Source organism: Jatropha curcas, chromosome 7, assembly GCF_041381405.1.
Source record: "Jatropha curcas cultivar XTBG-Jc1 chromosome 7, XTBG_Jcur_1.0, whole genome shotgun sequence".
NCBI lineage: Eukaryota > Viridiplantae > Streptophyta > Magnoliopsida > Malpighiales > Euphorbiaceae > Jatropha > Jatropha curcas.
The window spans coordinates 23,344,743-23,405,855 of NC_143157.1; the positions used below are offsets into that span (position 1 = coordinate 23,344,743).

At 34.2% G+C, this 61,113-nt stretch overlaps 5 protein-coding genes, 1 long non-coding RNA gene and 1 pseudogene across 11 annotated transcripts; 4 read left to right on the top strand and 3 right to left on the bottom strand.

Annotated features, from left to right (window-relative positions):
• Window positions 1-1,059: 1,059 nt before the first annotated feature.
• Window positions 1,060-3,790, bottom strand: LOC119370108 (uncharacterized). The gene is made up of 3 exons (XM_089724480.1): window positions 3,331-3,790; window positions 2,133-3,247; window positions 1,060-1,212 (listed from the first exon to the last, which is right to left on the bottom strand). The coding sequence occupies exons 1-3, from the start codon at window positions 3,788-3,790 to the stop codon at window positions 1,060-1,062; spliced, it is 1,728 nt and encodes a 575-aa protein (XP_089580606.1).
• A 9,146-nt stretch (window positions 3,791-12,936) lies between these two features.
• On the top strand, window positions 12,937-13,520 carry LOC105632842 (calcium-binding protein KRP1). Its single transcript, XM_012215299.4, has one exon. It carries the CDS (start codon window positions 13,010-13,012, stop codon window positions 13,373-13,375), a length of 366 nt encoding a protein of 121 aa, XP_012070689.2. The 5' UTR covers window positions 12,937-13,009; the 3' UTR covers window positions 13,376-13,520.
• A 7,122-nt stretch (window positions 13,521-20,642) lies between these two features.
• On the bottom strand, window positions 20,643-24,264 carry LOC105633220 (G-type lectin S-receptor-like serine/threonine-protein kinase At4g27290). 4 transcript variants are annotated; one of them, XM_089723717.1, is made up of 8 exons: window positions 23,537-24,261; window positions 22,646-23,446; window positions 22,367-22,483; window positions 22,033-22,193; window positions 21,728-21,938; window positions 21,403-21,640; window positions 21,170-21,320; window positions 20,643-21,058 (listed from the first exon to the last, which is right to left on the bottom strand). In XM_089723717.1, exons 1-8 carry the CDS (start codon window positions 23,919-23,921, stop codon window positions 20,753-20,755), a joined length of 2,370 nt encoding a protein of 789 aa, XP_089579843.1. In that variant the 5' UTR covers window positions 23,922-24,261; the 3' UTR covers window positions 20,643-20,752. The 4 variants fall into 4 exon arrangements, with proteins under 4 accessions (XP_089579843.1, XP_089579842.1, XP_089579844.1 ...); XM_089723716.1 differs by having other exon boundaries at window positions 22,646-24,263; XM_089723719.1 differs by having other exon boundaries at window positions 20,941-21,082; window positions 22,646-24,264.
• Window positions 24,265-30,646: 6,382 nt separating this feature from the next.
• LOC149495009 (uncharacterized) lies at window positions 30,647-31,029 on the top strand. The gene is made up of 2 exons (XR_016321630.1): window positions 30,647-30,730; window positions 30,838-31,029. It is a non-coding gene; the product is annotated as an uncharacterized LOC149495009 (long non-coding RNA).
• Window positions 31,030-41,777: 10,748 nt separating this feature from the next.
• LOC149495010 (G-type lectin S-receptor-like serine/threonine-protein kinase At4g27290 pseudogene) lies at window positions 41,778-43,157 on the top strand (annotated as a pseudogene).
• Window positions 43,158-47,835: 4,678 nt separating this feature from the next.
• LOC105633227 (G-type lectin S-receptor-like serine/threonine-protein kinase At4g27290) lies at window positions 47,836-53,485 on the bottom strand. 3 transcript variants are annotated; one of them, XM_089723724.1, is made up of 8 exons: window positions 52,210-53,485; window positions 51,926-52,042; window positions 51,673-51,744; window positions 49,225-49,304; window positions 48,920-49,130; window positions 48,595-48,832; window positions 48,362-48,512; window positions 47,836-48,251 (listed from the first exon to the last, which is right to left on the bottom strand). In XM_089723724.1, the coding sequence occupies exons 1-8, from the start codon at window positions 53,483-53,485 to the stop codon at window positions 47,946-47,948; spliced, it is 2,451 nt and encodes an 816-aa protein (XP_089579850.1). In that variant the 3' UTR covers window positions 47,836-47,945. The 3 variants fall into 3 exon arrangements, with proteins under 3 accessions (XP_089579850.1, XP_089579849.1, XP_089579851.1); XM_089723723.1 differs by having other exon boundaries at window positions 49,225-49,298; window positions 51,667-51,753; XM_089723725.1 differs by lacking the exon at window positions 51,926-52,042 and having other exon boundaries at window positions 48,443-48,512; window positions 49,225-49,289; window positions 51,658-51,753.
• A 1,152-nt stretch (window positions 53,486-54,637) lies between these two features.
• Window positions 54,638-57,997, top strand: LOC119371159 (retrovirus-related Pol polyprotein from transposon TNT 1-94). The gene is made up of 3 exons (XM_089724481.1): window positions 54,638-54,846; window positions 54,980-56,435; window positions 56,567-57,997. The coding sequence occupies exons 1-3, from the start codon at window positions 54,638-54,640 to the stop codon at window positions 57,995-57,997; spliced, it is 3,096 nt and encodes a 1,031-aa protein (XP_089580607.1).
• Window positions 57,998-61,113: the final 3,116 nt, after the last annotated feature.

Sequence of the window (61,113 nt, forward strand, 5' to 3'; positions counted from 1 at the left end):
TTACAGCAAAGGTTATGTCCGGTCTTGTGGCTGTGAGATACATCAAGCAACCGATTAAACTCCTGTACAGCCCTTCATCTACCTTTTCAGCTCCATCTTCTTTACTGAACTTCTCCTTCAGATTCATTGGTGTGTTAATTTCTTTGCAATCTTCCATGTGAAACTTCTTAAGAATTTCCTTTGCAAACTTCTGCTGGCATATGAAGACTTCATGAGCACTTTGTTTCACCTCTAGGCCCAAAAAATAAGACAACAAACCAAGATCTGTCATCTCAAAAACTTTGAACATATCAGCTTTAAATTCATTCACCATTTTTTCATTGCTTCCTGTAACAAGCAAATCGTCAACATAAATAGACACTACAGTTATGTTAGCATCTGATTTCTTCACATATAAAGTGGCTTCACTTGGACTTTTCATAAATCCAAGACTTTGAAGATAATCATCAACTCTGCTGTACCACGCCCTGGGAGCCTGTTTAAGGCCATACAAAGCCTTCTTCAGTTTGTAAACCTTCTCCTCCTTACCCTTCACTAGAAATCCCTCAGGCTGTTCAACATAGATTTCTTCTTGAAGGAAACCATTTAAAAAAGCTGACTTAACATCCAGCTGATAAAGCTTCCAACCTTTTTTCGCAGACAAGGTCAGCAACATCCTTATAGTATCCAAACGTGCGACAGGAGCAAAAGTTTCTGAAAAATCTACTCCGAAGACTTGTTTGTACCCTTTCACGACTAATCTGGCTTTATGTTTGTTTATAGAACCATCAGCATTGAGTTTGGTCCTGTAAACCCATTTCACTCCAATGATCTTTCTATTTTGAGGTCTGTCCACCAACTCCCAAGTGTCATTCTTCTCGATCATTTTTAGCTCTTCTTTCATGGAATCTATCCATTTGTCATCCTTCATTGCTTCATTAAATTCTGCAGGCTCAAAAACAGCAACATTACTTCTTGCATAGCATCAGACAATGATCTTGTGCCACGAACTAGAACATCATCAATATTGTCATCAGGTTCTTAAGAGAATTCTGGAAATTCTCTTTCTATTTGCTCCTCCTAAATCCATTGCTTGTCCTCCATAAATTTGACATCTCGACTTACAATAATTTTCCTATTTTGAGGTTGGAAAATTCTGTAAGCTTTAGAGGTGCTGCTGTATCCAACAAATACACCGGGTTCTGCCTTTTTATCAAGTTTATCTCTCTTCACCTGAGGCACATAAGAAAAACATAGGCAACCAAAAATTTTGAGATTTTGTAAATCTGGCTTATAACCAAACCAGGCCTCAAATGGTGTTTTGCCTTCAATAGATCTAGTTGGGAGCCTATTCAACAAGAAGACTGCAGTACTTGATGCTTCTGCCCAAAGGTTTTTTGGCTTTTCATAAAGCATACACCTTGCCATCTCCATGATGCTTCGGTTCTTTCTCTCACTTACACCGTTCTTGTAACAGCCCAGCCCATGGTAGATATTGTCCGCTTTGGGCCACACAAGCCCGCACGGTTTTGTTTCTGGGCCAGGGAAACCTCCACTCTGCCAGCCCAAAACGCGTCTACCATGTTCAAGGTTGCCACCCTTTATGTATAGGACTTCCACCTTGTGCGTAGCCGATGTGGGATTCGCCTAAGGTGTTGTGCCCCAAACCTGGGATGTCACATACACCCCCCCTTAGGGACTCAGCGTCCTCGCTGAGGTTTGCCCCACCACCGGCCAGAGGGACAAGGCTTGGCTCTGATACCAAATTGTAGCAGCCCAGCCCATGGTAGATATTGTCCGCTTTGGGCCACACAAGCCCGCACGGTTTTGTTTCTGGGCCAGGGAAACCTCCACTCTGCCAGCCCAAAACGCGTCTACCATGTTCAAGGTTGCCACCCTTTATGTATAGGACTTCCACCTTGTGCGTAGCCGATGTGGGATTCGCCTAAGGTGTTGTGCCCCAAACCTGGGATGTCACAGTTCTGCTGGGGAGTGTAAGGAGTTGTGAGTTGGTGCTCAATACCTGCTTCTTCACAAAATTTGTCAAAAGATGCATTTTTGTACTCTTTTCAATTGTCAGATCTTATTGTACGTATCCTGCAATCACTTTGATTCTCCACCCAACTTTTAAATTTCCAAAATATACTAGCAACCTCAGCCTTGGATTTGAAGAAGTAAATCCAACAAAATCTAGTATAATCATCAATAAATGTAATATAGTACTGATTACCATTTAAAGATGATGTTTTTTTAGGTCCTCCGACATCTGAATGCACCAGCTGCAGCTTGTGTGAGGCTCTCCATGCTGTTCGAGGAAATGGTTTCCTGACTTGCTTTCCATATTGACAAGCTACACAATCAGCTAGCTCTTCTTCGAGTGGTGGGACACCCTTTACAAAGTCATTTTTCTGCATATACAGTAATCCAGCATGATGAAAGTGTCCCAACCTTTTGTGCCATAGCTCTGCATTGCTGAAGTGACATGCAAGTGCTGCTTGGCCATTCTCCAGCAAATTCAAAGCAAAACTCTTGGACTTCATCATCACCTTAAAAACATTTCTGCCCATTACATCCTTAATAAAGCACCATTTATCCTCAAAAAAGACTTTGTAACCTTTTTCAAGAAGCTGCCCAACACTCAACAAATTTTGATCAATATCAGGCACATACAAAACATCAGAAATATGTTTCAAACCTATCAAGCTTCCAATTTCCACTGTGCCTTTTCCTTTGACTGGAATAAGCTGGCCATTTCCAATCCTTACTTTAGAGATAGAAGTCTTATTTATCTCTATAAAGAGAGTTTGATCATTGGTCATGTGATTGGTGCAGCCGCTGTCTATCAACCAAGAATCACCTGAGTTGTTTTTAGCTGCAAAACATGTCGCCACAAAGAGTTGTTCTTCATCATTTTCTTCTATATGTGCTTTTGCTACTTCAGACTGTTGGGATTTGCACACTCTCTCCATGTGTCCCATGATGCCACACTTTCTGCACTTAATGTCAGGCCTCCACCAACACTTCTTAGACTGATGGTTCGACTTTTTGCAGTGTGTACAAGGTGATCCAGCACCTTTGTTGAAATTGCTGGACTTGCTGCTTTTATATTTCTCCATGAATTTCTTGTCTTTGCCTCCTGAACTTTCAGATTTGGCCTTCAAAGCATCCTCCACAATTCCTTCTTTTCTCATTATTCTTCTTTGCTTCTGAGCCTGCAAAGCATTAACCAACTCTGCCAAGGATATGCTTGACAGATCTTTAGACTCCTCTAATGAAGAGATTTTTGACTCATATTTCTCAGGAAGAGTGACAAGAATTTTTTGGATGATTCTGTCATCAAAAAATCCTTACCTAGCAGCCTTACTTTATTGACAATGCCTAGTAACTTGTCTGAATAATCCTTAATTGTTTCCGACTCCTTCATCTTTACCATCTCAAATTCTCTAATCAAGTTGAGAATTTGCATGTTCTTGGTTCTTTCATTGCCCTGGTACTCCTTTTTGAGATAATCCCATATGGCTTTGGCTGAATTCAGGTTCATGATCCTGGTAAAAATGGTACTTGAGACGGCAGAGTAAAGACAAGATATGGCTTTTGACTTCCTTGTCTTTCTCTCCTTGTGATTTTTTATCTGTGCCACCGTTGGATTTGCAGGCAACGGTTGAACGTCGTAATCTTCTTCTACAGCCTCCCAAAGATCCATAGCATCAAGATAGACTGTCATTCTAACAGCCCATGCTTGATAGTTTTGGCCATCAAAAACGGGTGGAGCAGCATGATGGCTGAAAACTGATTGTGTATCACTCTCCATTTTCACAGGTCCCTCAAGATAATGGCTCTGATACCAGTTTGTAGTAAAAAAAACTGATATGAAGCTATATGAAAAATGTTTTATAAACTGGAATATATTGGACTTGGAAGCACACCATTCTTATTTACTGCTGAATATTTATAGAGAAAAAGAGACATCACTACTTAGCAACTACTGCTAATAATCCGGGAAAAAAACTGAACTAATCTCCTATAATTAAGCAACAAGTAAATCATGCTTAAAGACTTATTCAAAAAGCAAAAAAAAACTGTAAAGACTTGGTCAAATACTAAAGGCAATTACTAACAATTTCTTGTTTTCCTGATGCTTTGTAGCAGCATTTTTTCTGTTTCTATGATCTCAGCTTAAGAATTTTAAAGATTATAATTTAACTTTTGAATTTCAAAATAGTAGAGCAAAGTTACACTTACACAGCTTTTTCTGCCAATATTTCTACTTTACTGTATTTCCTTACATAATTCAGAAGAAGTCATCCGATTCCGAATATGTAAATGTCTTGTCCATTCTCTGCCAACTGTTTGCTATCAATGAGATCATCAAATCAGACCACGCATCCACTTCTATATCTGAATTAGCATATGCCATGCAAGAACAATTCTTTGAATTGCGCGCGTATCAGGCAATTTGATGTCAAGTACTTTATAAACCCATCATCTCCTTTCAGGCGTGCAATCTAATGGCATCCTCCGAACGCATCCTTCTGCCCAATCTGCATTCCAATTTCTTGGACTTTTTGACACCAAATCTGTTCAAGCATCTACATTTAAGGCTATCACTAAGGTTGCAGATACCATCAACATCACATAAACCATATGTATCACATATCTACTGGTGCAACTAGATAAGGAAATTTGTTGGCGAATAAGTTCATTCCAGGTAAAACGCTTCGAGTCACAATTTTCATCCAAAATAATCCTTGTAATTAAAGATTTGTCTAGAAGCTCATAAGTGTAGTATTTCTCTTTCAGGTTAGTAATAAAACTGAGGTTACACGAACTGTTTGCTTTAGGTGAACCGCTAAATGCAAGCCCATTTCATAATCCGAATCGAGCTTTCACAACCCTATACTCTTGGTTGAGAAGCACTTCTAAATCTCTAGCGTCAATCTCCACAGTAAAGTTTCCTTTAGAAGGATCATTGACCCTTCTCCATGGTGATATGTAATTCATGCCTGAAACTATTCTTCCAATCTTCATTCCAGGTAGAAAGTCATTTTCAGGATAACAAAAGCTTTCCCATAAAAAAATTTCTGGGTTATTATTATTTTCATTTCTAAGAACAAGATTTCCTGGATTCAAGCGCTGAGCAACTGGGTTATGCTCTAGTCTTGATGTATAATTAGAAGACCAAATGATATATTGTTTTGACTGATAAGAACAAGAACTCGGATCCCCATTCACTGAACGTTAATGCTCCAAATGAATTAGCCAATGGAGTTTTCTATCGGCAACCCAAATTACTGTAGTGTCTTTGAGGATGGACTCAAACCATAGAGAAGTCAATCTTCAACTTACAAATAAAATTCTAGCTTTATATTATGTGGACCTCTTTTTTGTGTGTTTTTATTATTAGCTTTTAAGCACGCCATTAAAAAATTTGAAAATCATTCTACAATAATTTATGTTAAAAAAATTGCACATATTGTACAATTTCAAATAATAGAAAAAAAAGTATAATCTACTTAAATTAAAGTAGTTAATAATTAACTATCAGTTGGTCCAGTATGATAAAGCGCTGAATTCGTTAAGTAACGTTTCAGGACCGTTTTTACTAAAAATAAGGGTCACTGTTTTTATATATATGGATCAAAAATAATAATTTCATATTTGAGACTCATACAACAGATCGAATTTTAATTTTAATTTTCAGCTGGTAGACCCAGAAAATAAAATTCAATAGTGCAATTTCTCAATCTTGCCCATTGAAGAATTATACATGCAGGAGACAACTACATTAAAATCGAAATAAAAAATTGAGCTTTTGTTGAAATTTAAAATGTGACCAAGGCCCAACAAACGTGAGCCACCCTGCACATCAATCAATGACTGTATTACAAGGAATATATTACAATTTGCATCTAAGCAATGCTGCAACTAGAACACAATTACAAATTTTAAAATATATTACAAAAAATATATTACAATCTGCATTCAGGCAGTGTAGCAATTAAAGCAGATTAACACAATCACAAATTTTAAATACAATTTAAACAATGTCAGAGGAAAGATAAAATCCATAATCTTTCAGCCATGTGTACTTCACCTTAGCCATTGAGACTAAGAATCGTTCACCGTATATGTATATAGATCATTAATTCTAATATGTTCATACATTTATCTTCCTGTTACCTTCTTTCCCACTCTTCATCCCATCCTTCTTCCCTAATAACGCATCATGTGTCCGACACCTTTGGCTTCCCTCACAGCCTCTTGTATATTTGTTTACCTCTTTCCTTTTGCAAGCCGAAGGGTTTCTTGGGCTGCATCCAGGTATAGTATTTTTCTCCATAGCTGCATTGCTAATAAAGTTTGCATTTCCATCTTCTACCAACAACAGGCATACCAACATAACCAAACTAAAGATTGCCAACTTCTTGGAGATTGCCATTATTTTATATGATAAGGTAATTTTTGTTGCAAGAGTATTTATTGATTAACTGGAAAATATTAAAGGATACTAATGTTTGAGATTGATGTTGGTGAAAGATATTGTAATTTATATAGAAAAAAAATAACTATAATTAGATAAATAAATTATTCCGATATATAAGTTCTATCTCAATTTCAAATTTATCACATGAAAAACGTTAAATTTGCTAATTTTACAGTATGATCGAGAGAAATTACAATCAGTTATATATAAGTATTTACACACACATATGTGGGATTACATCTAATAATAGAAATGTTTTTTTTTTTCTAATTGAGGTAAAATCGAACTATATTTGAATTAAATTGAAGTGATTGGTTTTTATAAAAAAAAAAAAAAATTAACCAATTGGTACCGTTCATTTTCATATGTTCCGTTCATTTTGATATGCTCGTTTTGGTTTTTGGAAAAGAAAATTATAAAACAAAGTTATTTGAAATTGTAAATTAAAAATCAAATTAATTAACTGAAAAAACTAAATTAAATTGATTCAGTTTGGTTTTTAGTTTTAACCGTCATTCTTACTAATAAATTTCAGTTTCATAAAGAAAATTTATGTTTCTTATGTTCAGTGAAATTAAATTGGTTTTGAAATTACTGATATAGCAATTGGTTTAATTAGACTAACTAAATTTTATTAATCTGTGTGTAAATCAAATCAAAATAAAATTACAGGGTAGAAAGAGTAATTATGATTAAATTTAGGGACTGAATAATTATTCAGTCTTTAAATAATTTAACGAACAAACAACGTTAGGATCGCATAACAAGGGACTGGATTGAGAGGTAGCCAAATCCAATGCCAATGGGTGAAATGTCAAAAGTGAAAAGGACGGCCTTTGACCCAGAAATAGAGAACAGCTTTGAATATTTGATAGAGTCAAATTTGCACAGGGATTGACCAATGGCCAAGATGGCCTCCGTCTATGGACGTAAAAAAAAGTATTAAAAGACCTCCCATGCCACTGCAGAGATCACTTTCATGTTGGACGAGAGGTTTTAAATTTAAACTCTACATATAAAATCCGTTCAGACACTTGAAAATTCCCTTTATAAATATACTTATTTGGATTAATCATATTAATAAGGTGTTAATCATATTAATAATTATTCAGTCTTTAAATAATTTAACGAACAAACAAACGCTAGGATCGCATAACAAGTAGGCATGGCCACTGGTTCGGTTCTAACCAGAACCGAACCGTACTGTAGACGAACCGGAACCGGATCGAAACCGGCGGTTCAAGGGCCGGTTAAGGTTCATGTGAATGTTAAAATATGAACCGAAATTGGCGGTTCCGGTCCGGTTTGAACCGGATGCAAAAATTGTAGCTTAAAATTTTTATAAAAAAATTTATATTGCTTGATTTGATTGTAGTTGATTTGATCTATGGTGAAGAGAAGTAAAATGATACGTAAGTTATAAAAAGTTGTGAAAAAAATACACATTTTTTGACTTAATTTATATAAAAAATGGTACATGAATAGTTGATTTATATAAAAAAAATACTTTCAAATGTACAAAAAAAGAGTGTAACGGATAGTTTTTGATATGATAAGTGTTTTTTATTTATTTTTTGGTAAATAAATTTTATTCATTTTTAATCATTTATTTACTATAATTTACTAAATTATCCAAAAATATAGTTATTATTTTTCTATTATAAGGGACAATTTGGAAAACTAATAAACGAGAAACAAGTATAAATATAATGAGTTGATGATTTTTTATTTCACAATCAATTATATCATAACTCTTCTCTTATTCTCAATCAAAATTCTCTCAAATTTCCATAGTTCATTATTTTTTTTATTGCTTTATTTTCCTTAATATTGGAATTATCTATTGTTTATTTTTTATTTTCTTACATCCAACTCCAAATTCTTTCTCTGATCTCAAATTTTTCCATTCATAAATTTACTTCATTTGATTTTTTAAATAATTTTCTTAGTATTTGAAAATAATAATTTCCAACTCATCTCATTAATTTTATATTCCATTTATAGTTTTTTATATTAGTAAATTAGCAAAATTTGTAAATTTAATGTAATAATAGTTCTAAGTTAGTTAATAGAAGTTTTTCTTTTAAAATTTATAATAATTCATCTAGTTAATAAAATTTAAATATTTTAAAATTATTATTTATTTATGAATTCAGAATCAAAATTTTATTATTTTTTTTAAATTTGCGTAATGCCAGAACCGAATCGGAACCGTAATTTGAACCGTCGGTTCGCCGGAACCGTGCTGAACCGTACTGAAACGGGAACCGGAGGTTCGAGGATCGATTCCGATTCAAAATTTTAAAAATTTCGAACCGGCGGTTCAGTGAACCGAAACCGACAGTTCACTGAACCGGCCATGCCTAATAACAAGGGACTGGATTGAGAGGTAACCAAATCCAATACCAATGGGTGAAATGTCAAAAGTGAAAAGGACAGCCTTTGACCCAGAAATAGAGAACAGCTTTGAATATTTGATAGAGTCAAATTTGCACAGGGATTGACCAATGGCCAAGATGGCCTCCGTCTATGGACGTAAAAAAAAAAAAAAAAGTATCAAATGACCTCCCATGCCAAAGCAGAGATCACTTTCATGTTAGACGAGAGGTTTTAAATTTAAACTCTACATATAAAATCCGTTCAGACACTCCAAAATTCCCTTTATAAGTATACTTATTTGGATTAATTATATTAATAAGGTGTTAGTTGGAGTGTTAAGTAATCTTAATTTTCGTAAGAGTGAGAACACAAATTCGATTTCTGAAAAGCACATTTTATTGAAAGAATAAAAAATCTGTATGCTATATGATTTGAGATGAATTAAACCTCCTAGATATATAAAAAAAAAAATCATGACAAAAAATTTTGGATACCAAATAGTTAAAAAAAGAGAGATTAAGAGAATATATTCCTTTCTGTTTTTTATTATTACTTGATTAAAATGTCAAAAAAAAAAGTTCTTTGCTTTTGCTTGAGGAAGCAAAATAGGAAATTAACATTATAGGGGAAGAACTAGAATGCAAACATTGAGGGTGAAAAATACAAATAAAATTAGATTAATATGTATATTTTTGAAAATTAATAACAAATAGCTCAAATACTAGAAAGTTCTTTGAACAATAACAGCTAATAACCAATATATTATGTGTAATATATACAGACATGAGGTGCTCATGTTTCAAAATTTTCACAAAACAACCGACACCCAAAAGAGAATAAAAGACAAAGGAGATTTCCAAATGATATGTCTTTCATATTTAATAGCACTGTCCTCTTTCATTGACTGAACCCACAAAAGGATGTCAATAAAATATTCTCTTCTATGTGTTGTCATTCCAGTGCGACAAATACTAAAAATTTAAAGTAATAATAATAGAATCTTCAATGCATTTGTTAGAAGGATTAAATTATTACCCATTCTTCAATGACAGCTTGATGGTCATTCTTTTAACTATTTTAAAGTTATTACGGAATTAAGAAATTATGGTAAAAAATAATTTAAATTTTTTAAATAAGAGATCGAATATTTCATATTTATAAATACAAAAAAAATTAATATGACGTAATGTGAGTAAGATTAAGTTTAATTTAAGGAACACGTAATTATTAAAAACTTAATTATGAAGTGAACTTCAATCAAAAGTGTCTAAGGTTAAAACAAGTGAAAACGATTGGATTTAAACAAATAACAAAGATTGTATAAAAGGGGAGAGCGAATTATTCATATTAGGCAGTATATTTCAATTTTAATGTCTAACAAGAAGTAAGTTATTTTTATTATATCACAACATAAAAAATATAAAAAAAATTTATAACAATTTAATAATTGAATTGCTTGAATGCAAAATTAAAAATATAAAACCATTTACAAGTACTAGTGGTCCGTTCATGATTGTATGCAGTGGCGGAGCTAGAAAATTTTTTCAATAGGGTTATTTATTTAATTTGATTTTTAAAGGGGTTAATTAAATTAAAAAATCTAAAATTTTTCATTTAATATACATTTTTTTTTTAATTTTTTTTATCAATTTATCATATTTTATAAATATTTTTTAAAAATTGAGCGGGTCGATTGACCCTATTTTGCATAACTTGGCACCGTCCTGATTGCATGAGTTATAATATCATACTCAATAACATAAAAATTCATCAACCAAATGTTTCAGAAAAAATTAAATAACTTAAAAAAAGTAAGAATTCTTATTCTTGATAATAATCTTTGACCTTAAAGATAAAAATAAAAGGAAATTTCTAAAAAAAAAAAGGTGAGGGGCAAAAGGAAAGAAAGATTGAACTACGCAAAAGATTTAAAAACAGTAAAGTTAAATTTCTTGGAAAGATACCCAAAAATTTTCTTGCTTATGTTTAACGTCCATTTCCACAAAGGTTCATTTACCTTCCCGGCAACGAAAGCTCCTTTTGGCTACTTTCATTTCATGCCTGTATATTGACAATTCTACCCCTCTTGAACATTCTTCTCCATCAAGAGGATTCCCTAAGACACGTTTCACTATTTTCTTATAAATTTACAATTTTTACCCCTCAAATTCCCACTTTATCCTTGCCTTTTTAAAAGCCGGCCTAATCCACAAATTTGTCTTTTTTAAATTCACCCTTTTTCGCCTTGTTCTTTTTACTCCTTCGTTCCGCTTTTCTTTTTTATTTGTTGAAAATTATAGCTCACTTACATGTTAATAAGTTAGTGCTATTTTAATATAAGGATATTATATTATAGTGAAGTGAAAAGAAAAATATTTTTAAAAATATAAATGGAACTATTATTTTGACATGTCCAAAAAAAAGTGAAATTATAATTTTAGTATGAAGAAAATAATATTTTGTGTTTTGGATTGTAGTCGAAATACTATCTTTATTATGCATGATATTTTGTGACTCTCTTTTAACTTTTGACAAAATGCGAATAAAATAACTAATAATTAATAGCAAACAATTATTGTTTTTTATCTTTACTATTTTTAATAAGTTAATGTGGCACAATACATAAATTCACTCAGGTACTTTCTTACTTTAATGTTATAACACCCTTAAATTTTATTTTGACCCATCAAACAATTCAATTTATAAAACTATATCTATTAAATACTTCAAATTTTCAAATTATTTTATTGAACGCTTCAACTTGCAAAATTCAATTAATTGAGCACTTATTAAAAAGTTGAAATTTATGAAAATTATTATTCCAAAAGTCATGCTAACTACATATAAAGTCGATATTTTACAGATAAAAGCCAAAAACTCTAAAATTATTGATATTAGTGTTAAAAGATGTATAATATTACCAAATTTTGTAAATTCAAGTGCGTAATAGGTCATTCATAAAGTTTAAAGTGCCACAAGGTTAGATACAGGAGCGAATTCATATATTCAGCCAAGTTAATATTAATTATTTAGATATTTTTAAAAAAATATAATTCCTTAATAATAAAATCAAACATTATAATATTTATATAAATCATATATAAAACTTTTTTATCATAAACTAATAGATGTATATGATCTTTTAACAAATCAAAAGAATTGTTTATATTCTTTTGAATAATAAAACTAAAAGTAAAATAGATTATATTAGATCTTTAACTTGAAAATCATTTTGATAAAAAATATAAATTTTTATAGTAACAATTAATTCTTTAATTGATTTGAATAACAAAATAATAACTCTTTTTGATCTTCTATAACTGGATCAGTTTTTTTAAGAACTTGCAATATATAACATACATAAATAAGTTTCCGCCATTATATGTCAATAACATCAATAGATGAATGAATTGCACCAGTATTGATTGAAGATTCACATATGCAAATCATGATCTAAGGCCTTCAACTAAATAAAATCAAGTACATATTTCTATATATTTAATAATAAACCCTCACAAAGAAAGAACAAAAACTTACAGAAAAGAGATAAAAAAAACTCTAATATAGTGATAAAATAATAGTAAAAAAATAAAAAAAAAATATTTGAATTTATTAAAAGTGAATATGATATTAAGTGAAAAAAAAAGAGAAAAATTGAATTGAAAGAATAAAGAGTTGCAGCCCGAACTAAAATTATAATATATATTACCGAGTAGAAAATGAGATATTATATAGAGAATTATCGAGTTACATAAGTGTGCAAATACAATGTATTTCAATTTGTCGATAATAAATAAATGGCCACACTAAATACGGGTACGAAATGAAAAAAAATAATTAAAAATTCAGGGCAAATTTATTATTAGGCCGTAAAAGCCCCTCACGAAACCCACCTCCTTGACTCCTTCTTTCTCACCAAATGACCATCCTATCCCTAGACAACCTTCCCCGAAACATATCTGCAGCTCCAAGAAAATGGTCTTGACCTTCCTTCCTTACCTGTACATTAGTTGTCTTCCATGGCCTCTCCTTCTTGGAAAACCCTTATCTCCACTTATATATACCAATTACCCATTATTTCTTTTTCTATCCTCAACAAAAACCATACTTCAATTTCCTCTCTTCCTCTCTCTGTCTCTAAATCTCCATACTTTTCTTTCTTCAAAGATGGCATCTTCACAAAACCAGAACCCATCACAAGACTTCTTTGACTACTTGCCTGTTATGGCAAACAAGCTTGGCGGCGATGGTCTGATTGGAGAGCTATGCAATGGGTTTAATCTTCTGATGGACAGTGAAAAAGGAGTTATCACTTTTGACAGTCTGAAAAGGAACTCTGCCTTTTTAGGATTGCAAGATTTGAGTGATGATGATTTAAGGTGCATGTTAAAGGAAGGTGATTTTGATGGTGATGGTGCTCTTAATCAGATGGAGTTTTGTGTTCTTATGTTTAGATTAAGTCCTGAGTTGATGGAAGAGTCTAGATTTTTGGTAGAAGAGGCTCTTCTGCAGGAATTGAAGGATTTTTGTTAGTGAAAATTCTTCTTTTCCCTTTCTTTCTTCTTGGATTATTCTTTTTTTCTTGAATGTAATAATTGCTGATCTTGTATTGGATTACAAAAACACAGAAGAAAAAAAATTGAAAACTTTGTAAAAAAAAAATATTTATGATCTGTTATCTTTTGACTTGATTTTGCATTTAATTTAGCTTATTTTGGTCAAAATTCAAAGCAGATTGAAGTTGTCAATCCTCCAGAATTAACTAATTTTATAACTTAGAGAAGGAAAATCAATAGCTGTTAATTACAAAAACTCAGTGACTTTCTACTATTGATTTGCTTCCTGCAATGGTTGATTCTGTAATTGAATAGAGTTGTGCTTTTTTCCCACTTGGTTAGAGTAAATAAAATGGAATAAATGAAAATTAAAAAAAAAATTGAATCACCCAAATTCTGTCAAAAATATTTAATTAAATTATTTTTAAGTAATTAATGTTTATTTAATGCAGATTCTAAAATATAAGAGTAAAGTAAAATATTTAATGCTGCAATAATTTTCTAAAGCGACAAATGAAATAGAGTTTGGTCATGCTATATGTAGCTCATTTAATGTGGTTGGGCAACTTGCTTCTGCTGGTGGTTTGATCAGGGATTCTACAGCTTAGCGGTCGGTTGGTTTTGCTCTAGGCATGGGCATTCTACAATTTTTGGAGCTAAATTATGGGCTCTGCTTGAAGGAATTAAATTGTTAGAAGTTTCTCTTCTCTTAAGGTCAGGTGGTGATTTTGCCTTAGTGATTTCTCTTGTGTATTTTCATTATATATTATCTTTCTACGTTTCAATCTATTACAATATCTCACATCTTTCGTGAGCCGAATTCAGTGTGGATTGACTTAGTTTGCTTTTTCTTTAGGAATGGGACTTGAAGGTTTTTGATAGTCTCCCTAATGGTGTTCTTCCATGGTTAGCACATGATGTTAATAACCTATCCAACATGATGTAATTCTTAGTTTTTCTTTATCTTCTTGTGTACCAAAAAAAGAAGTTGCTCATTTTAATTGATGGAGTTATGAATTTTGAATTATTTTATTTATTTAAAAAATTATAGTTCACATATATATATATATATATATATATATATATATATATATAAAAGTTTTTGATACTTGCAATCTCACTAGTCTCCGCTCTTTCTTAGAGGAGAAGATGCTGATTTGGAGAGAATTTGCATTGTAAAGAATTGAATTTATGGAGTTGGTTATCTCAATACTAAACAATAGCAATCAAAAATTATTTTTATTTATTTATTTTTATTTATATCTAAAGTATATCTAGTTTGTTAGATTAAATTGAATCTTGTCTGCAGCCTCATATCTATAAGAGGAACCATTCCAATGAAGATTTTCTTCGTTTAAAATGATAGAGTACTCAACCTCCTCTTATTTAAGGAACCTGAGTTCTTTCTACTCAAACCAATCTCCATTAATAAAATAATTATTTTTACCGGTTAATTATAAAAATTATGTTCAACATTAGAAAATTTTGAAAATTTGTCATAAACTTTAACCTTCAACATTGTTAGACCAAATTAAACCTAAACTTGTTGACTTGTTAGAATTTTATCAACATTTTCAAGATGTATTTATTTAGCTAAGCTTTGTTAGTTGCTCTGCTGCTTTCTTTTATTTGGACTTTATTGTTATGGAGTATATTTTTTAGTTTGTGTTTTACTCTCCTTACCTCCTATTATTCTTGATCTAAAGTATTCTTACCATCTAAAATCAAGCACAATTACAAAGAAAAAGTACAGTGTAACACATAATTTATTTCCAGAAGAACATTGTAGTTTGTCTTTTAACATTTAAATGTAAACTATTAATAATTATGCTCTTTTTCCTGAGTATTTTTACATCACAAAATAACATGTTGTCGTTTATCACCTGCTTGTCAATGATCTTTTTACCAACTACGGCTCATCTAAGTCACTGATCAAAACAATGGCCTTAATCGTCGTCTGCATTTGTTTTAAAGTCAGAAGTAACTAAAAGTCCTATTTGCAAAGAAAACACAAAACAGCCCATTAACCCAATCCACGAAATGAACGACCCGTCGTCTTCATCCATAAGACACAGACGGAAAAACTTCCGTCTGTTAGATTTCTGGCATTTCAGTTCCAGCATACTGTTAATATTTTTCTGTTATTTTTTTTTTTTTTTACAGCATCAAATGGTGGAGTTAGTGGCTTAAGTTAGTGGCTGTTTTTTAGCTCTTAGTTGCAGATTTTTTATTCAGTTTTTATCCACCTTATGAGTGGCTTCTAAATAGGAAGTTTGTTATTTCCATTCTTGTATAAATTCTGCAGTATTCTTCAATGAAAAATATGCTGGAATTCTCTATCAATCTCATAAGATTTAATCTGTAAATTCTCCACTGTAGTTTGTTTTAACAGTGGTATCAGAGCAGTTTATCTTACGGGACCAAACTACAACCAAAGTTTTTTTAATCCAAAACTCCAAATGGCATCCAGCAGCCAATCTTTAAACCCGCCTATCATCTTAACTGGTCAAAATTATCACATTTGGTCAGTGAAGATGCAAGCTTTCTTGGAAGCCTTTGATCTCTGGGAATCTGTAACAGAGGATAAACCAATTCCTTCTCTACCAGCAAACCCCACCTTAGCACAAATCAAATCCAACAGTGAAGAAAAAGCAAAGAAATCTAGAGCCAAGTCAGTTATTCAAAATTCAGTAGCAGATTCTGTGTTCTACAGAATTATGGCTTGCAAAACTGCAAAGGAGGCTTGGGACAGGTTGAAGGAAGAATACCAAGGCAGTGATAGAACACGTCAAATGCAAGTTTTGAACTTGAAAAGGGAATTTGAGTCGTTGAACATGTTGGAGGATGAAACAATCAGTAAGTATGCCGATCGAATTTCTTTGATTGTTAATAACATAAGATTGCTTGGTGAAGATTTCTCAGATACAAGAATTGTGGAGAAAGTTCTTGTGACTCTTCCAGAGAGGTTTGAATCCAAGATTTCTTCTCTTGAAGAGTCCAAGGACCTAAGTACGATTTCATTAGGTGAACTAATGAGTGCACTTCAAGCGCAAGAGCAAAGAAGGAATATGAGGCAGGAGAGATTCACTGAAGGAGCTTTCTCTATGCAAAAGCAAAACTCTTATAAGGGGAAACATCATCCCAACCAGAAAAATAAGGGCAAGCACGATGGTGGAAATTGCAGTGAAGGGTCAAAGAAACTGTTTCCTTCTTGCAAACACTGCAAAAAAACAACACATCTTGAGAAATATTGCTGGTGGAGACCTGATGCTGTATGTGGCAGTTGTAAGCAGATTGGGCATGTTTCCAAAGTCTGCAAATCCAAAAACAAAGGCTCAAAACCTTCTCAAGCTCAAATGGCAGACGAAAATAATGCACATGAGGAGCAACTTTTTGCAGTTTCTTGCTTCTCAATGAATGACTTCTCTGATGCATGGCTTATCGACAGTGGCTGCACTCATCACTTGTGCAATGATGCAGAGATGTTCAGGACTCTTGATGATACCTACAAATCCAAAGTAAAGGTGGGAAATGGAGAATTCCTAGAAGTCAAAGGAAGAGGATTAGTGGCTGTCTTAACAAAATCAGGTATCAAAACCATTCCAGATGTTTTGTACATACCTGAAATTAGCCAAAATTTGCTAAGTGTTGGGCAAATGCTTGAAAAAAATTATTCACTTCTTTTTAAGGATGACAAATGCATTGTTTTTGATCCTTCTGGAGTTGAATTATTTAGTGTGAACATGAAAAATAGAAGTTTTGTGGTAAATTGGGAGAAAGCATCTGAGAAAGCTTACACAAGTGCTTCACATTCAATTACAAACTTATGGCATAAAAGGCTGGGACATTTCAATCAAAGAACAATTGCTGAAATGAACAAGAAGGGTCTGGTGGAAGATATGCCTGAAATTTCCTATGATACTCAAGTTTGTGAGATCTGTCAGCAAGGGAAGCAATCGAAGCTACCATTTCAAACAAATCAGGCATGGAGAGCAAATCAAAAACTTCAACTCGTCCACACTGATGTGTGTGGTCCGATGACAACCAAGTCCTTGAGTGGTAACAATTATTTTCTCCTATTTATTGACGACTGCACCAGGATGTGTTGGGTTTATTTCATTAAACTCAAAAGTGAAGTCTTTGATGTGTTTAAACAATTTAAAGCTTTAGTAGAGAATCAATGTAATCTTAAAATTAAAGCTTTAAGGTCTGACAATGGTGGAGAATATACTTCTCGCCAGTTTGCTGAATTTTGTAAAAGTGCAGGCATTGAACATCAATTGACTGTACCTTACACTCCGCAACAAAATGGGGTGTCTGAAAGGAAGAATAGGACAGTAATGGAGATGGCCAGGTGTCTTTTAATTGAGAAACACATGCCAAACCAATTCTGGGCAGAGGCAGTCAATACATCTGTCTATTTATTAAATAGACTTCCCACAAAAGCTTTGCAAGACAAGACTCCTTATGAAGCTTGGTATGACCACAAGCCAACAGTACATCATATCAGAATCTTTGGGTGTATATGTTATTATCAAGTCTCTGAATCAAAAAGAAGCAAGCTAGACAACAGGGCTGAAAAAGGCATTTTCATGGGCTATGGTTCATCGTGTAAAGGGTACAGAATTTTCTGCTTGAAAACTGAAAAAATAATTTTGAGCAGAGATGTAAAGTTTGATGAGGCTGCTGTTTGGTGTTGGGAGAATCAAAAGGATACTCAAGCTAATCTCTTTCCAAAAGAGCAACCTCAACTTGTAGCAGATGATTTGGTGGATGACTTACCGGTGAGAGGTACAAAGTCCTTAGAGGACGTTTATGAAAGGTGTAGCTTAGTTGTCAATGAACCAACAAGCTACGATGAAGCACAAGAATTTCAAGCATGGAGGAGAGCTATGCAAGCTGAATTAGAAATGATAAACAAGAATGAGACATGGCAGCTAGTTGATAGGCCAGCAAATCGCAAGGTGATTGGTGTAAAGTGGGTCTTTAAGACCAAATTTAATTCTGATGGTTCAGTTTGTAAGCATAAAGCCAGATTGGTGGTGAAGGGATATGCACAGCAATATGGGGTGGATTACCAAGAAACTTTTGCTCCAGTAGCAAGGTATGACACAATCAAACTCCTTCTTGCTTTTGCTGCTCACAATTCATGGCAAATTCACCAACTTGATGTCAAATCAGCATTTCTGAATGGGTTTCTCAATGAAGAGATTTTTGTAGAGCAACCTGATGGTTTTTTAATTCCTGGTAAAGAGGATCAAGTTTATCTTCTAAAGAAAGCTTTGTATGGCTTAAAACAAGCTCCAAGAGCTTGGTATGAAAGGATGGACAATCATCTCATGCAACTTGGCTTTAGCAGAAGTCAAAGTGAAGCTACCTTGTATGTAAGAAATACAGATGATGAGTGTTTAGTTGTTTCAATTTATGTTGATGACATGCTTGTGACAGGTAGCAAACTTGAACTCATTCAAAAGTTCAAGAATGAAATGGAGAAAGTCTTTGAGATGACTGATCTTGGAATCATGAAATACTTTCTTGGGATGGAGGTGCTGCAAACTAATGATGGTTTTTTTATAAGTCAGCAGAAATACATTTCTGATATTTTATACAGGTTTAAAATGCAAGATTGCAAACCTGTAAGCACTCCAATTTCTACTGGTTTAAAGCTAGGCAAGGATGAAAATGCTGAAAAAGTAGATGCAAGCCTCTATAGAAGTTTAATTGGTAGTCTTCTGTACCTTACAGCTAGCAGACCTGACATTCTATTTGCTATAAGTTTGCTCTCTAGGTTCATGCATTCACCTAGGGAAACCCACTTTACAGCTGCCAAAAGGGTGTTAAGGTATATAAAAGGAACCAGCACATTTGGGATGTTCTTTGCAGCAGTTGCAGGGGAGAATTTGAAGTTGGTTGGTTACTGTGACAGCGATTGGGGTGGCTGTATTGAAGACTCAAGAAGCACTTCTGGATACTTATTTTCATTGGGCACAAGTTTTTTCAGTTGGAGCTCAAAAAAACAAGAAACTACAGCTCAATCAACAGCAGAAGCAGAGTACATTGCTGCTGCCTCTGCTGTAAACCAGGCTATTTGGCTAAGGAAGATGCTAAAAGATTTGCAGTGTGAGCAGACAGAAGCTACAAAGATCATGTGTGATAATATTTCAGCAGTTTCAATCTCCAAAAACCCAGTGTTTCATGGTCGAACGAAGCATATCAAAATTAAGTTTCATTTTATCAGAGAAGTTCAACAATCTAACGAAGTGCTACTTGTACATTGCTCATCTGAAAATCAGCTTGCAGACATTTTTACCAAGGCCATTCCTAAGGAGAGATTTGAAGACTTGAGACAAAGAATTGGTGTTTGTCACCGAAATGCCATGGAGGAGTGTTAGATTTCTGGCATTTCAGTTCCAGCATACTGTTAATATTTTTCTGTTATTTTTTTTTTTTTACAGCATCAAATGGTGGAGTTAGTGGCTTAAGTTAGTGGCTGTTTTTTAGCTCTTAGTTGCAGATTTTTTATTCAGTTTTTATCCACCTTATGAGTGGCTTCTAAATAGGAAGTTTGTTATTTCCATTCTTGTATAAATTCTGCAGTATTCTTCAATGAAAAATATGCTGGAATTCTCTATCAATCTCATAAGATTTAATCTGTAAATTCTCCACTGTAGTTTGTTTTAACACCGTCGTCCCATATTTAATGTTCTACAGAGGATCAAAACATCGAATGAAAGCGTTCATTAGCCGAGATAGGCATAGGTTTTCGTTCGGTCATTTCCGCATAAAGGAGGGGAACAACTATCATTCATATTATTATATATGTGTGTGATCTTTTTCTGTTTGGTTGCTCTGAAAGGAATGGAAAGATCGGAGAGAAAAAGAAATTTGATAACCATATTTCTTTCTTTCTTTAAGCTTTTTCTTTGAATCTGTAAACAGAAACTCCATTTCTCAAAAACTAACTAATGGAGATTCTTTATTTAACTTGTTCCTTTCTTTCTCCAAATTTAGAGATGCAACTGATACACTAACTAACTTCATTTCAGTCTATAAATGATGGCAAGACCTTGGTTTCAAAAGGTGGCATTTTCAAGCTTGGTTTCTTTACTCCTGGAAATTCCAAGAATTGTTATTTAAGAATCTGGTATGGGAATTTTCCAGTTCGAACAGTTGTTTGGGTTGCTAACTGAATCAAATCTGATCTTTTTAGCTTTGGGGTACTAATGCTAGCTAGAAATAATAAGTGGAAAGAAAAAAGTACATGGCTATTATATTAGAACAGGACAAAATCCAGAAGCTGTTATCATTGCTTTATATATTAATTGGAAGAGCACAAAACTAACTAGTTAGTTATTTAGCGAGGCTCAAACAATGACATGGTCATTTCATTAGTTGAAGATGAATCCTGCTTTCCTGGTGTAGAATCTGATTCAGCAGGACCTCTGTCCTTAAAATAACCAGGTTGCTTAGGCTGAGGCAAAGCATTCTCACTCCCTAACATCAAAACAACAGATGCTACACTTGGTCTTTCCTCAGGATGCTGTTGGACACACAAGAGACTAATCTGAATGCAACGAATCACCTCGGTTAGATTACAAGACTCTCCTAAATTCACATCAATCAGCTCTAACGGCTTGTCTTCTTTCCATAATTTCCATGCCTAGTTTATACAGTGAAAATTTTTCTGCAAATCATTAGCTCAACAGCAAATTAAAAAAGAAGAAGAATAAGCAAAAAAAAAAAAATAAAAAAAAAAATTCTTGATTCTTACATGCCCTATAAGGTTAAGACCGCGGCTTGGATGATAAAATCCTCTACTTTTCTTCCCACTTATTATCTCAAGCAGTAAAACACCAAAGCTAAAAACATCAGATTTCACTGAGAATAGCCCATCAGTAGCATATTCTGGGGCCATGTAACCACTGCAGACCCAAACATGGAAAAAACAAAAATTAAACACGTTTCACATCAAATTTGTAAAGCAGGACAAGAATATATACTTACTAAGTGCCAACCACTCGATTTGTATTTCCTTCAGTTTGATCACCTCCAAATGTTCTAGCCATGCCAAAATCTGAGATTTTGGGATTCATATCCTTGTCCAGTAAAACGTTACTTGCTTTGAGATCTCTATGTATAATTCGCAATCTAGAATCCTGATGAAGATAAAGAAGTCCCCGTGCAATCCCACAAATAATGTTGAAACGCTTGGACCAATCAAGTAGGTCACCTTTCCTTTGATCTGGCAAGATTCTTGTCAATATCAGTGAATTTGAATCCATTAACAAAAATGAACCAATATAATTATGAGGTCTTGAGGGATGCAAACCAAAAATGATATTGTCAAGGCTTTTATTTGGCATGTATTCATAAATCAGAATCTTCTCGTCTCCTTGAATGCAACAACCAAGAAGCTTTACGAGATTTCGATGTTGAAGCTTAGCTATAAGAATTACTTCATTTTTGAATTCTTGCAACCCTTGTCCAGAATTCTTTGATAACCTCTTTACAGCTATCTCCTGCCCATCCATTAATGTACCCTGAGAGGAGTATTCGTAGAATCATCATTAAAGTCCATTTTGGCTTATGGAATGTATTTTTAAGTGCTTACAAACAATTATGCAGGGAACTTACCTTGTAAACTGGCCCAAAACCACCTTCCCCTAGCTTGTTATCATTAGAAAAATTGTTGGTGGAATTAGTTATTGCAGTTAGATCAAGCAATGGTAGCTCCAAGTCCTGCTGTTCTTGCTCGCTATGCTCCTTATCATCATTTTCCTCGCTTTCTCTTTTCTCTGGAATGAATCATAATGATGAATTCCAAAAATATCGATAAGAAAATTTCAATCCTAACATGTTTTTGTTACAGAAGAAAAACAATCCTTATTTATCTCCAAGGCTATAAGATTACAATTTCAACCCAACTGAAGCCCATTTAACCAAAAAAGGGGAAAAATAGCAACTATACCTTTTACTCTTGCTTTGCTTTTGCGAACGCAGTAGCAAATGATAAGCATGCCAAAACACAAGGTGACGACAATTGCAACTATAATCATTATTTTCTTCTTAGGCTCAATTTTTTCCTCTTCACGAAGAAACAGAAACAGTTTAAGTCATTGCTAAAAGACACAAATAAATGTGAAACTTTGTTTTACTTCTAACACAAACTATATTGCGAAAGCATTAATAGAATATAATGTAATCAAATTCATTTTCAGTTTAAACAAAACAGAAGGAAGTTATATACCTAAATCTGAAGCAGACATGCGAACATATAGATCCTGCCCTGATTTAGAAGTTCTCATATCATTCAGATCACCAAACCAAATAGCACAGCCACTGCCTTGTGCCCTTACATCGAAAGTAGTGTAAGCTATGCATGAACAGTTCTGTAAGCATTTAGCCCTACATTCCTTAAGATTCATACTTCTATTCACCCACGAACTAGTAGTATCAGGCAATTTCAAGCCAACAAATTTAACGAATCCTTCTCCATTATGGCATTTCAGTGGATTATTTCTCACACACCCATGAGACCAATCTGCAGAATTCCAATTTTCAGGTGAAGCGGGGACAAAACCTTTTAAACATTGACAAACTGGTGATTCAGTACTGATACAATTTCCATAAGGACCACATAGCCCATATCTATCACAATAGTCTCTTGGCACAAACGTATACAATTCCCAAGTTCGACTTTCTTCGTTCCAAGTGTATCTTTCCCGCAAATAACTAGTTTGATTCAAAACAATCCTTGACATGGCAGATCTGTTTTTCAGGTTATAAGTATAGTACACCTCTTTTTCATTAGAGATAAAACTGAACTCATAAAGCTGATTTTCTTTCAAGTTTGGAGAACCACTATTTCCAATACCATTCCATGGACTACTTCGATAATATTTTTTCGAGCCTTTCCATAAAAATCCTTCAGGATTACCACTTAACACCATTCCCCAAGTGAAGTCTCCAGGAGAAGGATCACTCAAGTTCTTCCAGGCTGATAGACGCCGATTTAGTCCGGTCTCTACGTCCCATCCAATCTTCATTCCTGGAAGTAATGTATCAGAAGGATAGTCAAAACTTTGCCACAAAAATCTTTCAGAATCGCTCTCCTTTTCATCCCTGATGACTAAGTTACCTGAATCAAGAAGCTGTGCTACTGGATTCCGCACTATTTTCTCTAAATTTGATGACCAAATAACACTCTTGTTCTTACTAACAAGTGTGAGATTTCCTGTATTATCTAGAATCAAAATTCCTGAAGAGTCATTTATTGGATTGAGCCTGTTTGCAACCCAAACAACAGTTGCAGGATCAATCTTGTACCAGATTCCAATATAACGATTGCTGGAAGTTCCAGGACTAAAAAAACCAAATTCAAACATTCCATTGTTCGAAACCAAGATGCTATTGTTGGAATCAACTAGAGACTGAGACAAAACAATCGTATCAGTTGCTTTTGAGTATTTAGAAAAGAAAAATAGGAAATTGGCACTGATTAAAATAACAGAAACAATGTCCATTGGCCTGTAGAGTCGAGTAGGAGTGTTATATATATCTGAGAGTGCATGCAGCTAAAGATAATAAGAACCTTCCTTACATGCATTTGGTGCTCAGCTGAACATTCTTTCACATTTTCATGGCATCTGGCTTTCACCTTTTTCGATCATATGATATTACTAACTATTTTCTTGTTGAACATAGTGATTTGTTTGGCACGTAACCAGAAATTCCTACTTCCGTAAACCCCGGTCAATCTGTTCTATCTAGTTGGCAACCTGCTAAAAGCACCCTGACATGATAGCTTGGCCAATGGACACAATGCCCTTTTGTCTCAGAACCTCTACTTGCAGCAGTGTCATGCTCAACACATTAAAAGCATCGGTAGTACAAGTAGCTACTTGTTATGTTTAGTTTATACAATAACCAAGCCCACAAAAAAATGGGGAAAAAAAAAGTTGATGACTCAAGTTTTAGTTTCCTCATCCACCAAAAATTAAACCTATTAATTGGTAGCGTGTGGCCCTTTGCTACTAATATTAGTAGGGAGCACTCTTGAGTCTCACTAGGGCCCTTTTTGAAAAAGACTTGCCATGACTCTGCTTATGAACCAAACTAATGAAACTAAAGATTTTTATTGAAATAAAAGTATTTTTGACCATACACTTGAAAAAAAAAATTTAATTTCATTTATTTGGTCCATAAATAGGATTATATATCCAGTCTGGGCAAGTATTTTCCTTAAGATTTTTCAATTGATTATTTCTACTTAGCACTATTGACTCAATATTTGCAATTGCAATCTAGGTGAAATTCAGCTCTACTTGTACTCCTAATGCTCGAGTAAAAAGAAAAGGAACAAAAAAGTGTTGATATAATCAATAATATGTTTCATAGGAAATAGTTTGCGATGGCAACGACTAATTAAATTTTTGTTTAAAATTAATTATTTATTATAGTTAAGGCAAACTTCAATTTATATTAATTTAAAACTTTATTTATTCATTCTATTAATAGATAATAAACTAAATAAATGATCTGAGGATATATTTATAAATTACGAATATAATTATACCAAGCGTTTTATAATCATTTTAAAATACCTGAGGCTTGGTAAAAAATTTACATTTAAAGTTCGAGATATTCATGTAAATATCTTTGGCAAATTCATGTAAAGACGCGTTGAATCAATCGTTATCTATTCCTGAACTCACACAACAGTCATTTGATATCTACTTCAACTTGACTTTTTTTCTTTGACGTTTTCCAAGAGCGAAATGTCACATAACCTGCTCACGCCATTAAAAATTTGAAAGATAAAGCTCATTTAGCTTCACACAAAACCCAGATGGAACTTAGGAGCCCTAAAAAGTCCTAGAAGAAATCAGACTATAGTCGACCATTTTTTATTCTAAATAGGAACTAAAACAGTTTGTAATGGTTGAGTTCTGATTTCTCTCTCTCTTTTTTTTTTTATTTTTTTATTTTTTGTATTAGTACCGATGGTTTCAATTTTAAAGTCATTATTTCAATTTGAATTCATAAAAAATAAAGGAATTGTGAAAATCAAAGACTAAAAAATATTACAATTTAAATAACGTTATAATTTTTAAAAATAAATTATTGAATTAGGAAAATATTTGAGTGGTTCTACGCACTAAGCCAATAAAAAAAGAATTTTTTTTTTAAAATGGCACTATTTTTTTTCCTGTATATGGACACAGTTGTAACTGGTTTACTGTATATGAATTGATATATGAATTGCTAGGTAATTGGCATGAAAGAAAAAAAAAAAAAAAAAGACAAAATCAAAACACTAATACATTGAATAATCAATCAAACCAAACCAAAAACACTAATTCAAAATAAATCCAAACCAAACCAAGCCAATACATTAATACATTAAATAATCAAATCAAACCATATCAAGTGAAAGCCTAATTGAAAAAATATGTTACATATCAAATTAAAATGCCAAGTGAATATGTCATATGTCAACTCTCTAGAGAAAAAAATGCTTTCTATATGTATATATATACATCGATGTCTCTACATCAAATGTATCTAAGCTACCTTTTAAGGTTTTTTTTACTTATAAAAGTTGGAAAAAAACAGAAAGTCAGATTAAAGTTGGCAACTAGGAAGATTTTTTTCTTGAATTAATATTATTTTAATAGGATATTTGCGGATTTTTCTAGAGATATGGAAATATGTTTAGAGATTTATAGTTGTGGATGGATGGATGAAGAGTGGTCTAGAGAGTCTCTGATGAGTCTCAATATAGTTTAGATATCGCATCAAAGAAGCAGTAAGCAGAAATGTCTCACCGTCCCAAGCTAATTTGCGCCGTTTCTTTTATTTTGATCATAACTAATTTACTATTTTTGTTCTGCAAATTCTCAAATGCAACTGATACTCTTACTTCATCGCAATCAATTGTTGATGGCCAGACCTTAGTTTCAAAAGATGGAATTTTTGAGCTTGGTTTCTTTAGTCCTGGTAGTTCCGGGAAGCGTTACTTGGGAATTTGGTAAAAAAAAATTCCAGTTAGAACTGTCGTTTGGGTGGCAAATCGGAGCAATCCAATCAATGATTCTACTTGTTTGCTGATGATAGACAGTACAAGTAAAAATCTTGTGCTTATGAAACAGTTTTTGGAAACTTGTTGTATATGAAACTTGTTGTTTTATATATATATTTTTAATTATTTTATAGCTTAATAACATTGTGTTTTCTTTTTAAGAAAAATAAGAATGAAAAATTAATTAAATTTTAAAATAAAATGAAGATTATAACTAATAAATGATATAGAAAATATAATCTTCATTTTATTTCAAAATTTTCCCTGTCCCTAAAAAATAGAAAATGTAAAAAAACTCTTTTCCACAAATACAGGGTCCACAGATAGAAGAGTACTAATCAAGTCTAGGAAAGACTTGAAGTCAGTCATTGTGTAGTAGTTGTTGAAGAGGTTGGGTTGGGTGGGGTTTGGTAATTTCATGATGAAAAAGGAATTGCCCATTTTACACGGATATAAATATGGAAGAATCATGTGCACCAAATGCATGTAACGATAAAATTAGGGTTACACGACTAGGGAAGAGTAAATAAAGATTAGTTAATTTTGTTTCTTCACTTTTATTAGTTGGCTAATCTATTCATTAGTTAAATAATTAAAGATAATAAGAAGTTTGATTTGCATATGTGAATCTTCAATCAATAGAGTCTGATAGTGTTGTTCCTCTATTGATGCTATTGATATATAGTAGCCGGAACTCATCTGTATACGTCATATGATATATAGTAAGAAGACTCATCTATATATGCCATATGTTACAAATTTTTGAAAAAACAATCCAGATATAAAATATCTAGAGAATTATTATTTTATCGTTCAAATCAATTTGAAAACTAGTTACTACTATGAATATTTACATAATTTGTTAAGATCATTTTTCAAGCGGAATGATATAATATTATCTCTTTTATTTTTAGTTCTATTATTCAAAAGAATATATACAATTCTTTTGATTTGATAAAAGATAAGTAAATTTTATTAATTTCTTATATGATTATTTATAATGTTTGATATTATAATTAATGAATAATATCTTTCAAAAGAAAAAGTAACAGATATCTTTGTTATTGACTAGAGTTATTGACTTGGGTTAACCAAAACGATCAATAGTAATTACAAGAAAAACTATAAGAATGCTCCACTAGGGTTATTGACTTGCTTAAACCAATCCAATTTATTTGAAAAAGAAAGAGACGAATAAGAAATTTGAAATTTTCCAATTGGGTAAACTTTTTTCCAAAAATGAAAATTCAGCTGGCACTTAAAAATTAAAATTGTTACGGACAAATAAAAATTCACTTGCGCCCTCAATGGGGGCTTGGGTCTAAAGGGGCCATGGGGCTTTCATCACTACGGGTGCGTCTAAAACCATCCGTTAAAGCTCTGTAACCAGTTCTCATAATTTTGCATTGTCACTTATTCAAATAAACTGATACACATACAAATACTATAGAGAAACAACAGTAGTGCAGGGAAAGCTAGCAGCACACCAAAATATAGGTGAGTGTTAAGTGCACGTACGACCTGAAAATACATTTAGATTCGAGTTCTCTCTCTCAATTATAAAAAAAAAAAAATACAAGTGCAGCTACTATATATTATGTAAATATAAATAAAAAATTATATCTTTTAATTCCATGTCACAATTTTTTAAAAATTATTGTATTCCATATGCACGTCATATGGCATCTTGTATTTTGTGTCTGTGTTTGTGTCACTCTGCGTACACTTTTTTTTTTTGCCTGTGAAACGGGAGTTCAGTTTTAGACATGTAGACTTGTCTAGCATAACATGGCATATTTGATAGTATTTGTTAGTACGAACTGTTGGATTTAATTTTCTATTATGGGCTTAATATGTAAAATTAAATATGTACAACAGTCTAATTGTAAAGTCAATTTTAAATGTGGTCTTGATTGTGAATAATTGACTATTGAGGTATCAACTAATTATAGATATTAAGTGTAGAGACCATTATATAATTCTTATTTCGTTAAAGGACCGAAATAGGAATTGTACTAACGCTACAGGTATATAAAGGTTGTGGTCCCCAGAGGAGTTGAATACGATTCAGTTTTACGTTCCTTTCGTACTGCTTCCGCTAAAATCGATTCTTCAATTCTCTGGAAGGCTGCAAACCTAATTCTACACATCAAGATCGACGAACAACGATGTCAGGTACGCAACCTTTTCTTATTCAATCTATTTTATTGAATCTAGTGGTTTGCACGATCTAGGTTATTGTGGAATTATTTGAGATTAATTTATAACAAGTGGTATCAGAGCCTTGTGCATAATTGCTAGATTTTAGATTGATTTTCGTATGTTTTTTTTATTTATTTGTTTACCCTACTGTTTACGGATTGAGGGTTTTGTTTAATAATAATAAAAAAAAAATTTTTTTGTTCTCACTGTTCTTCGGATTCCCCAAGAACAGATAAGAGGTTTTGAACTAACGCCATTGACGATTAATTGTTCGTTTGGTATTTTGCTTTTTTTTTTTTTGCTGGCCGGATCTTATTTAAAAAAAAAAAAAAAAAAAATAGTTCCTGGTTTCTTTGGAGAGAGTCGGCGGAAAGGAGAGCTTGTCTCTGATCGTTTTGGTTTTAAGGTTAGGGATGGAAAATTACGGTTAGGTCCCTAGAAAATTTCGTATTAGGCCCTAATTTTTTGTAACTTCAGATTAGGCCCCTAAGTTTCTGTAATTTCAAATTAGGCCCCTAATTTTCTGTAACTTTAGATTAGGCCCCTAATTTCCTGTTTTCTTTCGTCTAGACCTATGGACATATATTTAATTAAATTAGACCCCGAACTTTATTTATTTAGTCCAATTTTATAACTTAGTCTCTAATTTAGTGACTTATATATATATATATATTTGGGCTAAATAATTTTAGATTATTAAATATTTAGACATTCAATTCATTTAATTGCAATTGTTTTGTTTTAATTACAATTAAATGAATTAATTTGTCGACTTGAGGTTAAATTTTAGAGTGATGAAGTCCCTATTGTGTTTGATATTTGTTAAAATAAATTGATTTGATCAATAAGTCACCAAAGTGACCTCTATTGCTTGAATTGATTTATTTTAGAATATTAGACAGGTGTATTAGAATTCGTTGCGGATAGTTAATCGGCCCAAAGGAAGGTTACTATCTGGCTGAGTTTTGAATACATGTTTGGCAATAAATATCTGATAATTGTTTGATTATTTTCCATGACAATGATATATCGGCCCAAAGGAAGATTTATTGTTTGTCAGGACTATGTTATCAATATTTGATTGCTGCGTTGAGATACTAATTACAAGTTAATGTTTTACATCCAAAGATGAGAATGTTAATGTTGTGTCTGTATCTTATTTCCATTTTTGATCTCTACTTATGTGAATTGTTTCATTTATGGATTGTGAGCTTATACTTATCTATTTGTTTATTTTCTCTGATGTCAGCTAACATGTCATTTAATCCTGATTGTGTCCCTAAACTTGAGGGATCAAATTTTGAGTCTTGGAAATCAGATATTATTATCTTTCTGGGCTGTATGGATTTGGATCTTGCTCCTCTTACTGATACGAGCACTGATGTTCAAAGGGTTCAGTATGAGAAGTGGGAGCGTTCTAATCGCTTAGGTCTGATGATCATGCAGAAAGGAGTCCCAGAACATGTTCGAGACTCTGTCTCAGCTGAAAAGGACAATGCTCAAACTATCTTGCCGAGCTGGAGAGGGCTTATGTCAAGAATGACAAAGCCGAAGTGGGAACACTTTTAGGAAAATTAACCTCCATGAAGTTTGCTGGCAATGGTGGTGTTCGGGAGCATATTCTTAGCATGTCTCAGATTGCAAAGAGACTGAAGGCACTGGGCATGGCTTTACCAGATGACCTTTTAGTCCATTTGGTTATGAATTCTCTTCCTTCTCAGTATGGACAAATTAGGACTTCCTATAATTGTCAGCCGAATAAATGGACTCTTAACGAGCTCATTTCTCATTGTGTTGATGAGGAGGAAAAGATGAATTCTAACAAAAGAGAGAGTGCTCATTTTGTTTCTTCAGCTGGGAAGGGCAAGAACAAGAAAAGAAAGAGGCCTTCTGCAAAGACTGTTGAAAAGGCTATTGAGAAACCTGCTGCTGCTACTGTTGTAGATCCAGTACAAAAGAAGCCTTATGTGTCAAAATGCTTCTTTTGTGGAAAGACGGATCACTTGAGAAAGGACTGTCCTAAATTTGCTATTTGGCTTGCAAAGAAGGGTAAGTGCCTTGTTTTAGTCTGTTGTGAAGTTAATTTAACTTCAGCTCCTAAAAACACTTATTGGATGGATTCTGGTGCTACCGCTCATATAAGTGTTTCATTGCAGGGCTGCCTCAACTACAGAAAGCCAACTGACGGTGAAAGATACGTCTATGTGGGAAATGGCGATCCGGTTGAAGCAGAGGCAATTGGACATTTTAGATTATGTTTAAGTACTGGTTATTTTTTGGATCTTATAGATACTTTTGTTATTCCCTCTTTTAGAAGGAATTTGATTTCTGTTTCCTTTTTGGACAAATCTGGTTTTCATTGTTCTTTTGGAGACAGTGTATTTACTTTATCTATGAATTCAAAAGTTTTGGGTACTGGTTGCTTGAATGAATGTGATAATCTATATATGTTAGACATTGATACTAGTTATCATGAATCCCTGCATGTTACTACAAGAGGTACCAAAAGAAAGTTGAATATTGATAACTCAGCTGTACTTTGGCATAGACGTTTGGGTCATGTATCCAAATCAAGAATTGAGCGTCTTGTTTCTGATGGTATCTTAGATACACTTGATTACACAGGTTTGGATTCTTGTATTGAGTGTATTAAAGGAAAACAGACTAAACAAAAGAGACTAGGTGCCATTCGGTCATCCAATGTTTTAGAACTAATTCATACAGATATTTGCGGTCCATTCCATATTGCAGCTAGAAATGGCCAAAGATATTTTATATCATTCATTGATGACTATTCTCGTTATGGTTACTTATATCTCATTCATGAAAAATCTGAGTCTTTGGACGTGTTCAAATCTTATAAAGCCGAAGTTGAAAATCAACTAGGAAAGAAGATTAAATCTGTTCGATCTGACCGTGGTGGTGAATATTATGGTAAATATGACGGTTCAGGCGAACAACGTCTAGGACCTTTTGCACTTTTCCTACAGGAATATGGAATTGTCCCTCAACATACAATGCCTGGTACTCCCAGCATGAATGGTGTATCTGAGAGACGTAATAGGACTCTTATGGATATGGTAAGGAGTATGATTAGTCATTCTACTTTACCAGAGTCTCTGTGGGGTGAAGCGTTAAAGACAGCAGCTTATCTTCTCAATAGGATTCCATCTAAGGTAGTTGCTAAAACACCTTATGAACTTTAGACTGGACATAAGCCTAGTCTAAAGCATCTTCATGTTTGGGGATGTCCAGCTGAAGCAAGGCCTTACAAGCCGAATGAAACAAAACTGGACTCCAAAACTATCAGCAGCTACTTTGTTGGATATTCTGAGAGGTCTAGGGGTTACAAGTTTTATAATCCTACTTCCAGAACTTTTTTTTTGAAACGAGAATTGCAACATTTTTTGAGGATGTTGATTTTGGAGGGAGAAATAAAGAAAGAAACATTGTCTTTGAAGAGGAACCAAGTAAGGATGATTCGGTTCTCATTCCTTTTGTTGTTTCTGATAGCGTACAGACTCCAGTTGCTCCTGTCGCTATTCAAGATCCAATTCAAGACAATGCTATTCTTCCTCAAGAACAAATTCAACAACCTCAAGAATTAGAGCCTGTTCAAATGCCTTTAAGGAGATCTACTAGGGAAAGAAGAAGTGCTATTCTAGATGATTATATAGTGTTTCTTCAGGAACATGAGGATACTGTAGACATGATAGATGATGATCCAGTTAGTTTCTATCATGCCATGCAGAGTTCTGACTCTCATAAGTGGATTGAGGCAATGAACGAAGAGTATAAGTTTATGCAAGACAATCAAGTTTGGGATCTTGTTCAATTACCTGAAGGAAAGAAACCCATTGGTTGCAAATGGATATTTAAAACCAAAAGAGATTCTCAAGGTAATATGGAAAGATATAAAGCATGTCTTGTAGCAAAAGGCTTTACTCAAAAGGAAGGGATTGACTATAAAGAAACCTTCTCTCCAGTTTTTTTGAAGGATTCTTTTAGGACAATCATGGCCTTAGTTGCAAATCTTGATCTTGAGCTTCATCAAATGGATGTTAAGACTGCGTTTCTCAATGGCGACATTGATGAAACAATATATATGGTGCAACCAGAAAATTTTGTAATTGGAGATCCAAAACATCTGGTATGCAAATTAAAGAAATCCATTTATGGACGCAAGCAAGCTTCTCGTCAATGGTACTTTAAGTTCAACCAAGTAATTGTCTCGTTTGGTTTTGAGGCAAATGCTGTTTAAAATTGTGTGTACCATAAGTTCAGTGGGAGTAGGTTTATCTTTTTGGTCTTATATGTGGATGACATACTTCTTGCTACTAATTGTAAAGTCTTGCTGCATGAAACCAAAGTTTTTCTTTCAAAGCATTTTGAGATGAAAGATTTAGGTGAAGCTTCTTTTGTTTTAGGGATTCAGATACATCGAGACCGTTCTCGAGGTATTCTTGGATTATCACAAAAGAGCTATATTGATAAAGTTCTCAAGAGATTTAGTATGCAGAATTCTAGACCATTGGATACCCCTATTGCAAAAGGTGATAAATTTAGTAATCAACAATGTCCAAGGAGTGAACTTGAAATTCAGGAAATGCAAAAGGTTCCTTATGCGTGAGCTGTAGGAAGTCTTATGTATGTTCAAGTTTGTACTCATCCAGACATTTCTTTTATAGTTGGCATGTTAGGTAGATATCTCAGCAATCCAGGAATGGATCATTGGAAAGCAGCCAAAAGAGTCATGAGATATCTTCAGAGGACTAAGGGACATATGCTCACATATAGGAGATCAGATCAGCTTGAGTTCATTGGGTATACTGATTCTGATTTCGCTGGATGCCAAGACAGTAGAAAATCCACATCTGGCTACGTTTTTCTATTGGCTAGCGGTGCTATTTCTTGGAAGAGTGTGAAACAAACTCTAGTAGCAACCTCCACCATGGAAGCTGAATTTGTAGCATCTTATGAGGCATCCAATCAAGCTATTTGGCTAAGAAACCTTGTCACTGCGCTGCGTGTAGTAGGTGGAATAGAAAGACTACTGAAGTTGTATTGTGACAGCAGGTCAGCCGTTTTATTCTCCAACAACAACAGGAGCTCTTCTCGATCAAAACACATTGAGATTAAGTTCTTGGCTGTGAAGGAGAGGGTACAGAGTGGACAGATATCCTTAGAGCATATTGGAACAAACTCTATGATTGCGGATCCGCTTACAAAGGCAGTGATACCGAAAGTTTTCCATGAGCACACCGCTCATATGGGTATCGTTTTGTTTGAGACTGTCTAGTTTTAGTGGGAGTTTGCTCTTTATGTATACATTATGTTTTTCAATGCTCTATTTTGTTTTGGATATGTTTTATTATGAAATTTTGTTGAGTACTCATTTTGGTTGATGGTTACACTCTGTATTATTATTATTGTTTTGCTTGATCTCACTTTTGTTGGTGACCAGTTGGAAACAGACATGATGATCACATTACATGTAGTTTTCATGCTACACTTCTATAATGAATCTATGTCATTTAGGGGTATCGGTAATGTAGTTGATGATGAACTTAGTCATGAGATCTATGGCGAATGTTTCTTCAGTTCTTTATCAATATAATTAATGGACGAGATTGTTTTTGGATACCTTGTATGACTGCGTTTGTTGAGCTCATTTTGGTGTATGTATTTTATTTAACATAATGTCGCCCAAGTGGGAGATTGTTGGATTTAATTTTCTATTGTGGGCTTAATATGTAAAATTAAATATGTACAGCAGTCTAATTATAAAGTCAATTTTAAATGCGGTCTTGATTGTGAATAATTGACTATTGAGGTATCAACTAATTATAGATATTAAGTGTAGAGACCATTATATAATTCCTATTTCTTTAAAGGACCGAAATAGGAATTGTACTAACGCTACAGGTATATAAAGGTCGTGGTCCCCAGAGGAGTTGAAAAACTCAAAAGATGAAGATATGTTCAAAGTGAGCATGAAAGGGAAGAGTTTTGCACTAGATTTTCTACAGGCAAAGCAATCGGTCTACTCAGCAACAACAGTGAATGCAGAAGTGTGGCATAAAATGCTGGGTCATTTTCATCATAGAGCAGTGGTGAATATGCAAAAGAATGAACTTGTTCGAGGTTTGCCTAATCTTGAAGTTGAACTGCCAGAATGCAAGGCTTGCCAATATGGAAAGCAATCAAGGCTTCCTTTCATGAAAGCTACCTGGAAAGTATCAGAAAAGCTTCAGTTGATTCATACTAATGTGGCTGGTCCTCATAGAACTCCTTCACTTAATGGGAGTAAGTATTATATGCTTTTCATTGATGATTATGTTCGCTCAAGGGTCAATTTCTAATCTCGGATTTTGATGATAAAAACAAAATAAATAAATTTAAATTATGTTATTTATGCTAATATTATTTTATGCAGAATTGTTATGAAAAGAAATCGTACAAGGCAAGTCCTACATTGAGTGTGAAGATATTCGAAGACCCTAGTAGCTAGGTATTTAGGACACTTTGTAGGATAGAGAGATAATTCATATATGAGCACATAAATTAAATTTTTTTTCTCATACAAAAATAGTTTTCGGAAATTAGAGTTTTCAAATAAATTCTTTTATGTGTTTTCGAAAGTATTCTTTAAAGTTAAAATGATTTAATTTCCTAAAACTAAAGAGATTACGTCTCCAAGGTTTTTGGTAATAAATCATACACTATCTTTTTCGGAAATCTCTTTGAGAAAACTAAGAGTACTTCAATTTATTCTCTTACCTTAAAAACGAAGGAAGAGTCTTTTCGTTTTTAGTAAGAACATCTTTCCGTAAAAATATTTTTCCAAATAATGCTGCCGAAAATCTTTTCTTTAAAAGAAAGCAAAATCGTGTTTTATTCTCTTACCAAAAAGGATAAAATAAATTTTTGGTAACAAAGATTTTCGCATCTTCTAAATAAGGAAAACAAATATTCTGATTTCCAATAACATATTCACTTTCCAAAAGCAAGAGACACGATGCTCTCTATAAATAGGAGCTTTCACGTCTTGAGCTGTGGTGAAGTAAGAGTTTTCGTTTTTAGAGCTTTCGTTTTAAGAGCATTCTCTCATTGATCAAATCTTTTTCTCTCAAAACTTACTCTCTACCCCCATTTTTCTTTTCATCTTTACACTTAACGTTTTTATCTTTAAAGAGAAAAGAATTTTTACAACTACTTTTGAAAAACGGTTCTGTGTTCTAAACGATTTTCTAATCTGATAAACTGTTTTTTCCTGTGCTTATATATGTGCATTTCTTTCTGTCTATTTAGATTTTGTAATCTACAGTAGACAAGTTTTTATTTGATAAACTTGTGTGTAATAGCTTAGGTGAGAAGCTATTGTGAAAGAGGTTATCAAGCGACCTTCTCCTTGTCTGAGATTTTAATGTCTTGAATTGAGTTTCTGTACTCTGCCAAAAACAGAAAGGGTTGAGGTTAACTAGAACCTTTGGAAAATCTAGTGGGATAAAAGGGTAGATCTAGGTGTTGATCTATTGCCTTGTACTGTTGGTTTTTCTCTTACCCTTGAAAAGAGATAACATAGTTGAGGATCTCAAGATGAGTCTTGGGGAGTGGATGTAGGCGAGTTAGCGCCGAACCACTATAAATCACTGTGTTGATCTTTTAATTTCTGAAGTTTGCTTGATACTGCTTTTATTACACTTCTGTTTACATTTTAGAAATGCTAAAGTTGAAAATGAATTTGATGTTCTAAAACTGTAATAAGTCTTATCTTTTCTGAACATTAAAACTCTGGAATTCTGATAAGTGAATATGCCATGTTCTAAACAGTTCTTTTATTCACATTATATTTCACTGCTTGGGTTTCTAATTAATTTTCTAAACTTTATGAGGAAGTTCTAATTACAATAGCTTTCCATCATAAAGTAGTTCTGATACTTAATTAAGGCTTTGTGAAGCAGTTCTAAATTCAATAACTGTCTCTCACACAGTCTTATGTGATTTTCTAAACTTTATGAGGAAGTTTTAATTACAATAGCTTTCCTTCATAAAGAAGTTCTAATATTGAATAAGTCAGTGTGAAGCAGTTCTAATCGATAGTTGCACTTTGCACAGACTTTCTATCTTTTATGAATAGAACATTGTGAGGCGATTCTAATCCATATTCTATTCTCACAAAGTTCCTTATTTTTCTGCTGCACTTAGAATTCTATATTTTGTTTAGAAATTCTAAAATTTATATCTGTTTTTAGAAAACCCAATTCACCCCCCTCTTGGGTTGTGCCATACATATACGGGACCCATAGATTATAGCAGAATGTGCTGGATATATTTTCTCAGATTCAAATCAGAAGTGGCTGGTGTGTTCTGGAAATTCAAGAACTGGATTGAAACACAAAGTGGCTGCAAAATTCAGACGTTGAGGTCTGATAATGGGAAGGAGTACATGTCTGCAAGAGGCTGGAATTGAACATCAACTCACTGCTCCATATACTCCTCAGCAAAATGGAGTCAGTGAACGTAAAAATCATACAGTGATGGAGATGGGTAGGTGCTTACTTCATGAAAAGGAGTTGCCAAAAGAATACTGGGCAGAGGCTGCTAACACTTCTGTGTTTTTGCTGAACCGACTTCCTACAAAGGCAGTTGATGGGAAGACACCTTTTGAGGCTTGGTATGGTTACAAACCCTCTTTAAAAAATTTAAGAGTGTTTGGCTGCTTGTGTTTCACTTATGTGCCTCAGATTAAAAGAGACAAGCTCGACAGAAAAGCTGAAGCTGGAATCTTTGTGGGATACAGTTCAGTTTCAAAGGCTTATAGAGTTTTTCAACTTGATACAAGAAAAATTCTAATAAGCAATGATGTGCATTTTATGGAAGATGCTAAATGGAATTGGAAATGAGATCAGGCTGGTACAATTCCAATTCAAGATTTAAAGTTGCTAGAGCTGTCCAAAACTGATTTGGTTGATGATGAACCTATCAGAGGCACAAGATCACTTTCTGAAATCCATCAGAAGTGCAATATTACGGTCTTGGAACCATAAAATTTTCAGGAGGCAAAAAGAGATAAAAAATGGGTAGCTGCAATGGAGAGGAGTTGAGTATGATTGAAAAAAATAAAACGTGGCAGCTGGTAAAAAGACCTGATGACAGAAAGGGCATTGGAGTAAAGTGGGTGTTCAGAACAAAGCTGAATGGAGATGGCTCTATAAACAAGCATAAAGCAAGGCTTGTTGTGAAAGGTTATGCTCAAATCCCTGGTGTTGATTTTTCTGACACATTTGCTCCTGTTGCCAGAATTGAAACAATCAGGTTGCTGCTGGCTATTGCTGCTCAAAAGGGTTGGAAAGTGTACCAGTTAGATGTCAAGTCAGCGTTTCTAAATGGTCTTCTTGAGGAGGAGATCTACGTTGAACAACCAGAGGGGTTTGTTGTGAAAGAGCAAGAAGATGTTTATTTGCTCAAAAAAGCACTATACGGCCTGAAACAGGCACCAAGGGCCTGGTATAGGCACCAAGGGCCTGATATAGCAGAATTGATGAGCATTTGATGCAGCTGGGATCCAAAAAAAGTCTAAATGAGGCTACCCTCTACATCAAAAGTGATGAGATCAATTTTGTTGTTGTTTCCCTGTATGTGGATGACTTGTTATAGGAAGCAATTTGGAACTTGTGAATAAATTCAAGAAAGATATGCAACAGACCTTTGAGATGACTGACTTGGGGGAAATGACATATTTTCTTGGAATGGAGGTTCAACAAAAGGAGAAAGAGGTGTTCATTTGCCAAACCAAATATGCTAAAGAAATTCTGAAGAAATTCATAATGGATGAGTGCAAGATTGCTACAACTCCTATGGGTAAAAATGTAAAGCTCAGCAAGGAAGATGTAGCGGAAAAGGTTGATGAAACTCTTTACAAAAGTCTAGTGGGTTGTTTGATGTATTTAACTGCCACAAGACCTGACATCTTACATTCTGTGAGTCTGCTATCTCGATTGACGAATTGTGCTACTGAAACTCATTTTTCTGCTGCTAAAAGAGTTCTAAGATATGTGAAAGGAACATTGAAGCATGGAATCAAGTTCGGTGCTAGTCAGTTTCATGTTCTGCAGGGCTATTCTGATAGTGATCATGGTGGTTCTGATGATATGAAGAGTACTTCAGGTTATTGTTTTAATCTGGGGTCAGGAATGTTCTCTTGGTGTTGTAAAAAACAAGAAGTTGTTGCACAATCAACTGCGGAGGCAGAATTTATTGCAGCTACAGTTGCTGCAAATCAAGCTTTATGGCTTAGAAAGGTGTTATTTGATCTGAACCTGAAGCAAAATGAAGGCACATATGTGTTTGTGGATAACCAAGCAGCAATAGCTATCTCAAACAATCCCGTTTTCATGGAAAAACGAAACACTTTAATATCAAATTGTTTTTCCTTAGAGACGTGTAGAAAGAAGGTTCTGTTGTTCTGAAATATTGCAAAACTGATGACAATGTTGCAGACATCTTTACCAAATCTTTGGAAAGAAGCAAATTTGAGTTTCTAAGGGAAAAACTTGGAGTTTGCAGCATCAAAGCCAAGGAGGAGTGTTACGAAGTTGACTTAGCTGCTGCACTTCCAATTTAGTTGCTGCATTTTTTCTTTTTCTGTTATGTTTTGACTTGTTCTACTGCATTTCAGTCATTATTTCCATTTTTCTAGCTGAGTTGTTAAACATGGAGGCATGTTCCATGGTTGAGCTGAAATATAGGAATTTCTGTTATCTTTTTTTTGTTGTATTTAAGCACATTTGCAGTTAATAAAAAATGTACACTGCAATATTCTTTTTTTTCTCTGTTATTTCTTAGTTTGCTCCAACACGTTTCAAGACTGTGTGTGGAATTGCTAGGGGGCTTCTCTATCTTCATCAAGATTCAAGATTAAGAATTATACATAGAGATCTTAAACCCAGTAACGCATTACTTGATAATGAGATGAACCCGAAAATTTCAGATTTTGGCATGGCCAGAACTTTTGGAGGAGATCAGACTGAAGGAAACACTAGAAGGGTGGTTGGAACATAGTAAGTATTGTATTCATTTCCAAGTTGATATGATTAATTACCTCCTTGTCATAAATGTGTTTCACTGGTAATTGTTCTGTAGTGGTTATATGGCGCCAGAGTATGGCAGTGATGGGCTATTTTCAGTTAAATCTGATGTTTTTAGCTTCGGTATCCTAATGTTAAAGACAACTACTGGAAAGAGAAGTCGTGGATTTTATCACACAGACCACAGCGTTAACCTTATTGGATATGTAAGTGTTGCTCAATCCAAAATTTAGATTGAACTTGGAATAGTATTTTATATCTTCTGTTTGGTTCTCGTGAAATCTAATTTTTTTTAGATATTGTTAGTGTTTGAATAACTTATGTTGTTTGGAACTAAAGAGAAGGATAAAAGCCTGAGAATAAAACTTATTTGATTCTAAATTTTGTGTATTAATTTGTCTATCAATAAAAGCTTTTGGTATGTTTCAGGCATGGAGATTGTGGAATGAAGGGAATGTCTTGGAATTGGTGGAATCATTTTTAATGGAGTCTTGCAGTTTATTAGAAGTTAAACGATGCATCCATATCAGCCTCTTATGCGTTCAACAACATGCAGAGGACAGGCCAAGCATGGCATCTGTGGTTTTAATGTTAGGCAGCAAGAATGAACTGCCTCAGCCCAAAAGACCTGGTTTTTTTATAGAATCACGTCCACTAGAAACACAATCTCCCACGAGCAATCCAGGATCATCTTCAGAAAATGAAATTAGCTTATCAGCGTTGCAGGGTCGATAATGGATCATGAAACTGCTATCACTGGTGTTGTTTATCCATAAGTTTTGTATGTTTCGTTTGAGGAAGTGATAATGCAAAAATGTGAGAACAGATTACAGTGCTTAATGGGGGATAAGAACAAATCAGCAAAGCTTGCAGAGTTTCCCTGCTTCTTTGGGGTCAATTGTAAAATTGATATCCTTTTCATTCCTGACGACTAAATTCCCAGAATAAAAAACCTGTGCTATTTTCTTTAAATTTGATGACCAAATAACACTACTGGTACTTTTATTATTAACAAGCATCAGATGGCCTGTATGGTCACACGACAACCTAAGGTGTGCTTCCTTGTCCAAATTTTTTCCCTTATTAGTAATTTATTTCGAATGTGTCTGCATCCAAATATCGTTATCAGATAGCGTTCGTAGCAACTTCTAAATTATAAAATGCATGAATGAGAGTTTTCACTTGATCAATTAATTCCAGTAGGTTAAATGTATAAGTTTGATACCTAAACTTTACAAGAAAAACTTAGTAGTGATACGCTTAATTTTTTTTTTCACCCATCAAATCTTTAAATTTGTACAATTATACTTATTGAACAATTTAATTTATAAAATTACACGTATTTAATATTTCAATTTATAAAATTATACTAATTGAATACTTATTATAAGATAGTAAGGAAAATTATGAAAATCATTGTTTAATAATTTGTGATTAAAAGATGTATAAAGTGTTCCACTGATTAAATAGAATATATTAATTTTATAAATTGAAGTATTCTATTTGTACAATTTGATAAATTGAAGGACTAATGGTCAATTTTAAAGATAAGAAATAGATTTCTAAAGCTGAGCCATTCCAATAATGTTATGCTATCATATGACATTTGCATGAACTATATTAATACATTAAATAATAAAATCAAATCATACCAAGTGAAAGCCTAATTGAAAAAATATGTCACATATCAAATTAAAATGCTAAGTGGATATGCCATCTGTCAACTCTTTAGAGAAAAAAATGCTTAATATATATATATATATATATATATATATACACACACATCGATGTCTCTACATCAAATGTATCTAAGCTACCGTTCAAGGTTTTTTTTACTTATAAAAGTTGGAAAAAACACAGAAAGTCAGATTAAAGTTGGCAACTAGGAAGATTTTTTTCTTGAATTAATATTATTTTAATAGGATATTTGCGGATTTTCCTAGAGATATGGAAATATGTTTAGAGATTTATAGTTGTGGATGGATGGATGAAGAGTGGTCTAGAGAGTCTCTGATGACTCTCAATATAGTTTAGATATCGCATCAAAGAAGCAGTCAGCAGAAATGTCTTACCGTCCCAAGCTAATTTGCGCCCTTTCTTTTTTTTTGGTCATATCTAATTTACTATTTTTGTTCTGCAAATTCTCGAATGCAACTGATACTCTTACTTCATCGCAATCAATTGTTGATGGCCAGACCTTAGTTTCAAAAGATGGAATTTTTGAGCTTGGTTTCTTTAGTCCTGGTAGTTCCGGGAAGCGTTACTTGGGAATTTGGTAAAAAAAAATTCCAGTTAGAACTGTCGTTTGGGTGGCAAATCGGAGCAATCCAATCAATGATTCTACTTGTTTGCTGATGATAGACAGTACAAGTAAAAATCTTGTGCTTATTAATAGCAACAACGGCGTTGTTTGGTCATCGTCAAACTCAACGAAGGAAGCCCAAAATCCAGTAGTACAGCTCCTGGATTCCGGGAATCTTGTCTTAAGAGATGGAAATAATGGAAATTCTGGAATATACTTGTGGCAGAGCTTTGATTATCCAACTGATACATTACTAGCAGGAATGAAGATCGGAGAGAAATTGAAGCCCCAACATAGTATGCGTCTTGTATCATGGAAAAACTGGGATGATCCGTCGCCTGGGGACTTTGTTTGGGACTTAGGAGTAGTACATGATATTGTTGAATCAGCTATCAGGAAAGGCTCCAGTATCTTGTTTCGATCAGGGCCATGGAATGGCGTTACATTTAGTGGTCTACCACAATTTACGCCTAGCCAGGTTTATGATCCAAAGTTTGTGCGTAATGAAGAGGAAGTTTACTATTTATTCTACCAAAGGGATACCAGTCTAACATACAGGCCTGTACTGAACCAAACCAACAATAGACTTGAGTTGCTATTATGGGATCAAACTTCTCAATCTTGGCATCGGCAGTTTTATTTTCCATCCGATCACTGTGATTCTTATGACATTTGTGGTAGCTTTGGAATCTGTAAAACTTCTTTAACACCAGATTGTCACTGTTTGAAAGGATTCAGTCCTAAATCGCCGGAGAACTGGTACTCAAAGGATTTTTCTCAAGGGTGTGTCCGTAACAATTCATTGAACTGCAGCAGTGACGGTTTTATCAAATTCAAAGGGTTAAAATTACCAGATATTAGAGATACTTGGGCAAATGAAAGTATGAACCTCAATGAATGCAGAGCTAAATGCTTACAGAACTGTTCATGCACTGCATATTCAAGCTATGATAATTCTTTATTTGTTATGAAATTTTATAATCTGTTTTCCCTGTCTCTAAAAAGGAACTGAAACTGAATTGCCAGATCCAAACTAGAGGAAAACTATTAGATTGGTCCAAGCGTTTCAAGATTGTGTGTGGAATTGCTAGGGGAAGAAGCTGACCTGGAGAGAATTTTCATTGCAAAAAATTGAATTTATATTGCATGAAGATCAATCCCTTTAACGACTCTTTGTCATTGAGCTACTTCATTTTTATTATTGTATAAATATTTTTATAATTTACAAATCAAGTCTATGCATATATATATATGAGAACGAATTTTTTAAAAAATTAAAATTAAAATGACATGATTTTCATTTTACCTTTTTAATTGAAAGAATTAAATTCAATAAATTGGCATTACGAACTATGCAAATTGACATTAGTGGACCTTATAAGAATTAGAGACGACTTAGGAACATTAAACATTTTATAAATTGGCCATGTTACCATGCATTACTGCAATTGTCATATGAGAAAGCACATGTTTAGATGGATGAAACAAGAAATTTTATCCCTTTTCACACACTTTTTGTCTCCTATGAAGAAAGAGTATTTGTAGGAAATTAATAAAGAAAGAAAGTTATTGATATAGTCAAGAATTGCAAAAGGACAACATACTCCTCGTAAAGACACGTGCCTGACTAATTAAGGTCAATAGCTATCTTTGTAAGGCCTAGCCAATCGTAGGCTTGGCGGACAAAGTGACAGGCCATGATTCCCTCAAGCACAAGGGAATACAAAACTATTGGAATTGGAAATCAAATTTTTCTTAGATTTTTTTAAGAGAATACCAAGGGCTACATAATTTTATCCCTAAATAATATTATTTAAAAAATAAAAAAAATATTCAAAGTATAGAACATTAATTATTAATTAGGTTAGATTAGGAATGGCCGATTCAGTGAACTGTGGGTTTCGGTTCACTAAATCGCCGGTTCGAGATGTTTAAAATTTTAAACCGGAATTGACTCTTGAACCTCCGGTTCCGGTTCCGACAAACCGACAGTTCGAATTACGGTTCCGATTCGGTTCCGGCATTACGCAAATTTTTAAAAAAATAATAAAATTTTGATTCCAAATTCATAAATAAATAATAATTTTAAAATGTTTAAATTTTATTAACTAAATAAATTATTATAAAATTTTAAAACAAAAACTTCTATTTACTAACTTAGAACTATTATTACATTAAATTTACAAATTTTGCTAATTCACTAACATAGAAAACTATAAATGGAATATAAAAATAATGAAATGAGTTGGAAATTATTATTTTCAAATACTAAGAAAATTATTAAAAAAATCAAATGAAGTAAATTTATGAATGGAAAAAATTGAGATTAGAGAGAATTTGGAATTGGATGTAAGAAAATAAAAAATAAACAATAGATAATTTCAATATTGAGGAAAATAAAGCAATAGAAAAAATAATGAAATATGAAAATTTGAGACAATTTTAATTGAGAATAAGAGAAGAGTTATGATATAATTGGTTGTGAAATAAAAAATCATCAACTCATCATATTTATACATGTTTCTCATTTATTAGTTTTCCAAATTGTCCCTTATAACTGAAACGACCCGAAAATTTAATTTCGTAGAATTTTCATTTAAAAACTAAATTTTTTATTTCAACCAATGAAATTATACCTGCTAGTATTTTATTATTGCTAAACTGGACCCATAAACCAATTCGATTTTTCGAAAACCAAGCGAAAAACTCAAAAACCAAGCAAATTGAGCCAAATCATTAGATTAGACCAAATCGGTTCGAATCGAACCGGAATAGTCTAGAAGCCCAAGATTTTTTCTTTCTTTTCTTTTGTTTTTCTTTTTCTTTTTTCTTTTTTTTTCTTTTTTTTCTTTTCCCCTTCTCCTTCCTTGCGCCAGCACCAGCGCCGACCTCACTCTTCTCTCCCTCCCCTTTCATTTTTCGATCACCGGCGACCAGCCCTTTGCCGCCATCTCCCTGCTGCCGTCGCCTCCTCACCGCGCATCTCCGATCGTTCCTTCTCTCTCTCCCCATTCACTTCTGGCGAGAGCAGTAGTCGCAGGAAGAGTCGGGACTCCTCATCGACTTTCCGGTGACACCAGCCCATAGCCGACCAACCACATCGTCTCCAGCTACCACCGCTCGACGTCTCTCTCTCCTGCTCACGACTCTAGTGAGCACAGCAGCTCAGGTGAGCAACGATTCTATTTCAATCAACTTCAGCCACTTCAGTGGCTCTGAGCTTTCTCTCTCTTCGTTCCGGCGAGCACCACCACTGCCTCCGGTCAAGCAAAATTCTGGTAGTGTCGTACCTGGGTATTGGAATTAATTTTGGTTACTTCCTAGAAATTAATTAATTTCTAGCATTTTGTGGCTAGTCAATTTAATTTAATTATCATATTACCCAATATATTAAAAAGTGTTGATTCGATTAGAAGACTTTAATTAATTAAAGCCAATTTAAATTAGCACCAAACAAATTTAATTGAAGAATTTTGATAATTATATTAATGGAATTAAAGTGTGGATTTAATGTAGATTAGATTGAATGTATTATTGTTGTCTTGATAGAAAATTAAGAATATTGAATAAGAATTAATGGTGGGAGCTGTTCATGTGGGTCCCGAATATACATGGCACAACCCTAAGAGGGTTGTTAGAATCACGAATGAGAAATGCTAGGTTCCTGAAACACTATTCACACGACTAATAGTTGGGAAAATCTGATTTTTGACTATTAATTGACACTATAACTGCATTTTTTTAAGGAAATGTGTAAGTTAGGGTGTTTATTGTAGGTGTTTATTGTAGATCCTGTGAAAGAAATTAGAATGATTGTGATATGGTGGCAGCCAACCTAGCTACTTGCTTAAAATTTCTGCTTTGATATGAGGTATTTGACATGATAAGTTAAGTTTCGGGTGGTAAATGAGTCAACTAGTGTTTATAATATAGATTTTGATTGAGAGACCTTGATTTTCTTAGGCTGGCAGCAGCCATTTTAGTGTAATTCTTGAACTAAATCTGTGATATGAAGTAAATGAAGTTGTAAAATGAGTTCTTGAGAGACCTTGAGTGTTGTTTGTGGTAGGTGTGCGGTTTTGTTGTTAGGTGTATTTTGCTGGGGTAGGTGTGGGAGTTCTACTATTAATATATTATTCATCTATTTATATATTGCAGTTTCAAATCCTTTTCCATAAAGTATTTTGATTCATTATTTTTTTATAATAATAATAATCGAATAAGCCAATCGATAAAATTTCTTTATATAAAGAATCTTCAAATTTCAATTTGGTTCTGCTATTAATTCTTTTTAAAATTTTATTTATGGAGTTGGTTGTCTCAATACTAAACAATAGCAATCAAAAATTATTTTTATTTATTTATTTTTATTTATATCTAAAGTATACCTAGTTTGTTAGATTAAATTTAATCTTGTCTCCAGCCTCATATCTATAAGAGGAACCATTCCAATGAAGATTTTCTTCGTTTAAAATGATAGAGTACTCAACCTCCTCTTATTTAAGGAACCTGAGTTCTTTCTACTCAAACCAATCTCCATTAATAAAATAATTATTTTTACCGGTTAATTATAAAAATTATGTTCAACATTAGAAAATTTTGAAAATTTGTCATAAACTTTAACCTTCAACATTGTTAGACCAAATTAAACCTAAACTTGTTGACTTGTTAGAATTTTATCAACATTTTCAAGATGTATTTATTTAGCTAAGCTTTGTTAGTTGCTCTGCTGCTTTCTTTTATTTGGACTTTATTGTTATGGAGTATATTTTTTAGTTTGTGTTTTACTCTCCTTACCTCCTATTATTCTTGATCTAAAGTATTCTTACCATCTAAAATCAAGCACAATTACAAAGAAAAAGTACAGTGTAACACATAATTTATTTCCAGAAGAACATTGTAGTTTGTCTTTTAACATTTAAATGTAAACTATTAATAATTATGCTCTTTTTCCTGAGTATTTTTACATCACAAAATAACATGTTGTCGTTTATCACCTGCTTGTCAATGATCTTTTTACCAACTACGGCTCATCTAAGTCACTGATCAAAACAATGGCCTTAATCGTCGTCTGCATTTGTTTTAAAGTCAGAAGTAACTAAAAGTCCTATTTGCAAAGAAAACACAAAACAGCCCATTAACCCAATCCACGAAATGAACGACCCGTCGTCTTCATCCATAAGACACAGACGGAAAAACTTCCGTCGTCCCATATTTAATGTTCTACAGAGGATCAAAACATCGAATGAAAGCGTTCATTAGCCGAGATAGGCATAGGTTTTCGTTCGGTCATTTCCGCATAAAGGAGGGGAACAACTATCATTCATATTATTATATATGTGTGTGATCTTTTTCTGTTTGGTTGCTCTGAAAGGAATGGAAAGATCGGAGAGAAAAAGAAATTTGATAACCATATTTCTTTCTTTCTTTAAGCTTTTTCTTTGAATCTGTAAACAGAAACTCCATTTCTCAAAAACTAACTAATGGAGATTCTTTATTTAACTTGTTCCTTTCTTTCTCCAAATTTAGAGATGCAACTGATACACTAACTAACTTCATTTCAGTCTATAAATGATGGCAAGACCTTGGTTTCAAAAGGTGGCATTTTCAAGCTTGGTTTCTTTACTCCTGGAAATTCCAAGAATTGTTATTTAAGAATCTGGTATGGGAATTTTCCAGTTCGAACAGTTGTTTGGGTTGCTAACTGAATCAAATCTGATCTTTTTAGCTTTGGGGTACTAATGCTAGCTAGAAATAATAAGTGGAAAGAAAAAAGTACATGGCTATTATATTAGAACAGGACAAAATCCAGAAGCTGTTATCATTGCTTTATATATTAATTGGAAGAGCACAAAACTAACTAGTTAGTTATTTAGCGAGGCTCAAACAATGACATGGTCATTTCATTAGTTGAAGATGAATCCTGCTTTCCTGGTGTAGAATCTGATTCAGCAGGACCTCTGTCCTTAAAATAACCAGGTTGCTTAGGCTGAGGCAAAGCATTCTCACTCCCTAACATCAAAACAACAGATGCTACACTTGGTCTTTCCTCAGGATGCTGTTGGACACACAAGAGACTAATCTGAATGCAACGAATCACCTCGGTTAGATTACAAGACTCTCCTAAATTCACATCAATCAGCTCTAACGGCTTGTCTTCTTTCCATAATTTCCATGCCTAGTTTATACAGTGAAAATTTTTCTGCAAATCATTAGCTCAACAGCAAATTAAAAAAGAAGAAGAATAAGCAAAAAAAAAAAAAAAAAAAAAAAATTCTTGATTCTTACATGCCCTATAAGGTTAAGACCGCGGCTTGGATGATAAAATCCTCTACTTTTCTTCCCACTTATTATCTCAAGCAGTAAAACACCAAAGCTAAAAACATCAGATTTCACTGAGAATAGCCCATCAGTAGCATATTCTGGGGCCATGTAACCACTGCAGACCCAATCATGGAAAAAACAAAAATTAAACACGTTTCACATCAAATTTGTAAAGCAGGACAAGAATATATACTTACTAAGTGCCAACCACTCGATTTGTATTTCCTTCAGTTTGATCTCCTCCAAATGTTCTAGCCATGCCAAAATCTGAGATTTTGGGATTCATATCCTTGTCCAGTAAAACGTTACTTGCTTTGAGATCTCTATGTATAATTCGCAATCTAGAATCCTGATGAAGATAAAGAAGTCCTCGTGCAATCCCACAAATAATGTTGAAACGCTTGGACCAATCAAGTAGGTCACCTTTCCTTTGATCTGGCAAGATTCTTGTCAATATCAGTGAATTTAAATCCATCAACAAAAATGAACGAATATATTTATGAGGTCTTGAGGGATGCAAACCAAAAATGATATTGTCAAGGCTTTTATTTGGCATGTATTCATAAATCAGAATCTTCTCATCTCCTTGAATGCAACAACCAAGAAGCTTTACAAGATTTCGATGTTGAAGCTTAGCTATAAGAATTACTTCATTTTTGAATTCTTGCAACCCTTGTCCAGAATTCTTTGATAACCTCTTTACAGCTATCTCCTGCCCATCCATTAATGTACCCTGAGAGCAGTATTCGTAGAATCATCATTAAAGTCCATTTTGGTTTATGGAATGTATTTTTAAGTGCTTACAAACAATTATGCAGGGAACTTACCTTGTAAACTGGCCCAAAACCACCTTCCCCTAGCTTGTTATCATTAGAAAAATTGTTGGTGGAATTAGTTATTGTGGAGATACCGGCAATAAAATTACGAGAATAATAACACAGCGAAAAAATAGAAATATGAGACACACAACAATTTACGTGGTTCACTCTCAATTGTTTAGAGCTACGTCCACGGGAGAAACTCCGAATAATTCTTCCACTATTAAAACAATAGTAGGTACATAAAGAGAGTAATAAAAAATAGTGGCACACAAGTGTTTCCCAAAACACCCCAAAATAATCCTCACTATTTTTCTCTCTCAGTTTTAGGAAACCCATCCTAAAACTATAACACCTCGCTTGCTACATTTTCTCTTTCTTTCTGGTGTGTGTATTTTGAGAGTTGCAATTGCCTCTATTTATAGAGAATGAAGGACGCGTTATTAACGCGTCCACCGTTTTCTTTTTCAAAGAAAGCGTGTTGCAACGCGTGTACAGTATAACACGTTTTATCCTTTTTTTTTTTCTTTCATTCAAAGCGTGTAGGTCCCACATGTCGGAGGAACCCACAACAATTCTCCCCCTCCTGACAACATGGTGGGACTCTTCATTCCTGCTGCTTTGACACACAGCTCGAACTTCTCCTTCTGCCTCAGTTGTTGACAGAGCAACACACTTCTGTAATCTTGACTGCTACGACAAATCTCCCCCTGCACACTCAAGTGGGGACGTTAGCCATCATCATCCCTGCAGCTATAATCTATTAGATCTGCCCACCATCTTGTACCGCCGCTACAACTTTGCGGGACACGCCGCCCGACCTCCTTTTGTCGGGAAGACTTTCGACACAAGGCACCACCTGCAGATCTTTTTCCGGTAGTTAGCTACCACAAATGAACCTTTTGTGAGCTTCCACTGACCATTTCTGAAGGTGCTACAGAAACCTTCATCATCAAATCTACAACCGAGATTTGGACGCATGCTCGAAAAACACATTCCTCATCAGTCTTGTCTTCCGGTTTAGTTGAACTAAACACGGGCACATGCATTTTGATTACCATAAGGAAATATCTCATTTCTCCATATATGGTAATTCCTGCCATTTACACTGATCATTTTGCTTGTCCATTTTGACTTGCGCAGAATATCATCACCAACATAAACCGTATACGTGAACAGTAGTATACGTGAATAGTAACTGTATGTGTGAATAGTGCTGGGCTTACTTGAAACGGACTCAGCAATAGTAACGCCAATAGTACTGTTCACCATCAACTTTGAGTTACTATTTTACTATTCATTACTAAGTCGATTCTGCAACTTCTTTCCGAACGGACTGCACCAATGGACTCAGCGTAATTTTCTCGTCGTCGTGGTATATTTATTTTTAAAATATATCCACGGATCCGGTACCGCTATCTGACCGGCTTGACCTGCCGAAACCTTCGGCTCTGATACCACTTGTTAGGAATCAGCTCTGATACCAGTTGTTAGGCATCAGCTCTGATACCAGTTGTTGGGCATCAGCTCTGATACCACTTGTGGAGATACCGGCAATAAAATTACGAGAATAATAACACAGCGGAAAAATAGAAATATGAGACACACAACAATTTACGTGGTTCACCCTCAATTGTTTAAAGCTACGTCCACGGGAGAAACTCCGAATAATTCTTCCACTATTAAAACAATAGTAGGTACATAAAGAGAGTAATAAAAAATAGTGACACACAAGTGTTTCCCAAAACACCCCAAAATAATCCTCACTATTTTTTTCTCTCTCAGTTTTAGGAAACCCATCCTAAAACTATAACACCTCGCTTGCTACATTTTCTCTTGCTTTCTGGTGTGTGTATTTTGAGAGTTGCAATTGCCTCTATTTATAGAGAATGAAGGACGCGTTATTAACGCGTCCACCGTTTTCTTTTTCAAAGAAAGCGTGTAACAACGCGTGTACAGTATAACACGTTTTCTCCTTTTTTTTTTTTTCTTGCATTCAAAGCGTGGAGGTCCCACATGTCGGAGGAACCCACAACAATTATGCGTCGCTGGCAACTGTGTTATGTCTGTCATCAACCTTTGCAAACACTTGCCCACTCTACTCTGAGTAGAGTGGGCAAGTGTTTGCAAAGGTGGACGACAGACATAACACAGTTGCCAGCGACTCAGAGCAGAGTGGGCAGTGTTTGCAAAGGTGGACGACAGACATAACACAGTTGCCAGCGACTCAGAGCAGAGTGGGCAGTGTTTGTTAATAGTGGATGTAGCCCTAAACAGTTGAGGGTGAACCACGTAAATATCTGTGTGTCACAAGTTTATTATTCCACTGCGTTAATTTTCTCTTAATCGGTTGAAAGGGCCCAACAAGTGGTATCAGAGCTGATGCCCAACAACTGGTATCAGAGCTGATGCCTAACAACTGGTATCAGAGCTGATTCCTAACAGTTATTGCAGTTAGATCAAGCAATGGTAGCTCCAAGTCCTGCTGTTCTTGCTCGCTATGCTCCTTATCATCATTTTCCTCGCTTTCTCTTTTCTCTGGAATGAAGCATAATGATGAATTCCAAAAATATCAATAAGAAATTTTCAATCCTAACATGTTTTTGTTATAGAAGAAAAAAAATCCTTATTTATCTCCAAGGCTATAAGATTACAATTTCAACCCAACTGAAGCCCATTTAACCAAAAACGGGAAAAATAGCAACTATACCTTTTAATCTTGCTTTGCTTTTGCGAACGCAGTAGCAAATGATAAGCATGCCAAAACACAAGGTGACGACAATTGCAACTATCATCAGTATTTTCTTCTTAGGCTCAATGTTTTCCTCTTCACAAAGAAGCAAAACAGAAACAGTTTAAGTCATTGCTAAAAGACACAAATAAATGTGAAACTTTGTTTTACTTCTAACACAAACTATATTGCGAAAGCATTAATAGAATATAATGTAATCAAATTCATTTTCAGTTTAAACAAAACAGAAGGAAGTTATATACCTAAATCTGAAGCAGACATGCGAACATATAGATCCTGCCCTGATTTAGAAGTTCTCATATCATTCAGATCACCAAACCAAATAGCACAGCCACTGCCTTTTGCTCTTACATCGAAAGTAGTGTAAGCTATGCATGAACAGTTCTGTAAGCATTTAGCCCTACATTCCTTAAGATTCATACTTCTATTCACCCACGAACTAGTAGTATCAGGCAATTTCAAGCCAACAAACTTAACGAATCCTTCTCCATTATGGCATTTCAATGGATTATTTCTCACACACCCATGAGACCAATCTGCAGAATTCCAATTTTCAGGTGAAGCAGGGACAAACCCTTTTAAACATTGACAAACTGGTGATTCAGTACTGATACAATTTCCATAAGGACCACATAGCCCATATCTATCACAATAGTCGCTTGGCACAAACGTATACAATTCCCAAGTTCGAGTTTCTTCGTTCCAAGTGTATCTTTCACTCAAATAACTTGTTTGATTCAAAACAATCCTTGACATGACAGATCTGTTTTTCAGGTTATAAGAATAGTACACCTCTTTCTCATTAGAGATAATACTGAAATCATAAAGCTGATTTTCTTTCAAGTTCGGTGAACCACTATTTCCAATACCATTCCATGGACTGCTTCGAAAATATTTTTTCGAGCCTTTCCATAAAAATCCTTCAGGATTAGCACTTAACACCATTCCCCAAGTCAAGTCTCCAGGAGAAGGATCATTCAAGTTCTTCCAGGCTGATAGAAGCCGATTTAGTCCGGTCTGTACGTCCCATCCAATCTTCATTCCTGGAAGTAATGTATCAGAAGGATAGTCAAAACTTTGCCACAAAAATCTTTCAGAATCGCTATCCTTTTCATCCCTGATGACTAAATTACCTGAATCAAGAAGCTGTGCTACTGGATTCTGCACTATTTTCTCTAAATTTGATGACCAAATAACACTCTTGTTCTTACTAACAAGTGTGAGATTTCCTGTATTATCTAGAATCAAAATTCCTGAAGAGTCATTTATTGGATTGAGCCTGTTTGCAACCCAAACAACAGTTGCAGGATCAATCTTGTACCAGATTCCAATATAACGATTGCTGGAAGTTCCAGGACTAAAAAAACCAAATTCAAACATTCCATTGTTCGAAACCAAGATGCTATTGTTGGAATCAACTAGAGACTGAGACAAAACAATTGTATCAGTTGCTTTTGAGTATTTAGAAAAGAAAAATAGGAAAGTGGCACTGATTAAAATAACAGAAACAATGTCCATTGGCCTGTAGAGTCGAGTAGGAGTGTTATATATATCCGAGAGTGCATGCAGCTAAAGATAATAAGAACCTTCCTTACATGCATTTGGTGCTCAGCTGAACATTCTTTCACATATTCATGGCATCTGGCTTTCACCTTTTTCGATCATATGATATTACTAACTATTTTCTTGTTGAACATAGTGATTTGTTTGGCACGTAACCAGAAAGTCCTACTTCCGTAAACCCCGGTCAATCTGTTCTATCTAGTTGGAAACCTACTAAAAGAACCCTGACATGATAGCTTGGCCAATGGACACAATGCTCTTTTCTCTCAGAACCTCTACTTGCAGCAGTGTCATGCTCAACACATTAAAAGCATCGGTAGTACAAGTAGCTACTTGTTATGTTTAGTTTATACAATAACCAAGCCCACAAAAACATACCTGAGGCTTGGTAAAAAATTTACATTTAAAGTTCGAGATATTCACATAGATAATTAATACCGCGTCTCCCCTTCGGACTTAGACAGCGACTTTATGAAAATTATTATAAATATTTATGGCAAATTCATGTAAAGACGCGTTGAATCAATCATTATCCAAACGAATATGAGCCAAATACAAAGAAAACCCTAAAACTCAAACAGAAAGAAGCTGCCGTTCTAAACCAAAGAAAACCTTAAAACCCAAACACAACATTTTCTATTTATATTAAACCCACATACCATACCCATTTTACTTAACCCAAACCCATATAACAAACCCAACTAACCCATTAACCCATATAACAAACCCATTTTACAGCTGTAATTCTGTTACATGAGGAAATATACAATACAGTAGGTCCTAGAATAAGAATATACTACACACTTGTAAATTTAAATAGAACCCAATGTACAATTTTCACTATGAGAGAAGAAATATACAAATTCTTCATCTATTTTTCTTTTCTGCTTTTCTATTCATGGTATCAGAGCCTGATCTGGTATTTGAAATTCTAAAGCTTCATTCAAGCTTCCTTTCCTGAAATCAATGGCATAAAATATTAACCAAAACAATGAAAACACAAATATTGAATCAGAAACTTATAAAGTTTCTGCATCTGAAAACTTAGCTTCAAACCTCATTAATATTTCCTTGAATGGCAGGAATTTCTTATCATGAAGCAGATCTATGACCATAGCCTTAAAGGCCAGAGACAAGTATGAATTTGTCACTGGTGAAGAACAGGAACCTGTAGCTGGATCTCCATTAAGAAAGAGATGGCAGAGAATCGACAATCTGGTAACATCTTGGATCTTAAACTTTATTTCTAAAGATATAGTTGAAGCATTTCTGTATTATCAAAGTTCCAAGGATCTTTGGAATGAACTGTCCACCAGGTATGGTGAATCTAATGGACCTATGATTTACCAAATAAAAAAAAGATATTTCAGTAACTATACAAGGCAACCAAACAGTAGCTAATTACTACACAAAACTTAAAAAACTCTGGGATGAGTTGGCTTGTTTAAGGCCCATTCCCAAATGCATCTGTGGAATTGCAGAAGGATGTACCTGTGGTGTTATGAGAGTAGTCTCAGATCTAGATGGAGAGGAAAAACTCATGCAATTCCTCTTAGGACTGAATGATACATATGACAATGTTAAAAACCAAATCCTGCTTATGGATCAATTTCCAAGTATGAGTAAGGCTTATTCAATGGTGCTGAGTGTTGAAAAACAGAGGGAGGTGAATACTGCAATCTATGATTCAAGTGAGAGTAGCAGTGCAATGTATGTGCAAAAATCAAACTACAACAACAAAAATACAAGCCATAATTCCAGATCTAAAGTTGACAAACATTGTGATCACTGCAATGGGACCGGCCACACTAGAGAAACTTGTTTTAAACTAACTGGTTATCCAGATTGGTTTATTGAACTCAAAAAGAAGAAGAAAGTTCAAGCACATTATGGACAAGCAGGTGATGCACAGTTGAATGTTAACTCAGGAGGCAATGAGAATGATGTATCCAGAATGGTGAGAATGGAGATCCAGCGTGCAATCAAAGATAAAATGCAGTATGATGATAAGGCAGGAGATACACCTACAGCTAACGCAGTCAGTTTTGCAGGTATTGTTTCTCATTTTCATTATAATGTGCATGATAAATGTGAATTAGTTCCATGGATTGTTGACACTAGTGCCACTGATCATATGACATACATGCATCATCTATTTCATACACTAACCAAATTACCTAAACCTAGAACAGTAACCCTACCTGATAACTCCACCAGAATTATAACACATGTTGGCAAGATCATAATACATGATAGGCTGGTATTAAAGGATGTGTTATATATACCAACATTCAAATGCAATTTATTATCTGCATCAGCCCTTTCAAAAGACAATGCACTATCAGTGAAAACACTGCCTGACCATTGTTTATTACAGGATTTGCAGACTGATGAAGTAGTAGCTATTGGCAAGTTGAATGGAGGCTTATATTTTCTTAATAAGAAGTGTTTTGTGCCTATTACTACTACTAAAGCTCTACTTACTTGTACTACACATGATGATCATTTGAGACTATTATGGCATCTTAGATTGGGTCATATCTCTATGGCTAGACAAAATCATGTAATAAATTTTGATACAAACAGTGGTACTCTTGAATGCACTTTTTGCCCCCTTGCAAAACAACAAAGATTACCATTTTATCCAAGTTGTAATATTGCTAAAGGCATATTTGATTTAGTACACATTGACCTATGGGGACCTTATCCTATCACTTCTTTAACTGGTGCCAGATATATGCTTACCATTGTGGATGACTATAGTAGATACACATGGGCCTACATGTTACCAAACAAACAACAAGTCCACTCAATCCTTGACCACTTTACTAACCTAATAGACACCCAATTTCACACCAAAATCAAAACAATAAGGACTGATAATGGCAATGAGTTTGTGAATAATGTAGTGAAGACATTATTCCTTTCTAAAGAATTACACATCAACTATCTTGTGCCTATTCTCCACATCAAAATGGGAGAGTGGAGAGAAAACACAAAGAAATATTGAATATTGGGAGAGCCCTTCTTTTTCAGGCTAAATTCCCTAAGATTTTTTGGTCTGAAGTTCTCCTGTCTGCTGTTTACCTGACCAATAGAGTGCTTTCTGCACTCTTAGAATGGTTAAGCCCTTTTGAAAAACTAAATCAAACACAACCAGACCTGACACACTTAAAAGTTGTTAGCTGCCTGTGTTTTGCAACCAATACTAAACCACACAAAGAAAAGTTTGATCCTAAAGCTAAACCATGTGTATTGTTGGGTTATGGGGCTCAACAGAAGGGTTACAAGATCTATGACATGCACACTAAGCAGATTTTTTACTTAATGGATGTTGTGTTCAAGGAAACAGTTTACCCCTTCCATCACAACACTCCTATTGAGTCTTGTACATTTAACATACCAACCTGTTTAGATGACAATGACCTACCAATCCCAGACCATACAACCCCAACTACAAATATGCCTAACCCAGACCAAACAGGCCAACAGACTACACCTCCAACTGAGCCAGAACACCAACAACCCATCCAGAATAATCAGACAGACCCTGATCAGACATTACACACAGACCAACCAGTTACACCACTTAGGAGAAGTACAAGAAATTCCAGACCACCAGCTTGTATGATAGATTATGTAACCAATTGTGCCAATTCCAATCCCACACATTTCTTACCCAATTCACCCTATTCACATGCATATGTATCTTTTGCATCTAATGTCAACAAAATTCATGAACCATTATCATATAATCATGCTATTTCTAATGAAAATTGGGTGCAAGCAATGCAAATTGAACTGCAGGCTTTGGAAGACAACGACACTTGGGTCTTAACTGAGTTGCCTAAAGGGAAACGGGCCATTGGATGCAAATGGGTCTACAGGGTCAAATACAAACAGGATGGAACTGTAGACAGATACAAAGCTCGCCTGGTTGCTAAAGGGTTCAACCAAAAACTAGGCATTGATTACAATGACAGTTTTTCTCCTGTCGCTAAAATGGTGACTGTGAGAATTCTATTTGCCCTAGTTACTAAATATCAATGGAACCTTCACCAACTCGATATTAACAATGCCTATCTACATGGTTTTCTTGATGAAGACATCTACATGCAACCCCTAGCTGGCTATTCTAAAGCTTCTAAAGGCCAAGTATGCAAACTGACTAAATCACTTTACGGACTCAAACAAGCTGGCAGAATGTGGAACCAAGAGTTGACAAATACATTAATCCAGTACGGATTTCAACAATCAATGAATGATCCCTGCCTATTTACCAAAGGAGAAGACAATGACTTTCTAGCACTTATTGTCTACGTGGATGATATTTTAGTTGTTGGACCTAACATTCAACTTGTATGCAACATCAAAGAATTTCTCCATTCCAAATTTACTATAAAAGATCTCGGCCATGCAAGATTTTTCTTGGGCATTGACATCCTATGGTCTACTGATGGAATCTAGTTATCACAACGGAAATTCATTCAAGATATGCTGTTAGATTCACACATGCAGCACGCCAAACATGCATCCACACCATTAATACAAGGTCAAAAAATTCAAGCACACATGGGACCATTACTCACAGAACCAGAATGTTACCGTCGACTAGTGGGAAGACTACTTTACCTGCGCTTCACAAGACCTGACATTACTTACTCAGTTCAACAGTTATCTCAACACATGCAAAATCCCTGTCAAGGTCACATGGTAGCTGCTTCTCATGTTCTACGCTACTTAGCCTCCACCACAGATCTGAAATTATTTTTTCCTACCTCTTCTACGCTTGATCTCCAAGCATACTGTAATGTTGATTGGGGGGCTTGCATCGAGACTCGCCGCCCTTACAGGTTACTGTGTTTTTCTGGGTTCCTCGCTCATCTCATGGAAAACCAAAAAAACAAACAGTGGTCAGTCGCTCCTCTGCCGAAGTAGAGTACAGATCTATGGCTAATACAGTGTGCGAAATCATTTGGATTGACAAGATACTCACAGATCTACGGGTAAAAGTGAAAAAGCCCATACCTTTATTCTGCGACAACCAAGCGGCGCTGCATATCACCGCCAACCCCGTTTATCACGAGCGCACAAAGCATATTGATATCGACTGCCATCTCACCCGCCATCACATTCAATCTGGTCTTATTGACACAAAACATCTTCCTTCCGCGTCCCAACTTGCTGATATTTTCACCAAACTGTTACCCATCTCCCACTTTCGCCTCATGACTGTCAAGTTGGGCTTGGTTTCATTACCACAGCTCCAACTTGAGGGGGGTGTGAACGAATATGAGCCAAACACAAAGAAAACCCTAAAACTCAAACACAAAGAAGCTGCCGTTCTAAACCAAAGAAAACCCTAAAACCCAAACACAACATTTTCTATTTATATTAAACCCACATACCATACCCATTTTACTGAACCCAAACCCATATAACAAACCCAACTAACCCATTAACCCATATAACAAACCCATTTTACAGCTGTAATTCTGTTAAATGAGGAAATGTACAATACAGTAGGTCCTAGAATAAGAATATACTACACACTTTTAAATATAAATAGAACACAATGTACAGTTTTCACCATGAGAGAAGAAATATACAAATTCTTCATCTATTTTGCTTTTCTACTTTTCTGTTCATTATCTATTCCTGAACTCAGACAACAGTCATTTGATATCTACTTCAACTTGACTTTTTTTCATTTGATATCTACTTCAACTTGACCTTTTTTCTTTGACTTTTCCAAAAGCGAAATGTCACATAACCTGCTCACGGCATTAAAATTTTGAAAGATAAAGCTCATTTAGCTTCACACAAAACCCAGATGGAACTTGGGAGCCCTAAAAAGTCCTAGAAGAAATCAGACTATAGTCAACCATTTTTTTATTCTAAATAGGAACTAAAACTGTTTGTAATGGTTGTGGATGAAGAGTGGTCTAGAGAGTCTCTGATGACTCTCAATATAGTTTAGATATCGCATCAAAGAAGCAGTAAGCAGAAATGTCTCACCGTCCCAAGCTAATTTGCGCCCTTTCTTTTATTTTGGTCATAACTAATTTACTATTTTTGCTCTGCAAATTCTCAAATGCAACTGATACTCTTACTTCATCGCAATCAATGATTCTACTTGTTTGCTGATGATAGACGGTACAAGTAAAAATCTTGTGCTTATGAAACAGTTTGTGGAAACTTGTTGTATATGAAACTTGTTGTATATGAAACTTGTTGTTTTATATATATATATTTAATTATTTTATAGCTTAATAACATTGTGTTTTCTTTTTAAGAAAAATAAGAAGAAAAATTAATTAAATTTTAAAATAAAATGAAGATTATAACTAATAAATGATATAGAAAATATAATCTCCATTTTATTTCCAAATTTTTCCTCTCCCTAAAAAATAGAAAATGTAAAAAAACTCTTTTCCACAAATACATGGTCTATAGATAGAAGATACTAATCAAGTCTAGGAAAGACTTGAAGTCAGACATCGTGTAGTAGTTGTTGAAGAGGTTGGGTTTGGTGGGGTTTAGAGGCGTAGGACTTCCTTGCTGGCTGCGTGCCAAACAAGTCGCAATTAATGGAGGACAATAATTGGTAATTTCATGATGAAAAAGGAATTGCCCATTTTATACGGATATAAAGATGGAAGAATCATGTGCACCAAATGCATGTTACAATAAAATTAGGGTTACACGACTAGAGAAGAGTAAAAAAAGATTAGTTAATTTTGTTTTTTCACTTTTATTAGTTGGCTAATTTATTCATTAGTTAAATAATTAAAGTTATTTCTGGAAGTTTAAACGATAATAAGAAGTTTGATTTGCAGATGTAAATCTTTAACCAATAAAGCCTCGTAGTGTTGTTCCTCTATTGATGCTATTAATATATATAGTGGCCGGAACTTATCTGTATACGTCATATGATATATAGTAAGAAGACTATCTCTATACGCCATATGTTATAAGTTTTTGGAAAAACAATCCAGATATAGAAGATCTAGAGAAATTATTATTTTATCGTCTAAATCAATTAAAACACTAGTTACTAGTATGAAGATTTACATAGTGTGTCGAGATCATTTTCAAGTGCAATGATCTAACATTATCTCTTTTATTTTTAGTTCTATTATTTAAAAGAATATATACAATTCTTTTGATTTGTTAAAAGATAAGTAAATTTTATTAATTTCTTATATGATTATTTATAATGTTTGATATTATAATTAATGAATAATATCTTTCAAAAGAAAAAGTAACAGATATCTTTGTTATTGACTAGAGTTATCGACTTGGGTTAACCAAAACGATCAATAGTAATTACAAGAAATACTATAAGAATGCTCTACTAGCGTTATCGACTTGCTTAAACCAATCCAATTTATTTGAAAAAGAAAGAGATGAATAAGAAATTTGAAAGTTTCCAATTGGGTAAACTTTTTTCCAAAAATGAAAATTCAGTTGGCACTTAAAAATTAAAATTGTTACGGAAAAATAAATATTCACTTGCGCCTTCTATGGGGGCTTGGGCCTAAAGCTCTGTAACCAGTTCTCATAATTTTGCATTGTCACTT

What these genes read in the sequence shown, in the direction of transcription:
- LOC119370108 (XM_089724480.1), bottom strand. Translation starts at nt 3,790, where the DNA reads ATGGAGAGTGATACACAATCAGTTTTCAGCCATCATGCTGCTCCACCC. An exon ending in CAATAAAGTAAGGCTGCTAG is followed by an intron (nt 3,248 to 3,330) that starts GTAAGGATTTTT and finishes TCTCTTCATTAG; the next exon opens with AGGAGTCTAAAGATCTGTCA. An exon ending in TCTTCAAATCCAAGGCTGAG is followed by an intron (nt 1,213 to 2,132) that starts GTTGCTAGTATA and finishes TATGTGCCTCAG; the next exon opens with GTGAAGAGAGATAAACTTGA.
- LOC105632842 (XM_012215299.4), top strand. Translation starts at nt 13,010, where the DNA reads ATGGCATCTTCACAAAACCAGAACCCATCACAAGACTTCTTTGACTAC.
- LOC105633220 (XM_089723716.1), bottom strand. Translation starts at nt 23,921, where the DNA reads ATGGACATTGTTTCTGTTATTTTAATCAGTGCCAATTTCCTATTTTTC. An exon ending in AAGCAAAGCAAGAGTAAAAG is followed by an intron (nt 22,194 to 22,366) that starts GTATAGTTGCTA and finishes GATTCATTCCAG; the next exon opens with AGAAAAGAGAAAGCGAGGAA. An exon ending in GTCTTAACCTTATAGGGCAT is followed by an intron (nt 21,059 to 21,169) that starts GTAAGAATCAAG and finishes TGTATAAACTAG; the next exon opens with GCATGGAAATTATGGAAAGA.
- LOC105633227 (XM_089723723.1), bottom strand. Translation starts at nt 53,485, where the DNA reads ATGGACATTGTTTCTGTTATTTTAATCAGTGCCACTTTCCTATTTTTC. An exon ending in GTTTTGGGCCAGTTTACAAG is followed by an intron (nt 49,131 to 49,224) that starts GTAAGTTCCCTG and finishes TACTGCTCTCAG; the next exon opens with GGTACATTAATGGATGGGCA. An exon ending in AATCGAGTGGTTGGCACTTA is followed by an intron (nt 48,513 to 48,594) that starts GTAAGTATATAT and finishes TTGGGTCTGCAG; the next exon opens with TGGTTACATGGCCCCAGAAT.
- LOC119371159 (XM_089724481.1), top strand. Translation starts at nt 54,638, where the DNA reads ATGACCATAGCCTTAAAGGCCAGAGACAAGTATGAATTTGTCACTGGT. An exon ending in TGGAATGAACTGTCCACCAG is followed by an intron (nt 54,847 to 54,979) that starts GTATGGTGAATC and finishes GGCTTGTTTAAG; the next exon opens with GCCCATTCCCAAATGCATCT. An exon ending in GCAATGAGTTTGTGAATAAT is followed by an intron (nt 56,436 to 56,566) that starts GTAGTGAAGACA and finishes CTTCTTTTTCAG; the next exon opens with GCTAAATTCCCTAAGATTTT.